Source organism: Lactuca sativa, chromosome 7, assembly GCF_002870075.4.
Source record: "Lactuca sativa cultivar Salinas chromosome 7, Lsat_Salinas_v11, whole genome shotgun sequence".
In the NCBI taxonomy this organism is placed as follows: Eukaryota; Viridiplantae; Streptophyta; class Magnoliopsida; order Asterales; family Asteraceae; genus Lactuca; species Lactuca sativa.
The window spans coordinates 106619515-106691603 of record NC_056629.2 but is presented as its reverse complement, the minus strand read 5'-3'; the positions used below and the strand labels follow the sequence as shown (position 1 = coordinate 106691603).

Sequence of the window (72089 nt, the reverse complement as noted above, 5' to 3'; positions counted from 1 at the left end):
GCTTGCTTTGTGCTTTTAGGAGTTCTAGTTGTCTTCTACTAACTAGAAAACAAATATGTTAAGTTACATATTGCGGGGACTAAATAATTTCAGAAGGTTAGGTCTATCTCTATTTCACAGCTCTTGTTTGAGTCTAACCGTTGTAGGGTAGGATCTCTCATTCGAAGAATTATCTAGTCTTAGTGATATGTAATGATATTCGAGAGCTAGTTAGGGGGAGAGAGTAGGGACTTCTTGTGCAGCTGATGGTGGAGAGTAGGATAGTGATTACCCTAGGGAAAGCCTATGATGAGAGTAGGACGTGAAGCATTAGTAGTAGAAGGGAATTGGTGTAGTCAACGCATTTCTTGAGGAAAGTACGGATAAATGTGGAAGGTAGTATGGGCCCGTACTATTGAAAGTAGAGGATCCGTACTCGAGTCAAGGAAAGCTGAGATGAATCCAAGGAACTTGTAGTATATGTGATCCCTCGAGATATGATTAGTATTATGATGTGTTTTTCAGAATGGTAGTTTTATGCACTAGAACATTCGACGGTTCAGGCGCCGGTGAGGGATCAGGCTCGGGCTCGATAGTTGGGCAGCTAGACGACCAGACGAGGATGTTTATTTCCTCTGAGATCACACGCAGTAACCTAGATTAGACTCTTGTGATCTTTGGCACGATCAAGGAGGGTATTTTAGAGCTTTTGGATGAGTGGTTGAGTGCTTTCTGCACCGAGGTGGCGGCCATGATGGGGTCGTGTACACTGACTTTCGAGGAGTTCAGAGCTTATGGAGCTACCGACTGCCATGGGGCTCGGGACCCCATTGCGAGCACTAGATGGTTGGCAGATGTCGCCAATGCCTTCCACACTAGCAGATGTCCCAAGGGGGACAAGGTCCGACTTGCATCCTGTCTTCTAAAGGACAGAGCACGTGACTGGTGGGAGGAGGTCGGACATGCCATTGGTGATGATGCAACTCTTAATGCTATGACTTGGAGTGATTTTTCGGCTAGGTTCAGAGCCGAGTTTGCACCTGTGATAGAGGTGCATCAGCTTCCTAGGGAGTTCCAAGATTTACAACAGACTACTGAGACGGTGATGGAGATCACCGCTAAGTTTAGGGAGAGGGCCCTTTTCGTTCTGCAGTACGTAGCGGACGAGGAGATGAAAAAGGCTCGATATCATGAGATGTTGAGGAGTGACATTCAACAGTTTGTGAGCCGATCCAACTGCAAAATGCTAGAGGATATGATTTCCAGAGCTAGAGAGAGAGAGAGAGTGTGTGTGTGTGTGTGTGTGTGAAAGAGAGAGAGAGAGAGAGAGAGAGAGAGAGAGAGAGAGTGAGAGTGAAAGAGAGAGAGAGAGAGAGAGAGAGAGATTGATCTTGAGATGGAGAGGAAGATGAACCCAAATGCGACAACTGGTATGGAGGGTTCGGGGAAGCCCAAGACAGATTCCCGAGGGAAAAGCCATCAGGGCTGAGGCCGCTGCGGAAAATGCGGTAGGTCGCACGAGGGGACATCCAGGGCGGGTAGTTCGGTCTGATTTAAGTGCGGCCGAACTAGACATGCGAGCAGGGAATCTACGGATACCACCACCACAACGAAAGAATCTGATTTGATTTGCTTCTAGTGCAATCAGAGGGGCTACAAGCAGTCCCAGTGTCCGAGCTTGGCATCAGTAGGACAGGTGGCGACACCCGCTCCTGCTACATTGAGGATTACAGATGGCCATCAGGGCAGTGCTGAGGTGCTAGTGGTGAAGAGTAGAGCCTTCCAGTTGATAGCAGAGGAGGTACGTGCAACTCCTGATATTGTTATGAGTATGTATCTTCTCCTTATCTCTTTATTTATGTTGATTATTGCTTATGTTTATGTGTTTTGTTATAGGATCGTTCCTTGTGAACGATATATCTACCCTGGTATTGTTTGATTCGGGGGCTACCCGATCTTTTGTGTCGCTCGCACTCAACTAGCGATTCGTAGGAGCTCCAGGAGAGCTGGATTGCCCACTTGATGTGGAGATAGCAGATGACAGGATCGTTAGGGTTGCGAGGGATCATAGGGGATGTACTCTACAGTTATTTGATGAGCAATTTTCAGTAGATTTGGTTCCTATTCCCCTGCGAGGGAACAAGGTCATCATGGGTATGGATTGGTTGAGCCCCAATGGGACAGTGATTGACTGCGAGCAGCAGCTAGTGAGGGTTCGCACTCCTAGTGGGGGAGGGCTAGTGATTCAGGGCGAGAGGCCGCAGGGTGTACTGATCTTATGTTCAGCAGCGAGGGCAAGGCGCTATCTTCAGCAGGGTTGCACGGGTTATCTCACATATGTTATGGATACCGGGGACAAGGGTATGATGATAGTGGATGATGTATCGGTAGTGCGAGAGTACCCAAATGTATTTCCAGAGGATTTGCCTAGGATACCTCTGGAGAGACAGGTCGAGTTTAGGATTGACCTAGTCCTTGGTGCAGCTCCGATAACCAAGGCACCATATCGGTTGGCTCCTCCTAAGATGTAGGAGTTGTCTACGACTCTACGTAGCTGCAAGAGTTTCTAGATAAGGGATTTATCAGACCGGGCAGTTTGCCATGGGGATCCTCGATCCTGTTTGTAAGGAAAAAGGACGAGTCACATCGCATGTGTATAGACTATCGGGAGCTAAATAAGGTAACAGTGAAGAACCGTTATCCCCTCCCGAGGATCGATGATTTGTTTGACCAGCTGTAGGGTGCATCTTGGTTCTCCAAGAATTATTTATGGTCGGGTTATCACCAGATGTGAGTCAAGGATGAGGATGTGCAGAAGACGGCTTTTAGGACTCGCTATGGTCACTATGAGTTTGTGGTGATTCCGTTTGGGCTCACCAATGCTCCAGCATCGTTCATGGACCTCATGAATCGCGTTTGCAGACCGATGTTGGATTGGTCTGTGATAGTCTTCATTGATGATATCTTGGTCTATTCCAAGACACATGAGCAGCATGAGGAGCACCCGAGGGAGGTGCTAGAGACGCTGAGGAGGGAGAGACTTTTCGCAAAGTTCTCCAAGTGTGAGTTCTGGTTATGCGATGTGCAATTTCTTGGGAACCTTGTCAGCAGAAGGGTATTCTGGTCGATCCGGCCAAGATAAAGGTTGTGATGTAGTGGGAGATTCTGAGGTCTCCAACTGAGATTCGAAGTTTCCTACGTCTATCGGGTTATTACCGTAGATATATTTAGGACTTCTCCAAGATTTCAGTTCCTTTGACCCGACTGACCAAGAAGTCGGTGACCTTTAGCTAAGGGACTGAGTAGCAGGTAGCCTTCGAGACACTCAGACAACGGTTATGCAAGGCATCGATTCTGACTTTGGCAGAGAGTGTTGATGACTTCGTGGTTTACTACGACACTTCTATCATAGGCATGGGTGCGGTATTGATGCAGCGGGGTCACGTGATAACTTATGCTTTGAGGTAGTTGAAGCCTCACGAGACTAACTATCCAACACATGATTAGAGCTGGGGGTTGTGGTTTTCACCCTGAGGATTTGGCGGCATTACCTCTATGTGGTCCGTTGTACCATTTACACGGACCACAAGAGTTTGAGGTACCTCATGGATCTGAACATGAGGCAGCGTCGGTGGTTAGATGTGGTGAAGAATTATGATTGTGAGATCCTTTACCACCCGGGCAAGGCCAACGTAGTGGCCGACGCCTTGAGCCGCAAGGCGGTAGTGGCCTCGATTCAAGATATATGTATGAGTATGACAATGATTACCCATTTACTGGGGCAGATCCGAGAGGCGTAGGTTGAGGGCCTGAAGGAGGAGCACCGGAAGTGCGAGCGGATTATAGGCACGATGGCCTCCTTCAATTACGATAGCCATGGATTGTTGACCCTTCATGGGAGGGTCTGGGCACGTACTGGGGCGGAGTGCATCATATTCTAATGGATGAGGCCCACAAGTCTAGGTTCTCCATCCATCACGGGGCGATGAAGATGTATAGAAAACTTCGTCCTGATTACTGGTGGCCCTGCATGAAGTGGGATGTAGCTTGGTATGTGGAGAGATTCCTGACCTGCAGGAAGGTCAAGGAAGAGCACCAGAGGCCTCAAGGCAAGGCACGACCGTTAGATATTCCTGTGTGGAAGTGGGAGGAAATTACTATGGATTTCATTACTAAGCTTCCCAGAACCGCACGTGGAGTTGATTCGATATGGGTCATCGTGGATCGGTTGACCAAAAGTGTATTGGATAAGGTGTCTAAGTCCATAACTATTTCTAGTAAATACTTGACCCGACCCGGCATGGTCCATTTGGGTTGCATCGCACCATGCAATTGGATAAACTAAATGAGAGAAATAAAACATATGGTTTATTAATATATTATAAGTTCTAATATATTAATAATATTATTTAATTAGTTTTGATCAAGAATTAATTTAGAATTAATTAAGTGATCAAAAGAATATCTAATTAAATATATGGGTAGATTATGTAAATCTTCCATATCTTATATAGTGGGCTAAAAGGGTCCATGGATTATCAAGTTGGGTTCCACCCATAGGATGCTCCATGGATGCTCCATGGAGTTAACCCATGGATTGAGAAATGAAGAGTCATGTTACATTAGGGTTTTACCTAATGCAACACACTATATAAGGACCATGTCTCTCCCCAAAATCGGCTACACTAGTGAGACACTAGAGAAACAAGAGGGTTTGGCCGATTTTGAGTGTGTTAGAGTATTCTCTCAAGTTTATACTTTGCATTTGGTGTTGTGTGAAGCATTTGAGGCATCACACTTGAGGTGCTAGGCTCATAAGGTTTCAAGGAACACTTTCAACAACAAGGTATGTAGTTCTATCTTTTATACAAAGAAAATTGTACCCCATGTATGCTAGATAGGTTCACAACCTTGGAAAAAAACTTTGCATGATTATTAGACAAACATAGATCCAAGGTTATTAGGGTTTCATGTACACTTAGGAAGTGTTAGAATGCTCAAAACCCATCAGTGGTATCAGAGCCTAAGCTTGCTTGTTTGATGTTTGTGCAATCTGCTTGAAAAAATCGAGTTTTCTGTCTTCTGCCCGTATGAACTCTCCGAGTGCATGACCAAATGCAAGCTACTCGTTGAGTCAGTTGATGCACTCGACGAGTAGAGGCTGCAGACTTCAGAATTTCGGTTCTTGTTGCTGGAAATGGACTAGGAATATTACCCTAAACTGTTTTGGTGTTTTAAAACTTGTTTTAGTTGGTGTAATGTTCATGTTAATCCATTTACAACAACAAGTTATCAAAATTACAAGTTTTTAAGTGTAATTTTTGATTCTTGAAAGTGTTCATGTTCATGTTCTTGATCTTATGATGTTTAGATGATCATAGGAATTATTTGTAACCTATGTGGTAGATTAATTCATGATCTTTATGTGTTTTAATGGAGTCCATAACTTGTCCTCAAGTTATGGAAAACCAAAAGTCACTTTGTTTTTAAAACCATTAAAAGAACACATGGGTTATAAAAATGAAGAGTCTTCCTTTTTAATACTCTAATAAACTCATAAGTTACAAGAAATGAAAAGTTTTGAAAGTTTACAAAACTTTCCCTCAAGTTTGGGAACAAGTAAAGTCTTGATTAAAACTTTAGTTCCAACCCTTAGAATTTTAAAAGTTAAAATTCAACCCTTATACTTATAATATTATAAGTTAATAATAATATATATATATATATATATATATATGTATAAGATTAAAGTCGTCTTACCGCTAGTACGCCTCATTCACGAAGCCGGTCTATAAGGTGGGTATAAGGTTGTTGCCTATAAAATGGCAACTTAATGGGTGTCCACTCTCACCCACCGCTTGCTTGACTGGTGGAGGGTCGTTAGTCGAACGGGTAAGACAAGGACTTATAAATTCTCATTAAAAGTATGATGAATATTATAAAGTAACTAAATGTTTTATTAAATTCCCAATCTTAGTTACTATAGGAAAAATGTGAATAAGGTGCTAATCCATGAAATTACACTTTACACTTTGTCTAAGTCGTTAGTGGAGCGTGTGTGGTTAACCGGCATAGTAACTTGGACTTAACAAGGTAGGTAAAGGGTGACTTAATATTTATCATAGTATCGATGGAGCGTGTGTGGTTAACCGGCACATCGATTGAGGGGTAATTTATTAAGGGTACCAAGTAATTTGCATGGTTACTTCACACCTCGTTTTGTGATCCTCGGCATCCCAGTCACAAAACTTAGAGGGCACACTCGAGATTGAAACATGCCTTTGAAAAGTTCATTGAATCTCAAAAGAATCTAGGAGTTTCTAAGAACCAAATTAAATATTTTAATATTTCGACTTTAGTGGAAATTGGTGAATCGTCTTTCACCTACCTTTCAAATATGTTATTACTTAGATTACGTCATACCTCTTCTAAGTATAATATATTGTGATTGGGTCCCAGCCTTAATAATACCTTTGGGTGTTTTATTAAGGACTATCTTTATTTCTAAACTAAACTTTTCTTCTCTTCAGATGTCTGCAAACACTGCTGCTTCTGGCTCTAATCGTAATGACTCCTTTTCTCTTATGAACTTGTGTGGGAAAGTCACTTTTGATGGATCCAACTTTAATGAATGGATTAGAAACATCCGAATGATTACCCGCTACAAGGATAAAGAATATGTCCTCGATAAGGAGCTTAAGGAGATTGATGAGACAGTTGCTACTCCTCAAGAGATCGCTGACTTTAGGGCACATGAAAGGGATGCCACCAAGGTGGCATGCATCATGATGGCCACTATGACAACCGATCTTCAAAAGTCCTAGGAGGACTACTACCCTTTTGAGATGCACCAAGATTTGATGGAAAGATACCATCAAAGTGCACGACAAGAGAGGTATGAAATCATCTCCTCCATGATAACAACTCGCATGAAGGATGGAGAACCCATCACGGGCCACATGCAGAAAATGCAAAGATTTGTGGACCGCTTGCTGAAGCTAAATGTGAACTTCCCCGAGGAGCTAGCAATAGATATTATTTTGCACTCCTTACCTTCATGTTATGATCAATCCCGCATGACATACCACATGAACAAGGAAGAGGTCACTCTTAGCAAACTTCAAGGACTCTTAAAGACCGTGGAAAATGGTCTTAAGGGTAAGGCGGTTGTTACTACTCCTACTCCTATCAACTCCGCCCCTGTCTTGGCAATCGGGAAAGGACGAGGGAAGAAGAGAAAGAGTTCTTTGAAGGGTACCAAGGTTAGGACCCTTGATGGCTTGTCTTCAAGTGGAACCAAGAAAGGTTTCATCACTCCTTCTTCTGACCCAAAAGAGGCTGAACGCTTCTATTGCCATGAAAAGGCACATTGGAAGCGGAACTGCCTAAAGTACCAGCAAGATGTGAAGGATGGGAAAGTTAAACCCAACCATGCAGGTATTTACACTATTTTATCTAATAACTCACCCCATTCTAATTCTTGGGTCCTTGATACCGGTTGTGGTATTCATATCTGTTTTGATTTACAGGGACTAAGAAGAAGAGAGGATGTGGAGCAAGGAAGAATAAACTTGATCATGGGAAACAGGAAAGCTTCACCTGTCACCAAGATTGGAGTTTATACTTTATCGCTAAGTAGTGGGTTTAGTTTAGATTTGAATAAGTGTTGTTATTCGCCAGAAATGGAAAGAAATATTATATCCTTTCATGCATTGTATAAAAAAGGTTTCACCTTTTCATTTGATAATGAAGTTGGTTCGATTAATGCTTTCTTTAATAATGTTCTTTATTTTAAAGCATTACCTTGTGATGGCGTGTATGAAACAGTATCTGTGGTTGATAACTTAGGAAATAATGTATTGTGTATTGATTCTGTTAATAATAATAACTTGGATAAAGCATCATTATGGCATTGTCGTTTGGACATATAAGCAAGAAACGCATAGGCCAACTCCAAAAGGATGGAGTCTTGGAGTCATTTGACCTAAAGTCAGATGATAGTTGCGAATCATGCTTACTTGGAAAATGACAAAGTCACCCTTCATAGGTTCTTGTGAGAGGGGTGAAGGTTTGTTGGACCTTGTACACACGGATGTGTGTGGACCATTCAAACATGCCACAATGGATGCTAATCGTTATTATTTGACTTTTACTGATGATTACAGTAGATATGGATATGTCTACTTAATCAAGCATAAGTCAGAGACTTTTGAAAGGTTTAAGGAATTTAAACAGGAAGTCGAGAATCAATTGGGCAGGAACATTAAGATGCTTCGATCCGATCGAGGTGGTGAGTATCTTAGTTCAGAGTTCCTTGACTATCTTAGGGAATGGGGGATTGTCTCACAATTGACACCTCCCAGGACACCACAGTTGAATGGTATGGCTGAGAGGCGTAATCGAACCTTGTTGGATATGGTTCGTTCCATGATGAGTCGAGCTTCGCTACCAATTTCATTCTGGGTGTATGCCTTAGAGACTGCCGCCCATATTCTTAATCTAGTCCCTACAAAGAAAGTTGCCAAAACTCCTCACGAGATGTGGACCGGTAAAGTACCTAAACTAGACCACATCAAGATTTGGGGTTGCGAGGCTTTTGTGAGGACCGAGTCTCATGATAAGCTAGAACCCTGAAGCGAGAGGTGTATTTTCATCGGCTACCCACAAAGATCCTTTGGTTACCTCTTCTACAGACCTAGTGATAATGTGGTCCTTGTAGCAAGAAGAGGAGTCTTTCGAGAGAGAGAATTTATAAGCCAAGGAGACAGTAGGAGGCAAATTGACCTTGAAGAACTTCAAGAGTCAAGCGGTGAAGGAACTTCAAACCCTAGCCCTCAACTTGAGGAGGAAACTCCTGTTGAGCCAATTGACGAGTATGTACCTCTGAGGCGTTCCACGAGAGTTAGGAATGCACCTGAGCATTACTATGGTTTCCATATTACTGCGGAAGGTGAGACACTTATTAGTGATGACACACTAGTAGGTCTGGATGAACCTAATAGCTACACGGAAGCCATGGCAGGCCCTGAGTCTGCTAAATGGAAAGAGGCTATGGATAGCAAGATACAATCCATGTATGACAATCAAGTTTGGAACTTGGTTGAGAATGTACAAGGTCGTAAGACTGTAGGGTGCAAATGGATCATCAAGAAGAAGACCGACATGGATGGTAATGTACACACTTATAAGGCTAGACTGGTTGCAAAGGGCTTCTCTCAAATTCCTGGAGTGGACTATGATGAGACCTTTTCTCCAGTAGCCAAGATTAAGTCTATTAGGGTTATGTTAGCCGTAGCTGCATTTCATGACTATGAAGTTTGGCAAATGGATGTCAAAACCGCTTTCCTTAATGGAAAGTTGATTGAAGATGTTTACATGAGTCAGCCAGAAGGTTTTGTCAGAAAAAAGTACCCTAATAGAGTGTGTAAGCTTGAGAAATCCATTTATGGATTAAAGCAAGCACCTCGCAAATGGAATCTTTGCTTTGATGAAAAGGTCAAGGAATTTGGCTTTTCTAGGAGTGAAGATGAATCTTGTGTGTATGTCAAGGCTAGTGGGAGTATAGTTAGCTTTTTGGTATTGTATGTGGATGACATACTACTCATAGGAAATGACATCCCAACTCTGCATGAAGTTAAGTCCTGGCTTGGGAAGTGTTTCTCTATGAAGGACCTAGGAGAAGCTGCCTATATTCTAAGGATAAGGATTTTGAGAAACCAGAGTAAAAGACTAATTGGACTTAGTCAAAGTACATACTTGGACAAAGTATTGAAGAGATTCAGCATGCATAACTCCAAGAAAGGAGAGTTACCCATCCAGAGTAACGCCAGATTGAGTAAGACACAAAGGCTAAGTATCGAGGCTGAGATAGCAGAAATGAGTCAAGTACCTTATGCTTCAGCAGTAGGCTCGATCATGTATGCTATGACGTGTACTCGACCTGATGTAGCTTTTGCCTTGAGCATGGTTAGCAGGTATCAGGGGAACCCTGGCAAGGCTCGCTGGACTGTGGTAAAGAATATCCTCAAGTACCTACGGAGGACTAAGGACTGGGTCCTTACCCTCGGTGGGAGTGATGATTTGAGAGTTGTAGGGTATAGTGATGCTAGCTTCCAAACTGATAGGGATAATTTCCGCTCTCAGTCAAGCTGGGTCTTTACCTTAAACGGAGGAGCAATCACTTGGAAGAGTTCCAAGTAGGAGACAGTGGCTGATTCCACTTGTGAATCAGAGTATATAGCAGTGAGCGAGGCAGCAAAGGAGGCAATATGGCTGAAGAACTTCATTGGAGACCTTGGAGTTGTACCAGCTATAAATGAGCCCATGGAAATTTTCTGTGATAGTGAAAGTGATGTTGCCTTAGCCAAGGAACCAAGGGATCACGGTAGATCTAGACACATCGACAGAAAATATCATTTTATCAGACATCGCATAGAAGAAGGAATCCTCGTGGCTAAGAGGGTATCATCGGATGAGAACCCAGCAGATCCCCTCACGAAGGGACTGAGTAGGGTTAAGCATCTCCAGCATGCTCGGAGCATAGGGCTGAAGGATGATACAAGTTTTAGTGGTTAGATAAATTATGAAATTTGTAAAGTGTAATTGACATTTGATGATGAATAAAAGTTGTGTTTATTTATGAGTAAAGTGTTACTATCTTTTGTCAATCGTTTACTATATTTCTTTTGCATGTTTTGACTTCCAGAATAATTATGTTTGGTATATCATATTATTGGAACCTCCACAGTATATGTCGGAAGTAGGTATGAATCAAGACTGTCATGATTGGTTGCAGAGGTCTAAGGTGTTGGACATGGCTACAACAATCATGAGTGCTCATAAGTTCTGAGTATTGGAATCAACCCACGCTCACTGGAATCACTTCATGGAATTTTATCTCGAGTGATCGTGAGACGGTAATATCATATAAGTCTTCAAACCTAGAGATATGATTTGTTACTTACGAGTTTGTTATGCATTGATTGTACGAAAACGCATTTGTAACTCGATGTTATAAAACATGCTTTTGTGTGTAATCCAATGAGTGGTAGAACAAGCATATGAGTCGAAGTTTATCTGTTCCTTCTTGGATTAGAAGCTGATATCTTGGCCCCTCGATGATTTTGTTTTGACCTATGTACCGGGCTCGGTCAGAACTAAGTTGATGTGTTCAATTAAGTTATTTTTCAAACAAATCGGAAATCGGGAAACAAACTGCTGGACAATAAGTAAGACATTGTTCCATGTATTTGTCCGGCTGATATCTAGAACAGAGGATTATATGATCACTTATCTTAAATGGCGTATCAACATCTTCTCAGTTCTGAGAGACCTTGAAAGAGCTACGATTGCCGATCGGTTCCTGAAGTATTGCAGTTATAGTTATTAGACTTATCCAAGTGGGAGACTGTTGGATAAGGTGTCTAAGTCCATAACTATTTCTGGTAAATACTTGACCCGACCCGACATGGTCCATTTGGGTTGCATGGGACCATGCAATTGGATAAACTAAATGAGAGAAATAACACATATGGTTTATTAATATATTATAAGTTCTAATATATTAATAATATTATTTAATTAGTTTTGATCAAGAATTAATTTAGAATTAATTAAGTGATCAAAAGAATAACTAATTAAATATATGGGTAGATTATGTAAAGCTTCCATATCTTATATAGTGGGCTAAAAGGGTCCGTGGATGTGACATCCCCAAAATCTCGGTCAAAAAAGACCGATTTTCATTTATGCTTTTAAAATATTTTCAGAGTAAATCCTTTTGATTTGAAAGAGTTGCGGAATTTGTTCCCAAAAACAAAACATGATAAAACAATGTTTACCAAAGCATTACATAAAAGAAATGTATTTTTCATTATATAATCAAAACTCGGGGTGTCATGTTCCGATACAGACCAATAAGCATAAACGACAACATTACAAGTCATTCAACAAATATATACATATACAGACTTGTAAACAAAACAACTTGATGATTCATCCATCTTATGCCCTCGCGCCACTTCCTGTAATACAAATAAAACTGAGTGGGTCAGGCTTGGGAGCCTGGTGAGCATATAGGGTTTTCAACCCACAATAAATAATCATATTTAATTTTTCACCAACCAACAATAACCCAATTACCCATTCCCGTTATTCTCACTTTATGTCCCTAAAACAACTAACACAAGGGACCTAGTCTAAGAATATTTCATCGGGGCGACAACACATGCTTCGGGGGTACCTCAGTAATATAAGTCAAATAAGGCAACCATGAGGGGGGATGGAGTACAACAAATGAACACCCGAGTTCATTAACACCTACAGGTGGTGAACCTGCTAATGTTTCCACAAGACTGTCTAGAATAGCCAGTGGTCGTCATCTAAACTCCGCTAGATGACTCAATCAAACAACAACGAGGCCTCTCATCTGTTTATTACACACCAACTATCTACCCATGTTCTACCCAACATATTAGTAGATAAAATATACATTTTTATACATAGTTTTGAAAACCTGTATAGCATGCTTTAGTCAACACATAATCCACATAACAGATGAGGCACACACACATAGCACATATCTCATACAGAATAAACCATATCTATGAGATAGAAGAGAGTGAATACACATTCACACATATAAACAACAATATACTATACACATAGCACGTATTTTATAGAAAATACTTAATATTATGTGTTAGAAGAAGGTAACTACACACTCACACTTATAAACAACAATATACTTAATACACTTGAACCAAACTTGTATTATTATCGTTTTTATGAAAGTTAGTATACACTCACTTGATCAGAAGATGATCGGACAGCACTACGACTTACAGAAGTAGTAATCCACAGCAGATCTGGAAGATCTTCACAAAAATCGAACTTTTCGCGGGCAGAGCTTTGACTCGGAAACCGCACTTCTCAGGATTTTCGGGATCTCGGGACTTTCCTCGGGACTCAGGAATATTACCGGGGCTTCGGGATGGCTCGAGGGTTTACGTGCAGAGCTTCGGCACAAAAACGAGAGGAAATTAGCAAATGAACCCGGAACCCTCGCATCCTATTTATACGAGGTTGGAAGCCTCAATTACGCGGGGCGTACAGCAGTACGCGGGGCGTACTGCTCCAAGTTCGTAAGCGCATGCGTCATCTGAAGCCACTTGCTGCGATGTCGACACCTTCGGAGTACGCGGGGCGTACTCGAGTACGCAGCGCGTACCTCGGATCAGATCGATGACTCGCTTCGGATAATGCTTCCGAATTTTGATTTAAATTTAAATACAAAATGATTAATAAACTTCGGAAATTCATAACTTCTTCATACGAACTCCGTTTTCGACGTTCTTTATATCCACGGAAAGGTGAGACTACGCTCTACGACTTTCGTTTAGACTCCGTCGGCTAATTTCAAATTTATTTTTATTATTTATTTTTAATAGGCCGCGACAGAAACTTTCGTTATAAATTCATAACTTCTTCGTTTGACGTCCGTTCTCGCCTAACTTTTTATCGCTTCGACACCAACAATGAGATCTTCGATTCTCATTTAGAATGCTTCGGCTAAAAACCCCTCGATCTCAAATCGAGTAAAACAGGCTGCATACCGCTAAGTTGAAACTTCGATAAATCATAACTTCCTCATACGAAGTCAGATTTGGGCGTTCTATATATATTCGAAAACCTCGTTTCAACTACTACAACATTAACCAAAGATATTAAGCTTATTTTACACTTAAATTTTGACGCTTATTTTTATTCTTAATTAATCAGACCACATAATTAAGCAATTAAGCACAAAACACATAATACTCAAATAATACATTCTTATTATTTCAAAACGGGTTTACAAAGGTTAACCTAGACTATTACATTGCTAAAAATGGCAAGCCCGGAAACACAGGCGTTACAATTCTCTCCACCTTAGAATGATTCCGTCCCCGGAATCACATATCAACAAACAAATGCGGATAGCGACTCAACATGTCACTCTCCGTCTCCCAGGTGAGATTCGGCCCATTCGCGTGTTTCCTTCGGACAAGCACTAACTCAACCATTTTGCGTCGCAACTTCTTAGTCTTTCGGTCAACAATTGCCTCTGGTTCTTCAATCAACCTTTTGTTCTCATCAATTCTCAATTCAGAAATTGGAATTATATCGGGAACTTCTCCCATGAACTTCCTCAAATAACACACATGAAAAGTGTTGTGAATTCCATTCTGTTCTTCGGGTAATTCGAGTTTGTAAGCTTGGTTCCCTATCCTCTGAAGAACTTTAAACGGTCCAATAAACCTTGGACTCAACTTTCCCCTTTTACCAAATCTTATAAGTCCCTTCCACGGCGAGACTTTAAGCAAAACCGAATCTCCAACCTCAAAAGTCATCGGTCTTCGCTTCTTGTCAGCATAGCTCTTTTGACGATCTTGAGCTGCTAACATTCTTTCCCTAATTATTTTCAACTTTTCAGCAGTTTGATGAATCATCTCTGGTCCCATAAACTGCTTTTCCCCAGCCTCAAGCCAACAAGACGGCGTACGACACTTCTGTCCATACAAAACTTGATAAGGTGCCATCTTAATGCTCGAGTGAAAACTATTATTATAGGAAAATTCTACCAAGGGTAAATGTTCATCCCAATTACCTAGGAATTCCAAGGTACATGCTCTCAGCATATCTTCAAGTGCTTGTATTGTTCTTTCACTCTGACCATCAGTCTGCGGATGGTAAGCTGTGCTTAAACATAACTTGGTACCCATTTCCTCTTGTAGACATTTCCAAAACCTTGAGGTGAAACGACTATCACGATCCGATACAATCGTTAACGGAACACCGTGAAGCCTCACAATTTCCTTCACGTAAGAATTCGCAAGCTTTTCCATAGACCATTTCTCCCTGGCCGCTATGAAATGCGCACTCTTAGTGAATCGATCTACGACCACCCAAATCATGTCGTGACCATTCTTTGTTCTGGGCAGTTTAGTGACAAAATCCATAGCAATGTCTTCCCACTTACCCATAGGCACAGGCAACAGTTCTAAACTCCCGTAAGGTTTCTGATGTTGTGCCTTGACTCTCGCACAAGTCACACACTCGGCCACATACTTTGCAACATCAAGCTTCATCGTCGGCCACCAGTAGTAGGGTTTCAGGTCCCTATACATTTTAGTGCTACCCGGATGAATTGAGTACATGGTTTTGTGAGCTTCTTCCATCAGAAGATCTCTGATTCCTCCTGACTTATGTACCCAAATACGATCTTGGAATACCTTCAGTCCATGACCGTTTGTACCAAACACCAACGTTTTACCCAAACGTTCCTCCTTTCGGTCATTTTTCTCAGAAGCTTCCTCTTGAGCTTTCTTTATACTTTCCACAATGGTCGAGAAAACTTCAATTCTCAACGCTCTTGGCCATTTCCTTTCAAGATTGACTTTCCGACTGAGAGCATCAACAACAACATTAGCTTTACCGGGGTGGTAAAGTATCTCGCAGTCGTAGTCTTTAAGTAATTCTAGCCAGCGTCGTTGCCTCATATTCAATTCCTTCTGATTAAAGAGATATTGGAGACTCTTATGATCAGTGAAAAGTTTGCACTTCGTGCCATAGAGGTAATGCCTCCATATTTTCAGAGCGAAAACTACCGCCGCCAACTCCAAATCATGAGTCGGGTAATTCTTTTCATGCTCTTTCAGCTGTCGAGACGCATATACTATCACCTTTTCTCTTTGGGTCAAAACACAACCTAATCCAACACCAGATGCATCGCTATAAACAGCAAAGTCTTCAACTCCATCGGGTAGAGAAAGTATCGGTGCCTCGCATAACTTCTTCTTTAGCTTCTCGAATGCTTCTGTATGCTTATCACTCCAAGCATAAGTAGCTCCTTTGTGGGTCAAAGCTGTCAATGGAGTAGCGATCGAGGAAAAACCTTGGATAAACCTTCGGTAATATCCGGCTAACCCCAAAAAGCTTCGAATCTCCGTGGGACTTTTCGGTTGTTCCCACTTCATTACAGCTTCGATCTTCGCTGGATCAACCATTATCCCTTCTTGGTTGACCACATGACCTAAGAATTGGACTTCACGAATCCAAAAATCACATTTGGAGAACTTAGCATACAGCTTCTCCTTCTTCAAGATTTCTAACACTTCTCGTAAGTGTCTGCCATGCTCCTCCTGGCTTTTCGAGTAAATCAGAATGTCGTCTATGAACACTATCACAGATTTATCAAGGAAAGGATTACAAACTCTATTCATTAAATCCATGAATGCTGCCGGAGCATTGGTTAGTCCAAACGACATAACCAAGAACTCGTAGTGTCCATATCTTGTTCTGAATGCAGTCTTCTCGATATCTTGCTCTCTTACTTTTAGCTGATGATATCCTGACCTAAGATCGATCTTCGAGAAATAGCTCAAACCTTGCAATTGATCAAATAGGTCATCAATCCTCGGCAACGGATATCTATTGTTGCCTTGTTCAGCTCTCTGTAATCGATGCACATTCTCATACTTCCATCTTTCTTCTTTACAAATAACACCGGAGCTCCCCAGGGCGATGAACTAGGTCTAATGAAACCTTTATCCAATAACTCCTGAAGTTGCATCATCAGCTCCTTCATCTCCGTCGGTGCTAATCGATAAGGTGCTTTTGCTAATGGCGTGGTTCCTGGTAACAAGTCTATTCTGAACTCTACTTGTCTATCAGGTGGCAATCCAGGAAGATCCTCGGGGAATACTTCCGGATAATCACACACCACTGGAATGCTCTGCATCACCTTCTTTTTCTTTCTTAGCATCAATCACAAATGCTAAATATGATGTACATCCCTTGGTCAAACACTTTCTGGCTTTCATTAGAGAAATGATCCCAGAATTCACTCTGCGTTTGTCCCCATACACCATAAATGACTCTTTCCCAGGCGGGTTTACTTTAACTATCTTCTTCTTGCACAAAATTTCGGCATCATTGGCGCTAAGCCAATCCATTCCCAACACGATGTTGAAACCATTAAGATCGATGGGCAATAATTCCTCGTGAAACTTATTCCCATTAAGGTCGATTAAGATGTCTTTCATACGATGGCTAACAGGTACAAACTTGCCACTAGCTACTTCGACTAATAAAGCATTATCTAGTCTATCAACAGGCAAAGCTAGCTTTCTACCAAACTCATGCGAAATAAAGGAGTAGTTGGCTCTAGAATCAAACAAAATTTGAGCAGGTAATTCGTTTACGAGAAAGGTACCTGAAGCGACATCAGCTTCATCTTTCGCAGCCTCAAGTGTCATCTGGAAGGCTCTCGCCTTCGGCTTTGGTGGTATGTTGGGCCTAGCTGCCTCCTTCTTCTTCGGACAGTCTTTCAAAATATGCCCCTCTTCATTACAACCAAAACACATCCTTTTGTTGTTCGGACATTCATTGGCAAAATGTCCAACTTTTCCACACTTGTAGCAGGTTACATCCTCGCTACATTTCCCAAAGTGCATTTTCTTACACTTGTCACACCACTTTGCTTCGCCTCCTTTCCCCCCAAACTTTTTCGAATCAGATTTCGAAAATTTTCCTTTCTTACCGGAACCAGATGTTCCCTCAAACTTTCTTTTCTCACCAACCTCAACGTTGACGGTGGTTCTCCCCTTTATCATGTTCTCAACAGACTTGGCAGCCCAGATAGTTGCCTCTAGAGTAAGTGCTTGACGTACTGGTACCTCGTACTCCTATGGGAGTCCCTTCGCATACCGATCCACCTTTTTCAGCTCATCTGGAACGATACGCAAGGCAAACTCCATTTTATCGGTGAGGCTATTGGTGTATTCATCAACTGACATGCTGCCTTTCGTCAATGTCAAAAACTTATTCTCCAACTCCAACAAATTTTGAGCCGAACAGAACTTGCGCTTGAACTGCACCAAGAACTCTGCCCATGACAATTGCAGTGGCTCATTAGGGCTTAAAGTCTTCCCTAGAGTGTTCCACCAACGAACGGCTCCACCTCGGAATTGACGAACGGCATAGATAGTCTGCAATTTACCTCTGCAGCCACAAGTCATGAAGGCTAGCTCCATTTCAGAGATTCAATCCATAACCCCAATCGGATCCTCCTTTCCATTGAAGGTCGATGGTTTGCAAGTCAAAAAGTCCTTGTACTTGCATCCCATTCCATCATTCCTTCCTTCACGGTTATCTTGCCTAACTATCGGTGGGTTGGCTGGACCAACAGACCCACTGAAGTTTCCACCTTCCGAGTGCCCTTCATTTAATTCAGGCTCTTCCACACGAATCGACAGTTCTTCACGATTTTGTTGAAGCAACCGTCTAGTTTCATTCATCTGACGATCCAACATCGTCTGAATCATCAATTGCACACCAGCCATGGTTATTGGCTCAGGTGTTGCTGCTACGACAGGTATTGGCTCAATCGCTGGTGGTTGATTCCTGTTTTTGTCAGCATTTCCAACTCCACTTCTTGTTCTCACCATTTTGATCTACACACCGAATAAGGTGAAATTAGATCCTCAATCATGGTAGATATTCAAATCTTCCTTATCACACCGAAACGATTACATGCTAGTTCTAATATCGTAGATGTACGTTTAGAATCCTACACACATAAGGTTTCTAGATCCGGTCGGCAACAGACCATAGATCCGAACAAATAATATCATATATGGCAACATATAACATTTAGCACATAAAGCATTTTAGGCAACTTTCCTAAAATAAACTAGTGCTCGTGTCTAAATCACAACAGACACACATCTCAAAATTCCACTTAGAATTCTAAGTGTAAATCTAGAAATCCTACGAATTCCTAGTTCGCTTAAACTAATGCTCTAATACCAACTGTGACATCCCCAAAATCTCGGTCAGAATAGACCGATTTTCATTTATGCTTTTAAAATATTTTCAGACTAAATCCTTTTGATTTGAAAGAGTTGCGGAATTTGTTCCCAAAAACAAAACATGATAAAACAATGTTTACCAAAGCATTTCATAAAAGAAATGTATTTTTCATTATATAATCAAAACTCGGGGTGTCATGTTCCGATACAGACCAATAAGCATAAACGATAACATTACAAGTCATTCAACAAATATATACATATACAGACTTGTAAACAAAACAACTTGATGGTTCATCCATCTTATGCCATCGCGCCACTTCCTGTAATACAAATAAAACTGAGTGGGTCAGGCTTGGGAGCCTGGTGAGCATATAGGGTTTTCAACCCACAATAAATAATCATATTTAAATTTTCACCAACCAACAATAACCCAATTACCCATTCCCGTTATTCTCACTTTATGTCCCTAAAACAACTAACACAAGGGACCTAGTCTAAGAATATTTCATCGGGGCGACAACACATGCTTCGGGGGTACCTCAGTAATATAAGTCAAATAAGGCAACCATGAGGGGGATGGAGTACAGCAAATGAACACCCGAGTTCATTAACACCTACAGGTGGCGAACCTGCTAATGTTTCCACAAGACTGTCTAGAATAGCCAGTGGTCGTCATCTAAACTCCGCTAGATGACTCAATCAAACAACAACGAGGCCTCTCATCTGTTTATTACACACCAACTATCTACCCATGTTCTACCCAACATATTAGTAGATAAAATATACATTTTTATACATAGTTTTGAAAACCTGTATAGCATGCTTTAATCAACACATAATCCACATAACAGATAAGGCACACACACATAGCACGTATCTCATAGAGAATAAATCATATCTATGAGATAGAAGAGAGTGAATACACATTCACACATATAAACAACAATATACTATACACATAGCACGTATTTTATAGAAAATACTTAATATTATGTGTTAGAAGAAGGTAACTACACACTCACACTTATAAACAACAATATACTTAATACACTCGAACCAAACTTGTATTATTATCGTGTTTATGAAAGTTAGTATACACTCACTTGATCAGAAGATGATCGGACAGCACTACGACTTGCAGAAGTAGTAATCCACAGCAGATCTGGAAGATCTTCACAAAAATCGAACTTATCGCGGGCAGAGCTTCGACACGGAAACCGCACTTCTCGGGATTTTCGGGATCTCGGGACTTTCCTCGGGACTCGGGAATATTACCGGGGCTTCGGGATGGCTTCGGGGGTTTACGCACAAAGATTCGGCACAAAAACGAGAGGAAATTAGCAAATGAACCCGGAACCCTCGCATCCTATTTATAGGAGGCTGGAAGCCTCAATTACGCGGGGCGTACAGCAGTACGCGGGGCGTACTGCTCCAAGTTCGTAAGCGCATGCGTCATCCGAAGCCACTTGCTGCGATGTCGACACCTTCGGAGTACGCGGGGCGTACTCGAGTACGCAGCGCGTACCTCGGATCAGATCGATGACTCGCTTCGGATAATGCTTCCGAATTTTGATTTAAATTTAAATACAAAATGATTAATAAACTTTGGAAATTCATAACTTCTTCATACGAATTCCGTTTTCGACGTTCTTTATATCCACGGAAAGGTGAGACTATGCTCTACGACTTTCGTTTAGACTCCGTCGGCTAATTTCGACTTTATTTTTATTATTTATTTTTAATAGGCCGCGACAGAAACTTTCGTTATAAATTCATAACTTCTTCGTTTGACGTCCGTTCTCGCCTAACTTTTTATCGCTTCGACACCAACAATGAGATCTTCGATTCTCATTTAGAATGCTTCGGCTAAAAACCCCTCGATCTCAAATCGAGTAAAACAGGCTGCATACCGCTAAGTCGAAACTTCGATAAATCATAACTTCCTCATACGAAGTCAGATTTGGGCGTTCTATATATATTCGAAAACCTCGTTTCAACTACTACAACATTAACCAAAGATATTAAGCCTATTTTACACTTAAATTTTGACGCTTATTTTTATTCTTAATTAATCAGACCACATAATTAAGCAATTAAGCACAAAACACATAATACTCAAATAATACATTCTTATTAGAGTATTCTCTCCCCAAAATCGGCTACACTAGTGAGACACTAGAGAAACAAGAGGGCTTGGTCGATTTTGAGTGTGTTAGAGTATTCTCTCAAGTTTATACTTTGCATTTGGTGTTGTGTGAAGCATTTGAGGCATCACACTTGAGGTGCTAGGCTCACAAGGTTTCAAGGAACACTTTCAACAACAAGGTATGTAGTTTTATCTTTTATACAAAGAAAATTGTACCCCATGTATGCTAGATAGGTTCACAACCTTGGAAAACAAATTTGCATGATTATTAGAAAAACATAGATCCAAGGTTATTAGGGTTGCATGTACACTTAGGAAGTGTTAGAATGCTCAAAACCCATCAAAGTGCTCATTTTATCCCGAGCCAGGAGAGCATATTGATATGGGCATATTTAGTTATAAAATTCATGCATTATCTTAATACTTTATGTTGTTTTTGTCTCTTTTAATGAACAAAAGGTGCTTAATTAGTTTATAATTTCATTTTTCAGCAAAAATGACATGCTCGAAAGGAAAATGAAGCAGAACTAGCCATTGGACGCTTGGATCTTGGATTTTGAAGAAAGAAGGATGTTGCTGGACAGTTTGACCCCTTGTTAGTGTTTTGGCCATATCTCATGAACCGTAACTCCGATTGACTAGATTCAAAATGTTCTGAAAAGTAGACACAATTTCGGACGACTGTCGTGTTTTGAGAAAATGCTGATTCGAAACGTACTCGGCGCGTAGGGTCGACTACTCGGCGAGTCGTATCGAACTTTCGCGATTCTGGACGCGCTGACTTGCCGTGCATGGGTTTTAAGTGACAGACTCGCCGAGTAGGTCACTGGACTCGCCGAGTAGCCTCTGTTTTGTGAAAATCTATATAAAGGGACTTTCAGATCGATATCAGAGGATGGAGAGAAACCCTAGGAGGCTGAGAAACGATTGGAAGTGCTGCTAGGTCGTGAGGAACTGAAGCATCAACCCTACATTCAATTGTGAAGAGAATCAAGACAATTTTGGTTTATTCTTAGTAACTTTTTGATTTGAATCATGTTTACATACTTTGATTTCGTTTTTGAGTTTATGTTTACTGCAATCATGAGCTAAAAACTTATTCTTCTGTTAGGGTAGACAATTTTGTGAACATGGATTGATTATTTGAGTAGGATTAATTTTAATTGGTAATTATGTTTTATTAAGCTTGTTAAAGAACCTTATGTGTTGACAATAACTATTCTCCTGTTAATAAATCAGTAATTAAGTTGTATGAACATCTCTTAGTTATTAATTTCATATGATTTATTGTGACCACATAGTCGTATGTCTAGGAATAACGAACGTGAAACTAGAATTAACTAGAAGATAGGTAAGTTAATGTGTAAGCTTGTTTGATGAACATCGACAAGAGGTTAATTGAAGGGCCAATTTAGTTAACCACTACAAGTCTTACTTAACCCGAATCAATAATCTAGGAAACCCGTTAATTTAGACAACTGGCCATTGCTTGAGTTAATTTGTTTTCTAAGAATTAGGGATAGCGAACGTGAACCTAATTATCTTAATCGATAGCCAATGAAGAATTAATCTGATACATTAAAATCATCCATGGGAACAAATGAGTCGTACCTAAACAGAAGTCCTCTTTACTATTGAATTTAGTTGGTAATTAATTGTTTTAGTTGCTAGTTAGTTAATTTGTGTGTTGGTTATTCTAATTAAGTTTCTAGTCTTGTAAAACTAGAGAAAACCCCCTTTTTGTTATTTGTTTTATTTAGATAATATTAGCATTTACTTTAATTGTTTACCGTTCCCTGTGTTCGATACCCTACTTGCTTGAACTATATTACTAATCGATAGGTACACTGCCTTTCGTGTGTTTATTTTGTGTCTAAGTTAGTAGGATTAAAACTAGTTCGTTTCACACACATCAACTTTTTGGCGCCGTTGCCGGGGAACGGTTCTAAATAGTTAATTTTATTTGCTAATTCTTATCATTTATTTTATTTGTTGATTAATATTTTATATTTAGTTTAATTTTAATTTTAATTTTTATTTATTATGTATTTTCCAAATCTCGATGCTTTTGATGCTTTTCTTGAGGAAGTAGTACAGGAAATTGAGCAAGAAGATGAGGAGTGTGGATCGGATGAAGATTTGAAGAAATTTGATAGATGGTTAGATAACATCTTGTCTAATGATCAAGAACAATTTGAGTTACAAGAGATAAAGTTACAAGATGAAGAATTTAATCCAGAAAGAGACTTGGAGGAGCTGGAAGGGTTGCTGGCAGAAGGGTCGGATGAAGAACAAAAACAACCTGAATTGCAGGAACCAGCTCGTGGTTTGACCATTACCACAACATGGTCCCCTGTTCTTCCGGTTTGTGTTTCGAAGCATGGGGTGACGATTCCAACTTTGGAGAAAGTTCTGAAGCGCGATCCATTTATGATTAGTATCCAACCGGTTCCAACCCTTCTCAATATTCTTGGGTTTTATGAATTCAAGCTCGTTTGGCAAATTTTAGAAGAAAAGAGCCAAATTTTACAAATTGGTCCAAAGAAAATATTTAATGCAACGGATGGATTGACATTGAGTTTATTGGAAGTTTATTAAGTTGGGAGTCCAGCTAAAGACTCGCACAAAAAGAAGCGCTTGCGGGAGGCAACCCATCATTAGAGTTTTCTTTTCTTTTTCTTTTTAAACTTTTAGTGTTTAAGGATAATTTAGGAGTTTTTTATTTTAATGTTTTTTTATTACTTGGTTTTTGTTCTTGATCTTTTCAGTTTAAGTGTAAGGATGCATGTGAGGGTCTAGAGTCAAGGCTAAATGAAGCGAGAAATCGAGTCTAGGCGAGAGAGGAAACGAAGTTTTGAGTCAAGCTATGAGTCCAATTGATAGAAGGGTTATAGAGTGTTTATTCCCTGAAGAAAAGTGAGGGAAATTATTTGTTTATATAACCCCCATACATCAGAAACGGACTTGGGTAGAATAAAATTTTTGTCACACAGCGGTCTACTCGCCGAGTGCATCTTATGGACTCGCCGAGTCCATGTGAAAATTCATGATTCTTCTGCCATTTACGCTTCAACTCGGCGAGTCTACATACTTACTCGACGAGTCGCTCATTCTTCTTACTTTTGAGCTGAAGATTTGATGACATTTGATATAGGCATTGGTTCTATTCTTTGAAGATCATTTTCCGAGCATTTCCAAGAGTTTTTCCCTTATATTTGGAGCTTTTATAAAGGCTATACCACACGAGACTTTGACACCCAAGACATGGATGAGCTGTTCCCATGTCTAAAGTCAATTGAAGATGGAGCTGAAGAGAAGAGATATCAACCTCGCCACTACTATCCCAGGGGAGTTTGTTCCAATTCTCTTCTTATTTTTATTGTTCTTTATCATGCATAATATGCAATGAGGACATTGCAAAAATTAAGTGTGGGGTAGGGGGTGGTTATATTAGTTAAAATTTTAGTTAAAATTCGAAAATCTTGAAATTTTAGTTAATTTTGAAATTTTTGCATTAAAATTGCTAGGGCTAAGTTAGAAAATTTTGGTAAAGCAATTAGGGATCATGCTAGTATTATATTTGATGATTGCATGAAGACCCAAATGTTTAGTTGAGCCTATATACGTTCTAGTGCATTTGTGGCTTCCTTATTCCAGTGAAATCATGGGACAAAAACATGACCTCGCTTAGTTTGAAGGATGCAATATGTTTAGCATCGTGTACCAGAAATGTATCTAGGAAAATTATTATCGCTAACCAATATGGGTTGAAGTTGAGCGCCCCTGCTTAAGCATGTAGGATTTTGAGTGAAAAAAGTGAGTTACATGTTAAAAAAAAAGAGAGAGAATTACAAGAAACGTTGTAAGAATTTTGGAGCAGTTAAAGTGAAGATCAAAAGATCGAAAATTCTGAAGAAATTCAAAAATTGAAGATACCAAAAATCAAACAACAAGGTGGTGAATTCAAAGAAATCAAAGATCAAATTATCAAGGAAATGAAGAATTCAAAAAAAGCTCCAATGTGGTATCATAAATTGTAATTGTCTAGATTATGTATGCTTGGGTTGCTCAACCAAAAATACCTTGAGGTTAAGAGGTTTTCTGAGGATGGATTCGGAGGGATGCATAAAATGAGCATTGTTCGGAAAAAGTGGGCGAATGTTTATGAGGATTGTGAGTATTTGGAGTATGGGGGGTTCTTTAGGAAAACTTTTAGACACAAATGCATGCGTTGCGGTCTTGGCATAATGGCTGGGTTCGATTGGGATTGTCTTATGTGATACTAGTATGCTAAAATTCAGTTTTGCTTGGGGGCAAGCAAAAGTCAAGTGTGGGGTATTTTGATATGGGCATATTTAGTTATAAAATTCATGCATTATCTTAATACTTTATGTTGTTTTTGTCTCTTTTAATGAACAAAAGGTGCTTAATTAGTTTATAATTTCATTTTTCAGCAAAAATGACATGCTCGAAAGGAAAATGAAGCGGAACTAGCGATTGGACTCTTGGATCTTGGATTTTGAAGAAAGAAGGATGTTGCTGGACAGCTTGACCCCTCGTCAGTGTTTTGGCCATATCTCATGAACCGTAACTCCGATTGAATAGATTCAAAATGTTCTGAAAATTAGACACAATTTCGGACGACTTTCGTGTTTTGAGAAAATGCTGATTCGAAACGTACTCGGCGGTAGGGTCGACTACTCGGCGAGTCGTATCGAACTTTCGCGATTCTGGACGCGCTGACTTGTCGTGCATGGGTTTTAAGTGACGAACTCGCCGAGTAGGTCACTGGACTCGCCGAGTAGCCTATGTTTTGTGAAAATCTATATAAAGGGCCTTTCAGATCGATATCAGAGGATGGAGAGAAACCCTAGGAGGCTGAGAAACGATTGGAAGTGCTGCTAGGTCGTGAGGAACTGAAGAATCAACCCTACATTCAATTGTGAAGAGAATCAAGACAATTTTGGTTTATTCTTAGTAACTTTTTGATTTGAATCATGTTTACATACTTTGATTTCGTTTTTGAGTTTATGTTTACTGCAATCATGAGCTAAAAACTTATTCTTCTGTTAGGGTAGACAATTTTGTGAACATGGATTGATTATTTGAGTAGGATTAATTTTAATTGGTAATTATGTTTTGTTAAGCTTGTTAAAGAACCTTATGTGTTGACAATAACTATTCTCCTGTTAATAAATCAGTAATTAAGTTGTATGAACATCTCTGAGTTATTAATTTCATATGATTTATTGTGACCACATAGTTGTATGTCTAGGAATAACGAACGTGAATTTAGAATTAACTAGAAGATATGTAAGTTAATGTGTAAGCTTGTTTGATGAACATCGACAAGAGGTTAATTGAAGGGCCAATTTAGTTAACCACTACAAGTCTTACTTAACCCGAATCAATAATCTAGGAAACCCGTTAATTTAGACAACTGGCCATTGCTTGAGTTAATTTGTTTTCTAAGAATTAGGGATAGCGAACGTGAACCTAATTATCTTAATCGATAGCCAATGAAGAATTAATCCGATACATTAAAATCATCCATGGGAACAAATGAGTCGTACCTAAACAGAAGTCCTCTTTACTATTGAATTTAGTTGGTAATTAATTGTTTTAGTTGCTAGTTAGTTAATTTGTGTGTTGGTTATTCTAATTAAGTTTCTAGTCTTGTAAAACTAGAGAAAACCCCCTTTTTGTTATTTGTTTTATTTAGATAATATTAGCATTTATTTTAATTGTTTACCGTTCCCTGTGTTCGATACCCTACTTGCTTGAACTATATTACTAATCGATAGGTACACTGCCTTTCTTGTGTTTATTTTGTGTCTAAGTTAGTAGAATTAAAACTAGTTTGTTTCACACACATCACATATCAGCCAAGAAGTTGGCCGAGATTTATGTGCGAGAGGTAGTAGCACGACATGGAGTGCCTGTCTCGGTGGTGTCAGACTGAGATGTCCATTTCACTTCCCGATTCTGGAGGTGGTTCCACGACGAGATGGGTACTCGTCTCCACTTCAGCACCGCTTTCCACCCCGAGACAGATGGACAGAGGGAGAGGATAATTTAGACTCCCGGGGACATGCTTCGTGCATGTGTTTTCGATTTCGGTGGTAGTTGGGATACGTATCTTCCGTTAGTAGAATTTTCATATAACAACAGCTACCATACCAGTATAGACCGGCCTCCCTTCGAAATGCTCTACGGGAGGAAGTGTAGGACCCCAATCTATTGGGGCGAGATCAGTCAGAGAGTCATGGGGAGTACTGTGGTAGTACTTAAGACTATAGAGTGGATCCAGTATGTCCGAAGCAGGCTCCAGACTGCTCAGAGTCGGCAGAAGAGCTACGCCGACAAGCGACGTTTAGACTTGGAGTTTCAGGTGGGTGATATGGTTCCCCTGAAGGTGTCACCTGGGAAGGGTGTCATTCGGTTCAGGAAACGGGGCAAGCTGGGTCTCAAATACATCGGTCTATTTAGGGTTGTGGCCCGGGTGGGCCGGGTTACTTACCGATTAGATCTTCCAGCAGAGCTCAGCCAGATTCACAACACCTTCCATGTTTATCAGTTGTGGAAGTGCTTAGTGGATGAATCAGCAGTGGTACCCTTAGAGGATATTCAGGTTGATGACAACCTGAAATACATCGACAGACCAGTATCTATTCTCGACAAGAAGACTAAGGAGCTAAGGAACAAGAGGGGTAAGCTAGTAAAGGTGCACTGGCAGCACCGCAAGGGCTCTGAATGGACTTCGGAGTGCGAGGAGGAAATAAGGGAGCACTACCCAGAGTTATTCAAGATAGCAGACTTCGAGGACGAACTATAAGACAAGTGGGGGAGAATTGTAATTCCCAAGTCCCTAGTACGTATTTAAATATTTATTTAATCAATCTCACAAGGCAACTCGACTAGTTGGTAGCCCCAAACTCATCGAGTGGAGATAGAAAGGGCCGCGGGGTTTGAAGTCTACTCGATGAGTTGGGAAGCCCCGATTGCTGCTAGAATGAAAACCTAATTCTAAGGGTTTGACACCCTATTTAAAGATCATATCACCCCTTTGTGGCCTCCCTCGACGTCTCCTATTGTCAAGAAAACCCTAATCAGTGAGCTTGAGCTTTGTGTGAGTATGTGAACCATTTTTGAGTAATTTGGTGTGATTTGAAGCTTGTGAGAAGGAGAAGAAGCTAGAGGACTCCAAGAGAAGGTTGTAGATCCAGAAGAAACTACACATTTCCTCCATTTTCTGGTAATCAAGTCTAAACCTTGGCCATTTGTTTTCTAGATCTTCTTATAGGGTAGTTAGGGCATTTTGGAGTTCATGTTGGAACCATTCATGAGTGAAAGAATGAGTTGGTGTATCTACTGTAGATCTAGGGCCTTGAAGGACCCCATGGCATAAAGGTGCCAACTTTATGGCCATGGGAGTCCCATGCACCTTATGAGCCACCTTTTTAGACCTTTTGAGCTAAATGCCCCACAGCATGTATGTAAAGTTGGAAACTTTACATGACATAAGGACCTTAGGGGTCCAGATCTATGCTTTGGAGGCAATGAACCCAATCAGAATCGTCTGAATGGAGTAAGATCTTGGGGAACTCGACGAGTTGTTCATGCGACTCGGCGAGTCGGGTCGCGATTCCCCAGACCTTTCTGTTAATGAGTGAACTCGTTGAGTCTAGGAGATGACTCAGCAAGCTGTACATAGTTTTGGACTTAGAGTTTGAAGAACTCAATGATTCCAAGGAAGGACTCGATGAGCTGAGACTGGTTTCCCCGATTCTACGTAAGCAAAACTCGACGAGTTGATTCACTTAATTGCGACTATGAGTGGACAGAGAACTCGGCGAGTCGGGGGAATGACTCGGCGAGTTGGATCGTGATTTTAGGGTTCTTGAGTTGTAGAACTCGGGGAGTTGATAGACCAACTCGGCGAGTTGAGTCAATCAGAATGTTGACTATGACCAAGGGTAAAATAGTTATTTTACCCTGTGAAAGAATATCAAATTTTTGACTAAGTATATTGTGTTGATGATAGTCGGGGAGTCGTTGGAGTGGTCATCATAGATTCCTCACATGAGAGTTCAGCAGACAGCTTGAGAGGTGAGTTTTCCTCCAGTAGAAGGGGTCGAAGGCACCAAGGTCGGTCCGCATATATATGTTTAGTAGCCGAGTGTGGGAGGGGGCCGTATCTCATGGTAGTCGAGTGTGTGTAGGGCCCATATCTCATAGTAACCGAGTATGGGTGGGGCCTGTATCTCACAGTTTTATTTGAGTATGAATATATATGACTGATTGATAGATTTAGTGATACTTGTTGTATGTGTGATACTTGTATGCATGTTTGGTAGCTGAGTGTGGGCGTGGCCCGTATCTCATAGAAGCCAAGTGTGTGAGGGGTTCGTATCTCCTAGTTAGTTGAGTGTAGGCGGTGCCCGTATCTCATAGCCAGCGGAGTGTGGTCGGGGTCCGTAACTCTTAGAAAGCGGAATGTGGGCGGGGCCCGTATCTCCATGAGTGCGGGCGGGGCCAGTATCTCCTTGTTACATGTTATATGTGTATGGTATGTGGTAGTTTGGGGAGACTCACTAAGCTTTGTGCTTACAGTTTTTAGTTTTGGTTTCAGGTACTTCCGGTAGCAAATGGAAGAGCTTGGGATGACTACATGGCACACACCCACAGTTTTCAGCCTGGGATATTTTAGACTTTGATATTTTGATACATGGTTTTGATACAAAATTTTGATATGATGTTTGTGATGGGTTTTAGTCATAAGACATCCTATGTGCTCATACAAACCCTAATGCTTGGATCTAGGTTTCTCTATTGTACATGCAAGTTATCCAAGACTATAAACCCTAACTCTAGCATTCAAATAATCATATTATCATGAGAATAGGTTTATAATGTTACCTTGATTGTTATGTAGCAATAACAATCCCAAATCTCCTTGTATTGACTTTGGAAGGCTTGGAGTCACAAGTGTCACTCCTCTAATGGTTCACAAACACTATAAGCAAGAGGATAAAGAGGAGAGAGGATGGACGCTACCAAAACTCGTGTGAAACCCTAGCAAGAAGCTTGTCCACGTTTTTGGTCCTTAAGGGATCTATATATAGTGAGGCAATTAGGGTTATCTAACAAGGAAACCCTAATTTGGTTGCTTAAGCCCTAAGCAACCCATGGACTCCTTTAATCAAGCCCTTGGACGATTTCCTTATGGGTTTCCCATTAGAATTTGTGCACCCCTTGATTCGAGACAATCCATGGCCCAAATTGCAATTATCTTATAATTACAATTTCAGTCCCTTAAGTTTAATTAATCTCTTTTAGTCACAAAACTAATTACCAATTAATTATTGACTAATAATAATTAAAAAATATGATTTCTCCTTTATTATATTATTCCCATAATATATTAATAAATCATATTTAATCATTTCTCTCCATAATTCATCCTATCAAGTTGCTTTGGTGAAGGCAACCCAAAAGGACCATGCACCGTCGGGTCAAGTACATACCATAATAGTTATGGACTTAGACACTAATCCAACAGTCTCCCACTTGGATAAGTCTAATAACTATTCTGTGTATGACTTCAGATCCTGATCTGCAATCGTAGCTTTCCAAAGCCGCTGTCAACTCTGATCATATCAGATACGTGTGTCCTTTAGATAAGGGATCATATATTCCTCCATTCTAGATATCATATGAGATGTGATTTCAAATCATTCTCTTTGTACTATATCTCGATTCCTGATTTATGACGGCTGACTAATTGAACAAATCAAATTAGCCCTAGCCCGGCCGAGCATTTACGTTTGTCATCACTAAATCATCGAGGGGCCCAAAGATATCGCTTTTATCCTACTTTGAATAAAAGGAACGGATAAACTTTGATACAATGCTTGCTTGCACTCACTAACCAAATCACACACAACAATATGTTTTATAACACCAAGTTACTAGTGCGTTTACATATTATCAATGTGCAACCGATTTGCAAGATACAACTCACACATCTCAGTTTCAAGAATATAAGATGTTATCGTCTCACCAATCACTCGTGATACAATTCATGGAGTGATCCAAGTGAGCGTGGGTTTAATCCAATGCTCAAATTCATATTCATAAGCACTCATGAACGTTGCAGCAAACATTTGCTTATGTCTAATACTCTTTTAGATAATCCACAAACCAATTCACGACAGTCTTCATCCATATCTACTTCCAACATATGAACGACTGTGGCCCGTTCGAATAATTTGATTATTCTTAATAAACTCAATTATTCTGGAAGTCAAAACATGCAAAGTGAAACACAAGAATAATACTAATCCCATATGGCCTCAAACCTTTGATCATAAATAAAACACCTTTTATTTATCACCATATCGATTACTCATTATTTGTTGTTTCGGTTAATCAACTTCTTGCTTGAATTACAACACTTGTCCCATGCTCCTAGCATGCACACAATGTTTACCTATGGTTCTTACTTTGTGAAATAGATCAACTTGGATACATTTCCAATCATTCTCATTTCACAACTCCTAATCCTTTTTCATAAGTGAAAGAATATCAAATTCTTGCCACTTATAGAATATGTTAGATTCTAACATTTTATGCAATGATCCTTTTCGTAATGTCATAGCACAAAAAGTCACAAAGACTATTGCCAACGATATTACAAAGTCCTCTATCGGAGATTGTTACAATACAATTCCTTAGATATGATGTCTCTCACTCAAAGTACATTCCTTTGAACATCCTTTTGCATAAAAGTTTCTAATCTAGACATAGATTTTCAATATGCAATTCCCAATATGGACACGCTTCCATATTTTCCATATGACAACTCATTCTTAACAGAATCTTATCTATTCATAATAATGTCGATATGGTCCATCCAATATGGAATCATTTCACTACAAGAAAAAAGGCCTTTTACGACGCTCATTGCGCGTCGTAAATGGCTCAGACGACGCGCAAATGCGTGTCAAGGAAGGCCATGTCATAAAGATAGACGACGCGCATTTACGACGCGCATTTACGACACGCATTTACGACGCGCGGTTACGACACGCAATGCGTATCAAGGAAGGCCCTGTCATAAAGGAAGACGACATGCATTCGCGTGTCGTAACCTTACGACGCGCGTGTTAAATGACACGCAATGCGTATCAAGAAAGCCCCTGTCAAGAAAGGCCATGTCATAAATGAAGATGACACACATTTTTGCGTATCGTAATTTTAAATTAAAAAAAAATATTTATGGATTTACTTATTTTCATATTAAATTTGCATTTTATGTCACATAATGGAAAATAAAATACCATATACAAATAATACAATGCATTGCACAAAAGTTAATGTTATACAAATAATCATTCGAATAGTAGACAAATGTAATACTACAAATAATCATTCCAATAGTAGACAAATGTAGGATTTCAACATTTTTTATATAATTAACTAAATTATTAGCCAAATTTCCTAAAATACCAACATACTTTTCTATGAAGAGCATTAACACTATTCTTTTCCATCAAAAACTTCAAAACCTGCATAATTAATTTAATGTTTAATCAGCTACAGGTCAATAAGGTAGGTTTAAGCAAAAGAGGTTCATAGTAGTAAGATTTTACTTACCACTGTTGTTAATGACATTGAAAGAAGCAGCCCAACAAACACCCCCTCAGAAGGATTATTACTAAATGAAACCACAAACAAAGTTAAAAAGTCAAGTATTTTGTGACAACCCCGGAACCAGGGGCAAGGCTGTTTTTACCCATGGTATGACCTAATACATGATAATAAAGACTTGTTTAACAAAAAGAAAAATGATTTCTCACGTGACATCACTATTAAGAATTGATGAAAGAGGGTACTCCACACTGTATTGCCAACAAGCTTGACACCAACACCTAAAAGCTGGAAAAAACAATAACAGAAATAAAAATAAATGTAAGATTTGAGATAACAGATGCATAATTCACATGTCTACTTTTACCAATTTATTGATGCAACATATATGCAGCTGACATGAATGAATTATACAACAAGTTAGGAGTAAAATAAGGGATGGTTGCATATTTAGTATGATAAATAAAGAGATTTGTGGCATAAGGGTGCATAAATAATAAAAAGCAAAAAGGAAGAGGAAAGCTGACTTACATAATCAGCAAATTTCTGAATTGGTGCTTTTAACATAATACATAAGAGTGGTCCCGAAGGGATAGCTGGCAGCAAAAAATCTCAGGCAAAAAAAATTCCAGGAGAAAACAGTTAGTACCTCAAAAGCAAAGGTTTTATAGGGTTAGGCATGCACCTGCAAGACAGGGACTAAGATTATAAGTGATGTGAATGGGACATAGTAATTAAAGGAATTTTTGTTACCATTGTTCCATGCATAGTGGTTGGGGTAGAGTGTTTTTCCATCACTGTTAACACGGAAGGGTCCAAGTTCTTCCATGGCTCCATATCCAAACAACAAGCATCCTAGCCCAGTAGAATACCTTCATTAATAGTGGTTCGATCTTACTCTAAATTTTGGTGCATTTGGATGATGATCTTTAGAATCTCCATTCTGATTCATGAATATTCTAATTAATTTGGTATTGTAGAATGTAGATTGGTATCTGCATTATTAAAGTTCATAGGACTTACTACTGACTCACTTTTCTTTTTTTAATCATTAGCCTTATGCAGCTCTCAAAGCTAGAGAATATCTTGATAAGCCTGCAATACATGAGACAATGGTGAAGGTATGTAGATTATATCTTATATTTCCTACACAAATATAGACAACTGTATGCTGATGTCATTATGCAGGTTAGCGCTTATCTGCTTGGAGAATATAGCCATCTTTTGGCCAGACGACCTGGGTGTAGCCCAAAGGACATTTTTGTCATTATACATGAGAAGCTTCCTACTGTATCGTGAGTATTTCTATTTCTATACATCTATGTTTTCTTTTGTGATCATCATCTATTTTTTTTTGTTTCTACAGGACTCCAACAATATCCATTCTTCTCTCAACATACGCAAAGATTTTGATGCACTCTCAACCACCAGATCCCGAATTACAAAACCAGATCTGGGCAATATTCAGCAAGTGAGTTTATAATAAATAGGAGCTACACTTTTTTTTGTATATGCAAAATTTGATAATATTTAATTTCACACACATTGACAGATATGAAACATGCATTGATACTGAGATACAACAAAGAGCTGTACAGCTATTCATTTTCAATAGCACACTTGCAAAAATTTTAAACTTTTAAAACCCATCTTAGAAGGACTAAAGGTTAGAAAGGAGAAGTAATGAAGCTATGAGTTGAGAAAAGAGTAATCACAGCAAGGTCTCTAAAACAGACCTGCTGTTCAAAATGGATTTACTCCAAAATCTAAAACAGAAACATAGCTTTAACTAAATTTTATAGGAAACTATGATTATTCAGGATTCCAGAACTATAAAGAACTCCTTCTAACTCCAAAGGATGAATTAAATATGAATTTTACAAAAAGGTGTATCACTTCTGTCTCCAACAAGACAGTCAAGTGAGGTTGGCCAATTCTACCCAACTTGTAAGTAGAATTCGTCCATACCAAAATTCAGAGAAGTAAAGGACATACAAATGAAAGTCTCAGAGTTGGAATTGAATGAAAAGCATTTCCCAAGCTCCGGATATAAAATTCACATTGTGGACAATCACAACACTAGTAAAAGCTGGTGGCTGCCCACTGATCTGGAGTCTGGATCAATTCTAACCAATTTATAATTGGAAATAACACCCCATCTGCTCCAGATCTTAAATTCATAATATCAGGAACATATAGAAACTTGGAATCACTCTGGATCCTTTTCCAAGCCTTATAAATGATGAAAACAAAATGACATATCAGAACAGACCCGAATCAGACCTAACAGCAAAGATTCCATTCTTGCACATAGATAAAGTCCTTACCAGTGAGGTTGGCCTGCTTAAGAAAGTTAGCCAACTCAATTTGTGAACTTTGGGAACTGGTTTGGGGTCCGTTTGAGTTCTATAGTTCAAGGTATGATTTTTACAATATGACTATAGATCTGATGGAAAACAGAATCATAGGCACCCGTGATTCCGTTTGAGTTCTATAGCTCAAGGTATGATTCAAAGCCCTTTATTTTAAAGACAAAAGATCTCAAATATACATGATAAGGTTTCTCACGAAGTGTGATCTTATGCTTGTTTTCTATATATAATCCAAAGAAACACAACCATTAATTTAACCAAAAGAAACTCAACACAATTTAGATATCATGATTTGTTACTTACCCCTTTTCTGTCGGAAGGACGAGGTGCTAATTCCTTCTTGGTGACAACATGCCCTTTATTTAGACCCACAAAGAGTCCTGTGTTTGGCTGTTTTGGAGCCATTGGAACCTGAAAACATAAACATATATTAGCGTAAAGCAACATACACTTCACAACAGTTCATCAACTTAGCCTATGCAGTTTTAATTCAATATGACCTGAAAACCTTACAAGCCTCAGACTACAATCAAAATGCGCAATATATATTCTTATTAAACATGAAGCTGATTACAAGATATAAATGAGTTTATGCGTGCCAATAAGTTTGTAAACACCAGCAAGCTTATAAGCACATGGAAAGCATCTCGGAACTATAAGAAGATGCGGGAAAACTAAAAGTACAATGAGGGAAGAAAAACAACCTGGGCAAGAAGAATTTGAGACCAAGTAAACTTTAGTTGCTGTACATTTTACTTGCTTCTTGAAAGAAACCCCCAAATTCTTAACTCCACACCGGAGGAATATCACGTGATGTACGTCAACGAGGATGTAAGCCTGAAGTGGGCCCTCAATTCTACAATAACAAAAAGTGTATCTTGTTATATGTAACAATATGATGAAAACAATGTAAAAGGGGTTGAGTATTGAGGTGGTTTAGTAAATACTTTGCTTTCCAGACGAGATTCTATCAACTTCAGCTTCTCATCTAATTTAAACATCATCAGAGTTGGTTCTGTAAGAATAATTTCATGCAACAAATGTGATAGTCATACTAATTTAAACATCATCAGATTTGTTTCTATAAGCATGTGTAACTATTAACTCGAGAGTAACAACACAATATACTACTTGTCTTCATTTTCAGATAAGGTGCAATGGCGTTGCTGTTCAAGGTAATATCCAATATTTTTCCTATTTTTAAAATTACTAAATTACCAATATCACTTATCAGTGTGCATTCTATTCATTACCTATGTTAATGTTACAGGATCCAACAAAGATTTCAGCGTATCGTGACAAAAGGTTTCCAGGAACACAATAAGAATATGAACACGCACTCCAAAATTCAACAACCGTATATATTGGCAACATGTCTTTCTACACTACTGAAGAAAAAAATGGGATAAACCTTGTTTAAGAGATTTATCAATTTCTGAATCTAAGAGAAAAATTAATATTAGATCTGGAGGCTGATGAAGTTAAAGCAAAGAAGAACAAGGAAAGTTTTTTTTGGAGATTGTAATATGGCCTTATGATGTCTTCCAAACAGAACCGAGGCAGTTAGCCCAAAAGGGTAACACAGGCTCATGTAACCCACAACTTCATCCAACTCATGCAAGTGGTGCACTTGGATTCATGGGATCTATTAATTGACCTACTTAAAGCTCATTGCATACCTCCCAGAGACTCGTTTATTATCTCTAAATATGATAGACAAACTAAACTTCAAGTCAAGAAACCTGCACAAAAAAGTGAACTTATTTTTATCACAGATTAACACATAAAACCCAATAAACAAAAAGAGAATCAGACCATATAAATTAGATATGAAATAGAACAAATAATGCTCATTAGAGAAAAGGAAGCAAAAGAGAACATTTCAATGAATCTAAAACCTATTTCCACTAACAATTAATCTTAAAAACTGAGAAGCTGGAGAGAGAAATAGCACATACCAAAGAGAATTTTCAACTGGGGAAGGAGAAAAAGAAAAAACAGAAAAAAAAACAGAAACCCTAACCAACCTTGGTCGTTGAGATGATGGTGGAGCTTTTCCCTTGACGCAAAACCCTCCATGGTATCAAGCTCAATCTCTGTAGCCCTACGATCTGCCATGTCCAAATCTCTCTCATCCTCCAGAGAATCGTCCAACCCAACCGACCTTCATAGCCATTTCTATTGATTTCCAACTTGATATCATAAATTATGTTTCGACATGAGAGTGTGGGGAGGTTTCAAGAAGAACAGAGCAGAAGCAACAACGCAAAAGATAACATTAGGTATCGAGGGATAATTGAGTTTGATTAAAAAGGTTATAAAACTCGTAATAAAGGAAGACAAACCTCTGGAACAAATAAAGAAGTAGAATGTTGATGGTGATTGACCATGGAGTTTCGAGACCTTGACTTTAATGGAGCTACTGTTCTACTTGATATGGAAATCACTCTAAACTGTACCCCTTTGATCAATTTCATGGCCTGGTGACCAAAAAACCTTCGATTTCACTAAGAACCGGAACCCTAGTTCCAACAATAGTCAATTTTTGGTATTTGATTGATTGAGAGAGAGAGAGAGAGAGAGAGAGAAGAACGATTGAAAGAAGGTAGAGGAGAGCATGGCGGGGTTTTTAATTTTTTCAGAATTTCATTTCCCCCTTTCCCCCACTATTAAAGGATGGAACGCGCGTTCCATTAAAAAATATAAAGCGACACCCTTAGACGACGCGCATTTTATTATAGGTGCCCTCCATGTTTTTTTTAGACACTAATTTAAGGGCGCGCAATAATGCGTGTCTTCTATCCTTAAATTTTTTGAAGAGATGACATTTTTCTAATGTCACTCTCCTTTGCGTAACATAGATCAATGAGCGTCGTATTTTGCGCGTCGTAAAAGGCCTTTTTTCTTGTAGTGTTTCCATAATTTCCATATGACAACTCATTCTTAATAGAATCTTTTCTATTCATAATAATGTCGATATGGTCCATTCAATACCATGCTTCCAACTACTCACAAGCAACCAATCCTCATCGAACTTTGGATTGTCCTTTGATAGTTGCTTAATTATTTTAGTCAAAACCGATTCTAGTCCCTTTTCCCTCTAAATGCGCTAGACATTTGGAAAATTTTAGAATGGTCAAACATTAAAGCATTTGCAATCGATCCTATACCCGAAGCGTATGGGACACGACGCATAATGTTTTATTTGCTATGTTCTCAAAATTCGAATTGTGAAGAGGAATGTCGTAATCATAATCGAAATTTTAAGAACACACTATGTACATTTCTCAACCTAAGCCTTTAGATTTGAAATGAAGCATAATATTCTCTCCCTTAATTATAGCAAAACAACTTTATAACCCTTACTACTTTGCAAGGTATAACTCTTGTTTTCTATAATTAATATTGCCAACTTGCAATACGTGCCTTAATAATCATACAATCATAACATTTATGCTCCCACTATGATGATGATTATTATAAAACATAACACTTATGCTCCCACTAGCTTCGACATGTATTCATAAACATCTTAACTTTCAGAAAAACAATGCTTATTGAATTTCTTAAGTTCATGTTTCTAATACTTAGTGCTTTGATAATCTTTTATCAAGGCTTCTTGAACATATACACCTTTGCCTTCGATAGTTCATATGTGTGTCTAAACAATTAAGACTAATTGCCAAACCTCACAATTCAAATTATGGAAAGGGATACCGTAACCATAGTCGAATTCGAGAATGCAATTTTACAATCACTATCTTCTTAAAATCTTTCTTAGTGAAAGCATTTCCTCACAATCATTTTCATGAAGGAGGAAATCTTATGACACTTAGATTTAAACGGTGTATGTGTTCCTATCCATGTGAATTTGTTAAAACCAAAGTTTATGTAACGACCCGTTTCCGGTATGTTAATTAATTTGATTTGGGCTAAGTTTTCAAGAGGGACTCGGCGAGTTCTAGCCTGACTCGCCGAGTTAGGACGCGCATCTTGTGCACGCGGGAGCCGGCGACTCGGCGAGTCCATATCCTGGACTCGGCGAGTCCGTCCGTCTGGGTGAAACCCTAACTCCCCGGGTTTGCTCACTATTTAAACCCCATTATAGCCTCCATCCCGTCACTTTCCCCCTGAGAGCACTGTGAAAAACCCTAAACCTCCCTCTTGTGAGCTTATAAGTGATCTTGTCCCATTTTGTGAAGGAGTGAAGAAGGAGAAGAAGAAGGAAGCAAGGAAACGAGTTCTAGTGCCAAGATCCAAGATCAAGTGTGAACTTATTGAGGTATTTTCGGAGTTCTCTTCTGGTTTCATGTTTAAACTTCCATTAGAGCTCTTTTAAGGGCTATTTGATGCTTGTTCCAAGCTTTATGCTTGCTTGATTGTGTTATTGAGCCGAAATACCTTTGGATCTGAGTGTTGGGGTGTTGAAGAGTCCAGATCCACTGTCTTTTTGGAGTTACATTGCTTATTAGCCATGGATCTACCCTTATTGTGCATATTTTAGTCTTATTTCCCTCATTCATGTGGTTGTGCACGTAAAGTTGGAAACTTTACGTGGTAAAACAGCTTAATGGACCTAGATCTATCATTTGCATGTGTTGGATTCAAGAGAAATCGAGTAAAAATTTGTTGCATGGCGGCGACTCGGCGAGTCGGAGGAACGACTCGACGAGTCAGGTCGCGAGTCCCGAGTTCTTCAGTTTCTTCAGTGTCGAGTGTACGAGGTGAGTTAGGGTGTGGACTCAGCGAGTTAAGAGTAGACTCAGTAATGGAGGGACTCGGCGAGTTTGTTCATACAACTCGGCGAGTCCAAGGCAATCTCCTTGAGGATTAAGAACAACTCGTCGAGTCTGTTCATCTGACTCGGCGAGTCGGATGAAGATCATCTGAGTTTTTGGATCCAGAGGATACTCGTCGAGTCGATGCCACACTCGACGAGTGACAGCTGGTAAGAGTTGAACGGAGAGTCTAGGACTCGGCGAGTCGGGTATCCCGACTCGGCGAGTCAGCCCTGAGTAAGTCAACCTTGACCAAGGGTAAAAGAGTCATTTTACCCTGAGTGTAGTGCTAGTGATTGATTGAGTGTGTTTATGGATTTGTAGCCGAGGAGATTCAGGAGCAGCAGCCGTTAGCTTTCCGAGCCGCACTCTCATCCGCTAGCTTACGAGGTGAGTTTCCTTCCCGTAGGGGCGGGTCTAAGGCCAATGCCGGCCCGTCCAGTTAATAGTAATTTCCGGACTTCGGTCCGATGTAGTAGTTAGTATGTTTGATGCCTTTGTGGTTCAGACATGTATTATGTGCTATGTGTATGTGTTTATGTTCCGGGCCACGGCCTGATGCAGTATGCAGTATAAATTGTTATGATATGCTATGCTATGTGCAGTCAGTCCCGGACCTCGGTCCGATGCAGGGGACACGGTCCCAGTTAGTTCCGGACTTCGGTCCGATGCAGTCAGTTCCGGACTTCGGTCCGATGCAGTTAGTTCCGGACTTCGGTCCGATGCAGTTAATTCCGGACCTTGGTCCGATGCAGGGGACAAGGTCCCAGTCAGTTCCGGACTTCGGTCCGATGCAGTTTTCCGGGTCCCGACCCGATGCAGTGGGCAAGGGCCAATATGTGTTTATATGTTGTTGTATGGTATGTGGTAAGTTGGGGGAGCTCACTAAGCTTCGTGCTTACAGTTTCAGTTTTGGGTTTCAGGTACTTCCGCAAGCAAAGGGAAGAGCTCTGGATGACGGCATCGCACACACCACCGTTTCAGCTTTAGTTGGATTTGATTTAGTTGTTGTTTTGGATATAGCATGTTACATTTTCCGCACAGTACTTTATTATCTTTTGGGAAATATCACGCATGGTTTATCTATATGATACTCTGATTATAGTTTTGATGGTATTAAAAACGAAATTTTTGGGTCGTATTTTTGGGTCGTTTCAAGTTGGTATCAGAGCCCTGGTTTGAGGGATTCGGATACACTCTCGGGTGTATCTAAACTCAAACTAAAGGGAAGTAAAAGATTTTTAATAAAATGTTTTTACAAAAGAATTTTGAAAACACCTAGAAGGAAAAGAATTGTTTTAAGAAAAGGTGTGTGCATGCGGTCAACCGAGCTCAAGTAAGTACTCCCAAATTACCCATACAAGTTATTTGTTCAATTTCAGTTTAGTAGAACAGCATGCTAGAATAGGACTAAGGGTGTAGGAGAACGCTTTATGTGCTTGCTTATGTGCTACAGCTCTATGAATATTGCATGCTAGAATTGAGTAGACAGCAGCAGGAAAGCCTGTTTAGGTTACGCTTGATCGTATGAGCTTAGCATCCTATGCTAGTGCAGTTTCTTGTTTTAAGAATAGCTTGCGTGAGTCTGTTCCCTTGTCCGAATGCTGCTTGCTTTGTGCTTAGTGGGATTCCGAGTAATGGGAGTTAGCCATTAGGTGGACACGTCACACCACATGTAATCAGGTTTGAATAATCCCAGAGTGCTGGAACTGGCCCTACTGCGCAGCTCTTGTTTGAGTCCAACCGTTGTAGGGACGGATCTTTTACTTGAAGGATTGTCCGATCCTCATCACATGTGATGGTGTTCAGGTGATGGCTAACTGGCAGTGCAAGGAGACCTACAGCAGCTGAGGACCAGTCGTATTGAGCTCGAGTTTTCTCTAGGGCAAGCCTAGGGTGAGAGTAGCAGGGAATAGCAGCAGTAGAAGTGACTTGGGAAAGTCGAGGCAGTTCTTGAGGAAAGTATGGATAGATGTGGAAGGTAGTAGGGGCCCATACTACTGGAAGCAGAGGATCCGTATTCGAATCAAGGAAGGCCAAGATTAGACCAGGAAGCTAGTAGTCGTATCATGATCCCTTGAAACATTTCAATGTTCTGATGTTGTTATGATATGTTTCAGAATGGTAGTTTTGCGTCCGAGGCCAGCAGCCGGCAGTTCAGATGCCGGAGGAGGATCAGGAACGGGATCCGACCCGGAGGTCGGACAGATCGATGAGCAGACCAGAGAGTTCCTTTCTTCTGAGATTACTCGCATCATACTTGAGCAGACTCCTGTGATCTTCGGTTCGATCAAGGAGGGCATTTTGGAGATGATGGATGAGAGACTGAGTACCTTCCGTACTGAGATGGCGGCCGTGATGGGGTCGCGCACACTCACTTTCAGGGAGTTCAGGGCATGCGGGGCTCCTGACTATCACGGGGCACGGGACCCCATAGCGAGTACCAGGTGGTTGGCGGATGTGGCCAACGCATTCCGCACTAGCAGATGTCCCGAGGGGGACAAGGTCAGATTGGCGTCCTGTCTCCTGAAGGACAGGGCACGTGACTGGTGGGAGGAGGTAGGACATACCATCGGGGATGATGCGGCATTGGATGCCATGACCTGGGCTGATTTCTCTACCAGGTTCAGAGCGGAGTTCGCACCGGTCATTGAGGTGCAACAGTTAGCCAGGGAGTTCCAGGATCTTACCCAGACTACCGAGACAGTGGCGGAGATCACCGCCAAGTTCAGGGAGCGGGCCCTTCTTGTTCCTCAGTATGCAGCAGACGAGGAGATGAAGAAGGCCCGTTATCACGAGATGTTGCGGAGCGACATTCGTATGTTTGTGAGCCGGTCCAGTTGCAAAACACTGGACGACATGATTGCTAGAGCCAGAGAGAGGGAGATTGATCTCGAGATGGAGAGGAAGAGGAAACCGGAGGCGGTTCCGGGTGCAGGCAGTGTGGGCAAAAAGCCCAAGGTTTCAGATCACAGGTCCAGGGGTCAGCAGAGCCACGGTCGATGTGGCAAGTGTGGGAGGTTGCACGAGGGGGCGTGCAAGGCAGGGAGTTCCGGCTGCTACAAGTGCGGTCGGACCGGGCATATGAGTAGGGATTGTACGGCCCCTGCCACTACGGTTACAGCATCGGATCTGATTTGCTTTCAGTGCAATCAGAGGGGACACAAAAGGTCCCAGTGTCCCAGTTTAGCTGCAGCAGGGAAGGTGCATGCACCCGCCCCTGCTACCTTGAGGATCACAGATGGCCGTCAGGGCCGAGCTGATGCGCCGGTGGCGAAGAGCAGGGCATTTCAGATGACAGCAGAGGAGGCGCGAGCGACTCCTGATGTGGTGACGGGTATGTATATTTCTTTCATCTCTTAATTATTAATATATCGTTTGAATATTATTTGATGGTACGCTTTATTTAGGGTCGTTCTCGGTGAACGGCATCCCTGCTTTGGTATTGTTTGACTCGGGGGCCACTCGATCATTTGTATCGCTTGCGCTTAGCAAGAGATTTAGCAGAGCTCCGGGGGAACTGGATTGTCCATTAGAGGTTGAGATAGCAGATGATAGGACCGTGAGGGTCGACAAAGTATATAGAGGGTGTTCCCTTCAGATATTTGAGGAGCAGTTTTCAGTGGATTTGGTTCCGATTCCCCTGCGCGGGAATAAAGTTATTGTGGGAATGGATTGGCTAAGCCCCAATGGGGCGGTGATTGATTGTGAGCTTCAGCTAGTGAGGGTTCGCACTCCCAGTGGGGGAGAGATAGTGGTTCAGGGCGAGAGGCCCCAGCGAGGATCGACCTTCTGCTCTGCCGCTAGGGCGAGACGCTACGTTCAGCAGGGTTGCGCCGGTTATGTAGCCTACGTCTTGGATGCCCGGGATAAGGGCAAGACGACGATCGATGATGTTCCTATTGTTCGAGATTACCCGGATGTGTTTCCCGAGGATTTGCCGGGGATACCTCCTGAGAGGCAGGTTGAGTTCAGGATCGATCTGGTTCCTGGTGCGGCTCCGATAGCCAAAGCACCATATCGACTTGCTCCCCCTGAGATGCAGGAGTTGTCTACACAGCTTCAGGAGCTGTTAGACAAGGGTTTCATTCGACCGAGCAGTTCGCCTTGGGGAGCGTCGATCTTATTTGTGAGGAAGAAAGACGGGTCGCATCGGATGTGTATCGATTACCGGGAGCTGAACAAGGTAACGGTGAAGAACCGTTACCCACTTCCGAGGATAGATGACTTGTTTGATCAGCTCCAGGGAGCGTCTTGGTTCTCCAAGATCGACCTACGCTCCGGTTACCACCAGATGAGGGTCAGGTATGAGGATGACGGTAATCACTCCTTTGTTAGAGCGGATCAAGGAGGCTCAGATGGAGGGTCTCAAGGAGGAGAGGCAGAAGTGCGAGAGGATAGTGGGTCGAGTAGCTTCGTTCGACTACGACAGTCGGGGTTTGATGACGCTTCATGGTAGGGTGTGGGTACCGTACTGGGGCGGGGTACGGCAGGTATTGATGGACGAGGCTCATAAGTCTCGATTTTCTATCCATCCAGGGGCGACGAAGATGTATCGAGATCTTCGACCTGATTATTGGTGGCCCTGCATGAAGCGGGACGTCTCTTGGTACGTTGAGAGGTGCCTGACCTGCCGAAAGGTCAAGGCGGAGCACCAGAGACCTCACGGCAAGATGCAGCCGTTGGATATCCCCGTGTGGAAATGGGAGGACATCACCATGGATTTTATCACCAAACTTCCCAGGACCGCACGTGGAGTAGATTCGATATGGGTAGTGGTGGATCGGTTGACGAAGAGTGCCCATTTTATCCCGATCCAGGAGAGTATATCGGCGGAAAGGTTAGCCGATATCTATGTGCGGGAGATTGTGGCACGTCATGGAGTGCCGGTATCGGTAGTGTCGGACCGAGATGTTCGCTTCACGTCCAGATTCTGGAAGCGGTTTCACGACGAGATGGGTACTCGTCTCCATTTCAGCACCGCTTTTCATCCTCAGACTGACGGGCAGAGCGAGAGGACGATTCAGACTCTCGAGGACATGCTTAGGGCATGCGTCCTGGATTTTGGGGGCTGTTGGGATACGTATCTTCCCTTAGCGGAATTCTCGTATAACAACAGCTATCATGCGAGCATTGATCGACCTCCTTTTGAGATGTTATATGGCAAGAAGTGCAGGACCCCGATTTGTTGGGGCGAGGTCGGTCAGCGGGTTATGGGGAGCACTGAAGTGGTGCTCAAGACGACGGAACTGATCCAGCAGGTCCGTAGTAGACTGCAGACTGCGCAGAGTCGGCAGAAGAGCTACGCCGACAGGAGGCGTTCAGACTTGGAGTTCCAGGTAGGAGACATGGTTCTTCTGAAAGTCTCACCTTGGAAAGGTGTCATCAGGTTCCGGAAGAGGGGCAAATTGGGCCCCAGATTTATTGGTCCTTTCAGGGTTTTGGCCCGGGTGGGTCGGGTTGCTTACCGGTTAGATCTTCCTGCGGAGCTCAGTTTGATACACAACACCTTCCACGTGTCGCAGTTGAGGAAGTGTCTAGTGGACGAGACAGCGGTCGTTCCCTTGGAGGATATCCAGGTCGATAGCGGCTTGAATTATATCGAGAAGCCGATAGCAATTTTGGAACGGAGGACCAAGACCTTGAGGAACAAGGTAATTCAGCTGGTAAAGGTGCAGTGGCAGCATCGGAAGGGGTCTGAGTGGACATGGGAGGCTGAAGAAGAAATGAGAACGCACTACCCGGAGTTATTCGCAGATCCAGCCGTAGCAGACTTCGAGGACGAAGTCTGAAACAAGTGGGGGAGAATTGTAACGACCCGTTTCCGGTATGTTAATTAATTTGATTTGGGCTAAGTTTTCAAGAGGGACTCGGCGAGTTCTAGCCTGACTCGCCGAGTCAGGACGCGCATCTTGTGCACGCGGGAGCCGGCGACTCGGCGAGTCCATATCCTGGACTCGGCGAGTCCGTCCGTCTGGGTGAAACCCTAACTCCCCGGGTTTGCTCACTATTTAAACCCCATTATAGCCTCCATCCCGTCACTTTCCCCCTGAGAGCACTGTGAAAAACCCTAAACCTCCCTCTTGTGAGCTTATAAGTGATCTTGTCCCATTTTGTGAAGGAGTGAAGAAGGAGAAGAAGAAGGAAGCAAGGAAACGAGTTCTAGTGCCAAGATCCAAGATCAAGTGTGAACTTATTGAGGTATTTTCGGAGTTCTCTTCTGGTTTCATGTTTAAACTTCCATTAGAGCTCTTTTAAGGGCTATTTGATGCTTGTTCCAAGCTTTATGCTTGCTTGATTGTGTTATTGAGCCGAAATACCTTTGGATCTGAGTGTTGGGGTGTTGAAGAGTCCAGATCCACTGTCTTTTTGGAGTTACATTGCTTATTAGCCATGGATCTACCCTTATTGTGCATATTTTAGTCTTATTTCCCTCATTCATGTGGTTGTGCACGTAAAGTTGGAAACTTTACGTGGTAAAACAGCTTAATGGACCTAGATCTATCAGTTGCATGTGTTGGATTCAAGAGAAATCGAGTAAAAATTTGTTGCATGGCGGCGACTCGGCGAGTCGGAGGAACGACTCGACGAGTCAGGTCGCGAGTCCCGAGTTCTTCAGTTTCTTCAGTGTCGAGTGTACGAGGTGAGTTAGGGTGTGGACTCAGCGAGTTAAGAGTAGACTCAGTAATGGAGGGACTCGGCGAGTTTGTTCATACAACTCGGCGAGTCCAAGGCAATCTCCTTGAGGATTAAGAACAACTCGTCGAGTCTGTTCATCTGACTCGGCGAGTCGGATGAAGATCATCTGAGTTTTTGGATCCAGAGGATACTCGTCGAGTCGATGCCACACTCGACGAGTGACAGCTGGTAAGAGTTGAACGGAGAGTCTAGGACTCGGCGAGTCGGGTATCCCGACTCGGCGAGTCAGCCCTGAGTAAGTCAACCTTGACCAAGGGTAAAAGAGTCATTTTACCCTGAGTGTAGTGCTAGTGATTGATTGAGTGTGTTTATGGATTTGTAGCCGAGGAGATTCAGGAGCAGCAGCCGTTAGCTTTCCGAGCCGCACTCTCATCCGCTAGCTTACGAGGTGAGTTTCCTTCCCGTAGGGGCGGGTCTAAGGCCAATGCCGGCCCGTCCAGTTAATAGTAATTTCCGGACTTCGGTCCGATGTAGTAGTTAGTATGTTTGATGCCTTTGTGGTTCAGACATGTATTATGTGCTATGTGTATGTGTTTATGTTCCGGGCCACGGCCTGATGCAGTATGCAGTATAAATTGTTATGATATGCTATGCTATGTGCAGTCAGTCCCGGACCTCGGTCCGATGCAGGGGACACGGTCCCAGTTAGTTCCGGACTTCGGTCCGATGCAGTCAGTTCCGGACTTCGGTCCGATGCAGTTAGTTCCGGACTTCGGTCCGATGCAGTTAATTCCGGACCTCGGTCCGATGCAGGGGACAAGGTCCCAGTCAGTTCCGGACTTCGGTCCGATGCAGTTTTCCGGGTCTCGACCCGATGCAGTGGGCAAGGCCCAATATGTGTTTATATGTTGTTGTATGGTATGTGGTAAGTTGGGGGAGCTCACTAAGCTTCGTGCTTACAGTTTCAGTTTTGGGTTTCAGGTACTTCCGCAAGCAAAGGGAAGAGCTCTGGATGACGGCATCGCACACACCACCGTTTCAGCTTTAGTTGGATTTGATTTAGTTGTTGTTTTGGATATAGCATGTTACATTTTCCGCACAGTACTTTATTATCTTTTGGGACATATCACGCATGGTTTATCTATATGATACTCTGATTATAGTTTTGATGGTATTAAAAACGAAATTTTTGGGTCGTATTTTTGGGTCGTTTCAGTTTACGACAAATTCAAACTCATATGGACCGAACTTTCTTAATCTTGATTTCTTGCCTTATGGTAGCACAGCTGCCCACCATGTCTTCCAAGTAGTTAAGCAGCTCACCCTTTCCTATCAATGTACCTTTCATTGATTAAGGTGCTTTGCCTTTTATGCGTTCCAAATGAGAACTCATAGAACTCACATGCATAATTAACTCGATTGGATTGGCACAGAAACAAAATAATGTCAACATGATAGGTTGTAAACCTCAACTCATGTGCTAGTGATGATTGTTAAGGTTTATTTGATTTGTTCTTGAAACTTTTCAAGGCCATTAAGACTCCCACTGACTCCTTGACATATACCATTCTCTTGTTAATAACAATTTCTTAACAAACAAATATTCAAGAGTTAGCGTAGCTCTTATCAAAAACACTTCATAAATTGGTTCTAGTTGGTCTTTGTCTTATCCAAGACATCACAACTTTCCACATTTGATGAATTTTATAAACCTTCTTAATACTTTTCACTCATTGTCACAATCTTAACTCTAAGACTTGTCTTGGAACGAAGTATGATTGACTTCTTGATTTAACCATTTCTTCAATTCTTGATTCCTCTTCTTAAACATACAATTGTACTAAGACTCACTTAGTGGATCAATTGAGATATGGTTCTTAATCATTAAGACTTATCATAAAGCATAAAAGGTACTCTCCCTTCTTCTTAGAATGGAGAAACTTTTATCTTTCTGCCTACTTGATTCTTCTTATTCGTTCTGCTATTGATTTAAACCTTTTGAATCAATTCAGAATTACACTTAATCTTATAAGTATAATCATATTTACTAAGCCTTTAGTAAATCATGACGAATATCTTTGTTACTCTTATGGTGGACTTAATCAATATGCAACTTTGTGTACTCGATCTCCTAGTCCTTCAGTTGACACTTTGTCAATGAATTAGTCTAATTTCCAAATATGAAAATTCTCATTCATCGTGCAACCAAGTTGCATGATTCCAAGTTTCTGTCCAATTGAACCTTGGGCGATGAGAAAATCTCCCTATTTGGTAAACTCTCGACTTTCCATAAATAACATAATAAGAACCAAATCCATTATTGCTAATAATAGAAACATTCAAACATCAATTTTTCATATACGCCATTGCAAGGATAAATAAATAAAATCAAAATTTATTTTATTGCGGAAAAATTTGTCCTTACAATGCAATTCATTGAGAAAACTATGCTAATACATCTTTCTTAGCAATTTAATTCTAACTCTAAGTAGTAGCTCAAGAATCTAATCTTCAAGAAATGCGATCGAAATCCATTCCTTCATGGTTAGATTCTGCTCACTTCTTCCCTTAAGCTTCCTTTCTTTTCTTCGATCCTACAAAACATCAATTGCAATCTTATCACATTATGTATTAAGAATCTAGAATAGAAGCTTAAAAGAGTTAGTAAATGGATTTTACCTAAAGCAGAGCCATACATTTTGACTCTCCCATCTCTTAGATCTCTTAGGTAAATAGGGCAGCTTCGTCTCCAATGCCCCTTCTCTTGGCAATAAAAGCAAATTGACTCTTTTGGAATAGTACATGGAACTACTTCGGACATTGCCTTTCTCTTATGATCATACTTTTGATCATAGCAAGTCTTTCGTTGCCATTGTCTATATCCATAGAGGTCTTGAAGGCAGATTCACCAATCAACTTTGCTTTTCTATTGCACCAAATCATTGCTGATTCAACAGCAATAAGCATATAGGTGAGATCTATAAGGTTCACGTCGCAGTTCATCATATAGTACTCTCTTACGAACTCACTATATGATTTAGGAAGTGACTGAAGAACCCAATCAACAACCATCTCCTCACAGACAACGGAACCCAACATTCTTAACCTATCAATGTGTGACTTCATCCCTAGGACGTGTGCACACACCGACTTTCCTTCTTTATGTTTACTTGCCAAAAGGGCTTGAGTGAGCTTGAACTTTTCAAGTCTTCGAACGTGTGGGTTAGGGAGAATAATTGGAGGAGGAGGAGGAAGTGAAGCATGATCTCTTGTTCCTCGATCGAATCGTGGAATATCATCTTCATGTGGAATGCTTGTTCCACGGGATTTAGGAAAACCATAGTTGTCGAACTTTGACATCTACAAAACGGGAGAAAACGAATTCAAGTTAGTTGATAGATTGAGTCCTTAGTAAATCACCCAAATGAGATACTAAGGCTAGGACCCAACACAATATTCTACAACTTGGGAGAGGGATGTCGTAACCCTAATTGCAGAATATTTGAAGGTAAGTGAATGACGATTCACTAATTTCCACCACGAAAAACGAAAAAGAAATTTAAGTTTTAAATCTATGAAAACTCCTAGATCCTTTAAGATTCATTGAACTTTCAATGGCATGTTTAAATCTCGATATGCCCCTCTAGTTTGTGATTGGGATGCCGAGGATCACAAAGTGGGTGTGAATAACCATGCAAACTTACATGGTGCCCTCACATGTTACAGTCACCTATTTGATGTGCCGGTAAACCACACACGCTCCACCGAACTATGACAAACATTGAGTCACCCTTTTCTACCTTTGCTTAGAACCATTTAGTGTGCCGGTAAACCACACACGCTCCACTAACGTCTTTGCAAGGGCACAAAGTGTAATTTCATGGAATTGCATCAATTCACTTTTGCCTAAGTAACTAAGATTGGGAATTATATGAAAACATTTAGTTACTTTTATACTTCATTATACTTATAATGGAAGGTTTTGTCCTGTCCTACCCGTTCGGCTAACGACCCTCCACTAGTCAAGAGTACGGTGGGTAAGAGTGGATACCCATTCAATCGCCATTTTATAGGCAATTTCCTTAAACACCCCTTATAGACCTGCTTCGTGAATGAGGCCTACTAACAGTAAGACTGACTTTTACTCATACATATATATAATGTTAGACTTTTAATGTTATATATAGTATAGGGTGTATTTTAATACTTTTAAAATACTATGTGGTTAAATTTAACAATTATACCTTTAATTCAATTAAAATGTAAACCTAAACTGTTATGGATTTATTAAACCTCTTTTAATTATACACCTTAATTAATTAATAAAACCATAAGGGTGTGATTTGAACTTTTTCAAAACAATACTAGAGTTTTAGAATTTAACATTCCTAATTAAACTTTTAATCAACTTTTAAATTCCAAAACTTGAGGGCAAGTTTTGAAACATTTCAAAACATTAGGGTTTACAATTTAAATATACATCAAAATTAAACTATTTAATCAAAATTTAAATTCCAAAACTTGAGGGCAAGTTTTGAAACCTTTTTTCAAAACATTAGGGTTTTAACTATTTAAATTTCAAAACAACAAAACTTTTGGGTTCAAATTTAAACTATAAAACCTAAAAGGGAAAATATGAAACATTTCATAACACAAGGATCAAATAACAAATAATCTAAATTAACAATTAATCACATAATTATCCATATTTGATTTATTTAACGATTTCTTGCAAAACAATTTACCAATTTAATCAAAATAATTAATCAAATATCACATAAGGAAATAATTATCTTATTAATTGATAAATATCTTCAATTAGATCAAGAATATAGTCAAATATATCATAAAATCGGATTTATATTGATCTAATATGATAAGGTAACTATCCCAAAGCAAAAACAGCAAGAAATCCCGAGATATACTCCAACTGACGAGTTGACTCGTCGAGTCAAGCATGGACTGGTCAAGTCAGCATGGACTCGGCGAGTTCAGCTATGGACTCGGCGAGTCCAGCCACCAGAAACCAAAAAATCGAATTTTTCAAACATATCAAGCATCAATACAATAGAAACCAATCAAGGCTCTGATACCACTGATGGGTTTTAGTCATAAGATATCTTATGTGCTCATACAAACCCTAATGCTTGGATCTAGGTTTCTCTATTGTACATGCAAGTTATCCAAGACTATAAACCCTAATTCTAGCATTCAAATAATCATATTATAATGAGAATAGGTTTATAATGTTACCTTGATTGTTATGTAGCAATAACAATCCCAAATCTCCTTGTATTGACTTTGGAAGGCTTAGAGTCATAAGTGTCACTCCTCTAATGGTTCACAAACACCATAAGCAAGAGGATGAAGAGGAGAGAGGATGGAGGCTACCAAAACTCGTGTGAAACCCTAGCAAGAAGCTTGTCCACATTTTTGGTCCTTAAGGGATCTTTATATAGTGAGGCAATTAGGGTTATCTAACAAGGAAACCCTAATTTGGTTGTTTAAGCCCTAAGCAACCCATGAACTCCTTTAATCAAGCCCTTGGACGATTTCCTTATGGGTTTCCCATTAGAATTCGTCCACCCCTTGATTCAAGACAATCCATGGCCCAAATTGCAATTATCTTATAATTACAATTTCAGTCCCTTAAGTTTAATTAATCTCTTTTAGTCACAAAACTAATTACCAATTAATTATTGACTAATATTAATTAAACAATATGATTTCTCCTTTAATATATTATTCCCATAATATATTAATAAATCATATTTAATCCTTTCTCTCCATAATTCATCCTATCAAGTTGCTTTGGTGAAGGCAACCCAAAAGGACCATGCACCATCGGGTCAAGTACATACCATAATAGTTATGGACTTAGACACTAATCCAGCAGTTTGAGATATACGGCATGTGATTTTATTACCTTCTTTTATGAATTGTGGGTTTTTCTTAAATGATTTAAATGAAATTTTTGGACTGTTTTTTTGGGAGGTTTCACCTCATCTCGCTCTGTACGTTGCCTTCACTACCACATGACCCCAACCTCATATATTTAGACCGTAGATCCCCATAACCTAAACTTATTACCATGCCAGTCTGAGGATCCTCCCCACAGGATACCCAGTTCTCCCCCACTTAGGGTTTGAACCATCGTCCATTGACATACAAACAGACTTCACTACATATTGGCTCACCAGATGTACTATTCCCGACTCATGGAACGTACACACAACACTCGACGGACCTCCAGATAATGAACCAGTAACTCCAAGTATGCTGAATCTCTAGTGAAAACCTCGGAATCCTCCCAATATGACTGCCTCTAGTCACCCCAAAATCTCATATTGACTCTTCACCGGACAACTCGACTATCCCGAATTAGTTATGACTCTCATCCTAAAGTAATGAACTATCACACACACCTCATCTTAGATTCCTCAACCAACATAACATCATTTGAATTATCATGGAAGCAAGAGACCTCACTCTCATAGTCGATATACAATGTAAACAACTAGGGCCGTCGCCCTGATATACTCTTCTTGACTAGCTGGAACTGCTGCTAAAATATGCCTTACTATACTCAACTAAGGCATACCCTTGTCCTCATCCGTCTCAATCCCCACTGATGACTCTCTCACGGTATAAGAAATACCCCACAACAAAATACTTTGGTGGAAATATCACAACTATAGGCTACCCCACAGGGTTTACCTCCAAACTCTAAAACCGGAAGCTGCTTATCTCTTATGCTCTACACGGGAAGCGGAAATATTGTAATTCCTGTCATGGAAAATGACACTTCAACCATTGGCCGATCACTCAATCCAGACTGCAATCCTCCATAAAACATCATCTCCACTGTTCCTTGAGCCCTGCGACTCAACCTGGCACCTCACCAGTTAAATCCCTCGGGATCTAAACTCAATTTTCCTCGCAAGGTACACTCCATTGAAGCTCGACCAGCATGGCCCTCTGGCCCCACAATCTACCATATCCACTCTTGGTCTGAACAACCACAACGGGATAATTGGAAAAGGCGGAAACACACTCTGCTACAAATCATGGTACCTGTAAGAACTCGTTCTGTCGAGTCAATAAAAGTCAATGAAATTCACACTAGTTCAATCAAAGCTTACACTAGATCAAACAAAGAGTTGCACTAAGCATACCTAATCCTACTACTTAGCTTGAATCATAATATATATCTTAATATATTTCTGGTTTTATTCCAAGAATTTTAAATGAAAGCCAATTCCGAAAATCCTAACCTGGCACAAATGAAAATTTACATTTGCAACCCTTGTTACAATTGTAGCATCTATAGCCTTAAGGGTTGTTTATAACCTAGTAATTAAGCATGGTTTGAAACCTAGGTTAATTTATGTTAGTATAAAATTATATAAGTCAAAGGATTAAAGGCTAAAACATAAATATACACCACATAAAGGTGTTCTCATCCATTGAAATCAAAAATAGCATGAAATCCGTTAAAGGAATCTAACATGGGTGATGTTTTCGGCCATCAAAACCAAACAAATTGTGTTCTCGGTCTTGGTATGACCGAACACACAAGAATAAGGCCCATTAGGACTGAATTCTCCAAGGTCCAACCTAATAAGGACCGAACATAGCCCCTATATATATGTGTTTAGCCGATTTCCCAATTCATTTCACACTTTTGCCACCGAACTCTTGCAAAATTTTCTCTCAAAAGTTATAAGCATTTTACCCAGATCTTCATCCCATCTTCAAATCTTCAACCGTATTCATCAAACCCACCTTCAAATCTTTATATATTCTTCAAATCTTCAAGCACCCCCTCAAGAACACAAGAACACGCCGAATTCATCCCAATCCCACACCGAAAACTCAATTTCCCACCGAAATCACCCCCCCTTATTTCCAAACATTCCAAATTAATTTGTAAGTATTATTTACATAATTAATTATTCAATTCACTATTTAAATTAATTTATTATTAATTTAAATACGATGACGAATACAATTATATTCAGGGAAACGTTATTAACGCATACGTTTACCCGGGGATCGTTTCTACAACTCATTAAATTCCGATGCCAACACACATTCAAGGTGAGTTCATACCCCTTCATTTTTAACGTTTTAAAATATTTTTAGGGCGGAATACAAGTAAAACACAAGGACTATTGTTTTATACAAATAATTTTAAATATTTTAAAAACCTTTGCAATTGTTTCAAAACAAGCCTTCGCTACACTTCCTAAAAACAATTTTATATATTTGAACCCTTTTGTAATATGCCGAGCATAAGAGTAATTACTTATACAAATAAATTGCATTTATTTTAATTTCACTACGAAACATACATTTAAACTATAGTCGATATGGTTGGGATTCGTTATATTATTTTACTAAGTACGATACACGAAACAAGAACGCACAATCAAACGATACAAGGATTTCACACAAACATTACTATAATACATTACTTTACTCTACAATTGGTAAATACCAGGTTTTCATACTAAGGTTTTATACATGCACTATTACAGTATACTACTTTCACTACAACTGGTTGTATCCAGACATACATACAAGGGTTTTTCATACAAATATAGATATAATACACTGTTTTTCTAACACGGAGTACACTAATACAATATACAAATACAAGAAACATACATGACTGCATTACTTTCACTATAAGAAAATATTGGATTTTTTTTGAGAAACACACTAGTATTTTCAAAGTACAAAGACAAGTTTTCCAACACTAAAACATACTTAGGAACTCACTAACTTAAATGTTGATACACTTTCAAAATCACTTGTATTCTGAGGGAACCGATAAGATAGGTACACTCGCAAGATTTTGAGAAGACGGAGCTTCCTAGAGTCACTTCTTTTGATGTCATACAAACTATGTATCGAACAGATGTAAATACTCTACTTTATCAATGTAATGGTTGTGTTTGGTTTGATTCCTATTATACAATTGTTGTGATACTGTACATGACGTTGTCCGCCCCCGAACGATTCCGCCATTTCGGTTTAGGGTTGTGACAGATTGGTATCAGAGCATTGTTTATAGTGAACTAAGTATATCAAACCTTATATGGTATACAACTATAAACACTAAGGGGCCGAGGCGCTCTGAACTAAAAGTATACTTTTAAAAATCTAAGTATTTTATAAGAAGTATACTAACACTACATACATACCAAGAACAGTATCACAAGAAGAACAAAATAAAAGTATTTAGATGTTGAACACTACGGTTAAACCTGGACAGTTATGAAATCATATCTGGAATAAATATAGCTTGATCAACTATATTTATTTGTGATACGACCAACATGTGTTTGGGATTGATAATGGTGTTGCAACAAGTCTAAAACTTACCCAACTCCATACAAAAGGGAATGATAGAAGAAAGCATACAAACTAAAATACTATAGGAGTATTTTGTAGCACTACGATACTAGAGCCAAACACATTGTACATATTTCATTCCAAGTGTTGCTATAAATTTCATGGCGATTGTTTGCTTGTATTAACTAGACTTCCACTGTAAATCGCTTGATAGAACACTATAACTGTCAGGATAAGATATACACTGTTCAATATCACATGACTCTTGACCACTATAGAGAACTTATCATCATTTTTATCGTAAATTCTTTTAGAGAAAGATGACCCCAAAGAAGTACAACAGGAAGAACAACAATCCACCACCGCCGCCAGCTACACAGTACGATCATGTTGTGTTCCAAGCAGTAGTTACAACCGTCGTGGCTGCCGCAATGTCACAGATTAACGCAAGTGGCACAAGCAAAGCGGGCAGTGGTGCCAACCCTTCCAATCAGGGAGATAGTCAAGGATAACCGAGGGAGTGTTACTACAATGACTTCACTAATGCTAAACCTCGGTCTTTCGATGGCACTGGAGGTGTCATTTCCCTGACTCATTGGTTCGAGAAAACCGAATCAATCTTCGAGATCAGTGCGTACCCCGTGACGAGCAAAGTAAAATTTATAGCATGAACCTTCACTAATAGAGCACTAACTTGGTGGAACATCCAAGTCAAATCCCTAACTCTTTCGGTAGCAAATGCCATGAGTTGGGACGATCTGAAAGAGCTGATGTTGGCTGAATATTGCCCGCGTTGCGAGATGCAAAAGTGGAGCAAGAGCTCTGGAATCTGAAGATGAATGGTTCTGACGTTGCTGCATATACCACTAGGTTCAGTGACCTGGCCCTTCTGTGTCCAGGGATGGTCACCCCAGAGAGTAGGAAAGTTGAAAGATACATATGGGGATTGACACCCCCAACACAGGGGAATGTCTTAGCTGCTAAACCCCTCAAATTTGATAGTGCCAAGAGTTTGGCACAAACCTTAATAATAGATCACAAGGATAATCATGGCCCTGTAGCAACCACTACCGAACCAAAAAAAGAAGGCAGTGGGAAGAAATTTTTTTGGAACAAATGCAAGGGCCAATCTTCGCAAGAGACCTCAAAGAAGCAGCAAACAGTGGCAGTGCATGCTGCTACCATTCCCGCTGCTGCTCCTGCTACTCAAGCACCTCCCAGCAGATACGCTGGAACTGTCCCTAGGTGCGACAAATGCAACTTTCATCATAATGGGCCTTATCGGGAGTTGCTATGCACTAGCTGTAATAAGAAGGGGCATACGACCCGCTTTTGCAGGGTGCCTGCACAACCAAATGCCCAGACCTCTGGAGCTGGAATTGGCCAAGCCTGTTATGGGTGCGATGAAACTGGGCACTACAATCAGAATTTCCCCAAGGCAAGAGATGCAAGAAACATAGGGAAAGTGCTAGCCATGGGTCTGGAGGAGACAGTTGTAGACCCCACCGTTGTCACGAGTACGTTCCTCCCTGATAACTCTTATGCATGCATTCTCTTTGATAGTGGTGCGGAGAGGAGTTTTGTCAGTCACAAATTCAAACATTTACTCAAACACAAACCCCAACATCTAACCGAAACATTCACTGTCGAGATGGGTAACGGAAAGAAAGAGAGCACTAACGATGTATTCATAGGATGCACTCTCACTCTAAAAGACTATTCTTTTCCCATCGATCTTATGTCGGTTTCCATAAAGAGCTTCGATGTCATCATCGACATGGATTGGCTAAGTCCAAATTGTGCTGCTATCCTTTACTAAAAAAAGTCATTCACCTCAATCTGCCAAATGGCGAAGCCCTCGTTATATATGGTGACAAACTCAGCACGAACTTGTGCAACATATCGTGCATCAAAGCTCAAAAATACTTACGAAAGGAGTGTGACGTATTCCTAGCCCATGTGGTTAATGAAAAACAAGAAGTTAAGGACCTCAAGAGCATCCCTAAAGTCTATAACTTTCCTGATATCTTCCCCGAGGATCTCACAGGAGTTCCTCCCGAACGCCAAGTCGAGTTCCGAATCGACTTGATTCCCTGAGCTACCCCCGTGGCCAAATCCCCTATCGTCTGGTACCGGCAGAAATGCAAGAATTATCCAACCAGCTGAACAAACTGCTAGTAAGGGATTCATTAGACCAAGCTTCTCACCCTGGGGAGCATCGGTCTTGTTCGTGAAGAAGAATGATGGATCTTCCCGGATGTGCATAGACTACCATGAGCTCAACGAACTCACTATCAAGAATTGCTACCCACTACCCAGAATAGACGACCTCTTCGATCAACTTCAGGGGGGGAACTATGTTTCAAAGATAGACATGATATGAGGGTACCATCAGCTACGCGTCCAGGAGAGTGATGTTCCTAAGAAAGCTTTCCGAACTCAATATGGTCACTTCGAGTTTGTAGTGATTCCCTTTGGTCTAACCAACGCACCAGTCGTATTCATGGACTTAATGAATTGGGTGTGTCGCCCCTTCCTAGAAAAGTTCTTGATAGTATTGATAGATGACATACTTATCTATTCACGAAGCGAGGAAGAGCACAGTCAGCACTTAAGACAAGATGTAGAAGCTCTGAGGGCAGAAAAGCTTTATGCGAAATTCTCTAAGTGCGAGTTTTGGATTAGGAAGGTAACTTTCTTGGGTTATGTGGTTAGTGAAGAAGGCATACATGTGGACCCTTCCAAAATAAAGGCAATCGAGAATTGGTCAGCACCAAGAACGCCCATAAAAATCCGTCAATTCTTGGGTGTTGCTGGCTCCTATCGCAGATTCTTACAAAATTTCTCCAGGATTTCTAAGCCTCTTACCGCCCTCACTCAGAAGGGTGTAACCTTGAGTTGGGTAGAAAAACAAGACGTTGCGTTCCAGACACTAAAGAGAGCCATGTGCAGCGCACCTATTTTGTCTGTTCCAAAAGGGACAGAGGACTTAGTTTTATATTGCGATGCATCTAACGACGAGCTAGGCTATGTGCTTATGCAGCGAGAAAAAGTTATTGCTTATGCCTCGAGACAGTTTAAAACACATGAAGTCAACTACACTACTCACGATTTTGAATTGGGAGTAGTGGTCTTTGCCTTGAAAATATGGAGACATTACCTTTATGGTACCAAGTGCACTATCTTCACCGACCACAAAAGCCTTCAACACATCTTTGATCAGAAGGAGCTCAACATGAGACAATGGCGATGGGTAGAGCTACTCAATGATTATGAGTGCGGAATTCGCTATTATCCGGGTAAAGCCAATGTAGTAGCGGATGCCCTTAGCCAGAAGGAATACTGAGGTCGTAGGGTGAAGGCACTAACCATGGCAATCCATTCCCACCTGTCCACCCAAATCAAAGAGGCTCAGCAAGAAGCCTTTAAACCATAAAATATGGCAGGTGAAGCCTGTTGGGTTTAGAGCATTCTAACACTCCTATGGTGTACATGCAACCCTATATACCTTGGATCTATGTTTTCTCTATTATACATGCAAATATCAATTTTTCAAGGTATCATCCTAACTAGTATATTATGGAGTATATACAATATGAAATATAGTTGAATGACATACCTTTTGTTGTAGCTTGATTCCTTGGACCTTAAAGAGCTTAGTGACCCAAGTGTTGCACCTCAACTGGTTCACACAACATCACCAACAATTGGAATAACTTGAGAGAAGATTATATACACTCAAAATCGTCTAGCCCTCAAGTGTCTATCACTAGTCACTCCTTACTCTAATTTCATGAGCTATGAGGCTTCTTATATAGTGTGCATATTAGGGTTACACCATGTAACTCATGACTTTCCATATTCCTCATGATCCATGGGTTTTAACCTCCATGGAGTATCCATGGGTCACCACATGGATTTAGCCCAACATGAAGAACTATGGATCATAAGCCCACTATATAAGAATGAATGATTTACCAAATAAATCCCCATTTATTTAATTAGTCTCTTTTGATCACAAAATTAATTCCAAACTAATTCAATACTAATTAAATAATATGATTTCATATTAATATATTAGAACTAATAATATATTAATAAATCATAAATACCCTCTTCTCACAAAAGTCTATCCAAATTGTTCCGATGCCATGCAACCCAAATGGACCATGCTACTCCCGGGTCAAGTACATACCAATAACAGTTATGGGCTTAGACACCTAATCCAACAGTATCCCACTTGGATAAGTCTAATAACTATTACTGCAAGCATGACTCTAACCCGACTTGTAATCGTAGCTCTTAAAAGCCGATGTCGAACTCTGATCTAGTCAATAACGTGTCCGTCAGATAAGGGATCATATATTCGTCCATTCTAGATATCATATAGACTAAGAGTGTTATAATCATTCTCTCTGTCCATCTGTTGTTTCCCGATTTCCAATTTATGACGACCGACTAATTGAACAAATCAAATCAGTCCAGGCTTGACCAAGCACTTAGGAGTGTCATCACTAAATCATCAAGGGGCCCACAGATATCGCTTTTATCAACATGGGGTAAAAGGAACAGATAAACTTTGACCCAAATGCTCGCTTGTACTTACTTATCGAATTACACACAACAATATGTTTTATAACAACCAGTTTACTGGTGTGTTTACATATGTCAATGTGCAACCGACTTTCAACTATAGCTCACATGTCTCTTTTTGAAGAATATAAGATATTATCATCTCATAATCACTTGTGATAAAATCCATGAAGTGATTCAAATGAGTGTGGCTTTAATCCAATACTCAAATCTTATTCCAGGAGCACTCATGAACACTATAGCCACTTTATCCTAGACAAACTACAAACCCATTCATGACAGTCTTGCCTCAATACCTACTTCCAAAGTATAATCGACTGTGGATGGTTTGAATAACCTAGTTATTCAGGAAGTTAAAACATGCAAAGTGAAACACAATAATAATACTAATCCTATATGGCCGAAAAACTTTTGAGTCATATTGATTACTCATCATTCATTGTATAATGTTTTGAATAATCAACTTAATACTTGAATTAAACAATAGTTATTCCATGCTCCAAGCATGCACACTATGTTTGTCTAAACGATAGTTATGCCATGAATCAAGCATGCACACTATGTTTGTCTTTGGTCCTTTGTGAAATAGATCAATTGAAAACATTCAATGATGCTCATTTCACAATTCCAAATCCTTATTGCCAATGTAAGAATTCCAAATTCTTTTCACTGCTAGAAAGTGTCAGATTCTAGACTTATCATGCAATGATTCTTTTTGTAATGTCTAGGTGCCAAAAGTCACAGAGACTTGACCAATGATATTACAAAATATTCCTTTTGGAGATTGTTACAAGACAATTCCATGGAAATGAAGTCTCAAATTCAAAGTACATTCCTATGGATATCCTTCTTGCATGAAAGTTTCTAACATTTTCATCTATTCTTCAACTTCCAATATGGAAACATTCCATATTCCCATTTTGACTATCACTTCTGAACAAGAGTTGCCTCTCTTCAGAATATGTCAATATGGTACATCCATTTTTATACTACCAACTGTCCTTAAGCGACCAATCTTTAGCGAACCTTAGATTGTCCTTAACAGTTGTTTAACCACTTTAGTTAAATCTGATTGTATTCCTTTTTACCTCTTAATGCCCTAGGCATTCGGAAAATTTAGAACACGAGAATATTATAGCATATGCAATCGATCCTATACCCGAAGCATATGGGATACGATTCATAATGTATGACATAAAGACATGATACTTAATCATTCTTTTGTTATAATATTTCTATTTGTCATGTTCTCAAAATTTAGATTATGAAGAGGGATGTCGTAATCATAACCAAATTTTGAGAACGCAATTAACCTTTCCACATATAGAATTTCCTTATGTTAAACCATTCCAACATAACATTCATATATATATATATATATATATATATATATATATATATATATATATATATATATATATATATATATATATATATATATATATATTTGACTAAAATTGATTAAAATCACAATCTGACCTTTTATATTTTTGAATGAAGTATAATTTCCTCTCCCTTAATTATAGCAAAACAACACTTTCAAACGCTGCAACTTTGCGAACTGAAACTTTTGTTTTCTATAATTTACATTGCTAACTTGCAACAATAATGATTATGCTCCCACTAGCATAACAACTATTTTGTTACTAGCATAACATTTATGCTCCCACTAACTTTGACATGTATTGAGAAAGCAGTTGAACCTCTAGAAATTAGTACTTATTGACTTTCTTACCAAAGTTTAGATTTATGATATGAGATGCTTCGATAAGACTTTATCTAGGCTTCTCAAAATCATACACCTTTCCTTAGATAGCTCACATGTGTGTCTAAACAATTTCAAATTTTACAACCATAAATCTGTAGTGTTTAGACCCTTTTCCATTTCTCATAATTTGAATTATGAAGAAGGATGTCGTAATCATAATCGAATTTGAGAATGCAAATATCACAATTTCTATCTTAAAATCTACTTAGTGAAAGCGTTTCCTCACCATCATTTTCATGAATCGGAGAGAAACCTTATGACACTTAGATTTTATGATGTATGTGTTCCTATCCATGTGAATTTGTCATAACCATAATCACAAGATAAGGTTAGTGACAAATCCAAAGTCATATGAACTAAACTTGGTCATTCTTAATTTCTTGCCACCTGGCAGCACAAGGGTCTACCATTTCTTCCAGGTTATTATGCAACCAATTAAGAACGCCCAGAACTCATATTCATAGTCAAATTTAATTGGAATGGGCACAAAAACAAGACTATGTCAACACGATAGGTTACAAACCTCAAGTCGTGTGCTAGTGTTTATCAATAGGTTTACTCTTGATTAGTTCTTGAAACTTTCAGGATCTTTAAGACTATCACTGACCTCTTGACATATAAGATTCTCTTGTTATGAACCATTCCTTGATGAATCAAATATTCAAGAGTTAATGCGGATTCTTATCAAGACAAACACTTCACACAATTGGCCTTCGTTGGTCTTTGTTTTGTCCAAAACATCACAACTTACCAATTTCAAATGTACAAGAGTAGAAAACTTTTACCCTACATTTGATAATTGTTTTAAACCTTTGTTAATTTAATGTCACTCAAGGCACAATCTTGGAGTATGATTCTAAGAGTTGTTTTGGAAACGAAGTATGACTCATCTTCTTGATTTAACCATTTCAACAATTTGCGATTCCTTTTCTCAGCCATACAAATGCACTAAGATATCCTTAGAGGATCAATTATGACATGTTTTTTTTCATAATCATTAAGATGGTCATAAAACACGATACTAAAGTACTTCCCATCTCTTCAGATTGGAGAAACTTTTATCTTTCTGCCTAATTTAATTCTTCTCATTCACTCTACATACATTGAACCCTTTTCTAATGTTTCAGAATTATACTTCAACTTGTAAGCATAACCATGTTTACTAAACTTTAGTAAATCCTGACGAATAGTCTTATTGATCTTTGTGGTGGATCTTGACTAGCGCACACTCTCTAATCCTTCATTTGACTCACATATACCTGTGAACAAGGAATTAGTCTTAATTTACCAAAGATGAAAATTCTCATTCATCATATAATACAAATTGCATGATTCCAAGTTTCTTTCCAATTGAAACTTGGGTGATGAGAATCTTTCCTTATTTGGTAAATTTTGATACTACCACAAACGAAAGAATCAAATTCATATTGCTAATATTGCTATCAATGAAAATATACAAGCAACAATTTTTCACAAATGACATTGTAAGGAAATTTTAAAATAAGATAAATTTCATAATATTTCTTTATTTGTAAAATTGCGGAAAACTTATCCTTACAATGCAAATACAAGTAGAAAAATGTTGTTATCTATTCCTAAGCAATCTATCATAACTCTTAAGCAACAGCTTAAGAATCTGATCATCGAATCATGCGATCGAAGTCCATTTCTTTGCGATTAGACTCATTATGCTCTTACTCTTAAGCTTCCTCTCTATTCTTCGATTCTACAAAACATCGAGATGCGACCTAGTCACATCATATATTGAGAATCTCCAAATAGGAGCTTAACAGAGTTAGACAATAAACTTACCTAAAGTAGAGTCAAGATTTGACTTTACCATCCTTATGGTCTTTCAGGTTAATATGGTAGCTTCACAACCAATGCCTCTTCTCTTGGCAACAGAAACATATGGACTCTTTGGGAATTGCACATAAGACAATTTCAGACTTAGCCCTTCTCTTTACCATTTGGTCAACCGGGTTGACTATGGCCGATCCCTTTCTATTGGGAAGAGAAAGCTTTTCTGGACTTCCAATGTTGCCATTGTCAATGTCCATGGAAGTTTGGGGAGTAGATCTTACAATCAAATTTGTTTTTCCAGTGCGCCAAGAATTGTTGATTCAGCAGCAACAAGCAAATAGGTAAGATAAATAAGGGTCATGTCGTGGTCTGTCACATAGTAGTCCTTAATGAACTTACTCTATGACTTAGGAAGTGATTGAAGAACCCAACCAACTTCCTTGGGAACACGACCCCCAAATCTCCCAGCTTGTTAGTATGTAACTTCATCTCCAAGACGTGATCACATACATGATTTCCTTCATGCCAATAGGGCTTTGAGTGATCTAAAACTTGTGGGTTAGGGAGAATTATTAGAGGAGGTGGAGGAAGTGAAGTTCCACTACATCATGAAGAAGGGATTAATCTTTTACCTTGATTACCATGTGGGAAATCATCTTTAAGAGGAAAGCTTGTTCTTAAAAGATTGGGAAGACCATAATTGTCTAAAACAGACATCTACAAATGGGAGAAATTCAAGTTTAGTTGATTTTAGTCCTTAATATAACACCCAAATGAAATATTAAGGCTAGGACCCCACACAATATTTTACAATTTGGAAGAGGGATGCCATAATCCAAACAGCAAAATATTTGAAGGTAGGTAAATGACGATTTACCATTTCCACCACGAAAAACGAAAGAGAATTTTAGGTCTTAAGCGGATTGAAACTCCTAGATCATTTGAGATTCATTGAACAATTCAATGGAATGTTTATATATCGATTGTGCCCTTCAAGTTTGTGACTAGGATGTCGAGGACCACAAACAAGGTAAACCATGAAAATTAACTTGGTACACCCAATGTTACACCACCTAATCAATGTGCCGGTTAACCACACACGCTCCATTGATCTATGATTAACATCAAGCTACCCTTTTCCACACACTGTCAGTCCAGATTAGTGTTCCGGTTAACCACACACGCTCCACTAATCGGCTTAAGAAGGTGAAAAGTGCAATTTCAGGGGTTAGCACTATATTCACATTTTCCTAAGTAACTAAGATTGAGAATTTATAAGTGTTTAGTTACTTTATATTTATCATTATACTTTTAATGAAGGGATAATTAGAGTCATATCCTACCCGTTCGGCTAACGACCCTCCACCAGTTAAGGAAGCAGTGGGTGAGAGTGGACACCCATTAAACTGCCATTTTATAGGCAGTAACCTTATACCCCCCCCCCCCTTATAGTCCGGCTTCGTGAATGAAGCCTACTAATGGTAATACTAACTTTACTCTTATATATATATATATATATATATATATATATATATATATATATATATATATATATAAGTGACTTTACAAATTCCAAAACTTGAGGGCAAGTTTTGAACTATTCAAAAACTTTTGGAATCCATAACTTATGAGTTTAATATAGGATTAAATGAAAAGTCTCTTGAAAATCCACAACTTGAGGACAAGTTATGGAGTTCATAAAACCATTTATGAAAAGGACTTCATTTTTCTATAACCGAAACATTTTTATGACTTTTAAAAGAAAGACTTTTCACTTTTCCATAACTTGAGGACAAGTTAAGGATTTCATCAAAAAACATTTAGATCAAACTTGTAACATACAAAACAATCAATTTTCCTATGATCTAAATTAAACTCATAAGAACAAGACAATTCATATCAAACAAATTTCATGTAATTAGCCTAACCATATAAACTAATACAAAACATGAAACTTTGACAATTATCTTCTAAATTGGATAAGCATGATCATTACCACATCAAAACAAGTTTATAAGTTCAAAAACAACTTAAGGTAATGATCCTGGTCCAATTCCGGCCAAAAACATCAAAAAAATGCAATCTACATTGCCAACTCATCAAGCCCATTACTGGACTCGACGAGTCCAAGACAAAATGCATGCAACTCGACTAGTCTGTCAGTGGACTTGGCGAGTCCACTATCCAGACAACAAAAATTCGATTTTTTAAGCAATTTGCATCAAGTATATAAGAAAACAAGCCTAGGCTCTGATACCAATGTTGGGTTTAGAGCATTCTAACACTCCTGTAATGTACATGCAATCCTATATACCTTGGATCTATGTTTTCTCTATTATACATGCAAATATCAATTTTCCAAGGTATCATCTTAACTAGCATATTATGGAGTATATACAATATGAAATATAGTTGAATGACATACCTTTTGTTGTATCTTGATTCCTTGGACCATAAAGAGCTTAGTGCCCTAAGTGTTGCACCTCAAATGGTTCACACAACACCACCAACAATTGGAATAACTTGAGAGAAGATTATATACACTCAAAATCGGCTATCCCTCATGTGTCTATCACTAGTCACTTCTTAGTCCAATTTCATGAGCTATGAGGCTTCTTATATAGTGTGCATATTAGGGTTACACCAGGTAACTCATGACTTTCCATATTCCTCATGATCCATGGGTTTTAACCTCCATGGAGTATCCATGGGTCACCACATGGATTTAGCCCAACATGAAGAACTATGGATCATAAGCCCACTATATAAGAATTAATGATTTACCAAATAACTCCCCATTTATTTAATTAGTCTCTTTTAATCACAAAATTAATTCCAAACTAACTCTTGATCAGTACTAATTAAATAATACGATTTCATATTAATATATTAGAACTAATAATGTATTAATAAATCATAAATATCCTCTTCTCACAAAAGTCTATCCAAATTGTTCCAATGCCATGCAACCCAAATGGACCATGCTACTCTCGAGTCAAGTACATACCTATAATAGTGATGAGAATAAATCTCTGATCGTTTAGATCTTTCACAAGTATATTGATAAAGAACAAACAATTCAAACAGAATACGATTATGAACACAGTATGGAATCAATATAAAGCTTATGATTCAAATATAGTCATGCCTCAACAGAGCTCGATAAAGAACTTCCACTGTAGAGGCGAGCTATGGTTTACAATACTTGATAAGAAAGATGATGAAAGCGTTACTAACTAATGATGCATGCATGCACCTTAAATACTAAAGCCCTAGAGTAAAATAATGCACGGTTGGACAGACCCAAACCATCTACTGAAATTGGGCTAAGGACCGAGCCCATGACGCAACACAATAAGCCCAATAATCTCCCCCTTTGTGTCAAATGAGGCGAGAGATTATTTCTGTTGAGTAGACTTCACTGTCTTCACAACTTTGAACAACTGAGGAATGATAGCAAGAAGAGTCTGCCGAAATTGAATATACCATCTCAGCATGTCAGTGAACAACTTCTTGTCAGCTGCTGAATTCTGATTACACCTCTGAATGATCTCTAAAATATGCTCCAAGCAAGCAGTTGAGAATAGGTGCTTCTCAATAAGAGCGAACAGGCATTTTTGACCTTCGCCCCTGAGAAACATCACAGTGTGATATTTTGTGTCAATTTTTCCCTTGATCATTGAGTTTATATCGCCAACTCTTCCCATTGGTTTGATTGTGGTTCGCTTGTGAATAGCAAAGGCGATTTCTTGATCCATCTTTGCTACTTTATGAATGTAGCAAACAACCATTCGCTTGATATGGTCTATAATCGGCTGATACTCCTAAGGATTCGACAGCAAAACCATATTTCGACCCGGACGTTTTCGGGATGCCGCATGTTGTTGAGGAGTATCCATTCGTGAGGGTTGAGGTTCGGTAGATCAGCCAGGGAGAAATTATGAATCGGGCCTTCAGAGCCTCGAGTCCCTTTAAATTTGACGTTGATGAACTTCCCGGCTGAATGAGGCATTAGTACCTTGACAGTAGTAATCTTCTGTGAGCTCCAAGTCAAGTACTGTGGCTAAGCGAACTCCAAATAAAACTCTAACAGATCCCGATCCACCTTCGGGTCCGGAGAGGGGATGACAACAGTTGAGTTGAAGCAATGAAATATAAATGCCTTTCGAGTGATTGGCATGTCAAACTGCGCATCCTTTGAGTTTTCAAGGCCGAACAACATGACAAGTTCGAGCCAATGAGTACTCGGTTCATCTATAGAATCTCTTTGAAGCGAATCAATGGTCCACTCTGGAAAAATGGACTTCTTTTTCTCCAAGAGCTCCTTTTCTTTTTGCTTCTTCTCCAGCTTAGTCGTTTCCCTTTTGAACTTTTCTGCAAGCTCTTTGTCGGAAAGTTTTGTTTTCTAAAAAGGCTTAGAGGGATTTTCACCCAAAGTATCTTCAAAAACATCATCATCATCATCTGTATCATCTTCACCAATTTTCTTTTTCTTCTTATCCCTTTTGCTGACCGAAGCTTCATTATCCTTCGGTGCAGCTGTTGACTTAGGTTCGGGAGGAGGTTGAGTTTTTGCCTTTTCTCCCCCATGTTTCGGCTGGACAGAAGTCACCGAAACACCCTTAATCCGACTAAGGATATCCAATGCAGGTCTGAGTTTGTCAGCCAAATGGCGTCTGATGGATATAGTCAGAATAGAGTCATGGGCATCAAGAAGATGAAGTAGAATGGAATGAACATCACCCACAGAGCTACGAATTACCTCTTTTCAAACTTTAAATCATTAAGCTCGTTTGTGGCAATGCGAAGCTTGAGGTTCTGCATTTTCAGCTATGATGTACGCTTGTCTAACTCATCCATTATTTGATTTTCAACAGCCAGCTCTGCTTCTAGTTGAGTCAGACGATCATTGACATTAGAATGTAGAGTTGCATTGGCAGCTTCAGTGGTTTTTCGAGTGACTTCAAGATTAGTCCTTTCAGCTTGAAGAGAACGCTGAAGATTATCAACTGCAGCATTCATAGTCTGAGAGTTCTTTTGAGCAGCAACTTGTAAAGAATCTAAGAATAGATGAGCCTCAGAAATTAGTTTATCGACTTTTGCAGTCGTTGTTTTGCACTCGTTCGTTGAAGCCTCAACAGCAAGAGAGGCCTTCTGACACTGAGAGGTAGAGGCATCAATAGCCTTTGCTGCAGCAGAGACAGAAGCATCATGTTCTTTAACAACGGAAGAGAACAAGGCTTTGAGAGCAGCTTCAGAATAAGCACCAGTGGAGGAGAAGGAAAGCAGCTGATCAATCTTTTCAGTAACATCCTTGAGATGCCGCTTGGTGACTGGAGCATCTTCATCGTCATCACTTTGGACTCGGTAGGGACTGAAGCAAGTGGAATCAAACTCCAAGTCCTCACCTCTAAGAACTGTGTTGGTTTCAGTGGATTGGGTAGGAGATAGTGGTGTGGTGGTAACTGGAGGTTCGGTAGTGACTGGGGGTTCGGTTGTGATAGGAGGAGTGGGAGCTGAAGAACGAGCCCCCGTATCAGGTACGTTGGTTCGAACTCTAGTAGTGGCGGTAGTTGTAGCCTCAGTGAAGATAGGAGTGGGAATGGTAGAGGATGGTTGAGATGTAATTATAGGAAAAATAGGAGGGATGGAGACAGGTACAGAAATGGGTGGAGGAGAAGGGGTTAGGAGCGAACATGTACCTTTAGGGTACGCGAGCGAGGCGGTGTATCACCATGACCCAAAGCCTCCTCGTCAGAACTTTCGCTCTCTGATTCTGATTGAAGAGAAGGTTTGGTAAAAGGAGGAACATACTCAGAATCCGAATCGCTAGAAGATTGAAGAATGAGTCTCCGGGTTGGCTTCTTCAGCTTCTTCTGCTTAGGCTGTGAAGGAGCAGCTTTGTCGGACTTTCGCTTCTTGGGAGTTTGTCCCTTGGCTGGTTTAGTGACTCTCACCTCCTTCTGTGTTTCTGGTTTCTTTCCCCGCTTGGCCGGCTTGTCAGCTTCCTCAATAGAGTGAATCATGGCAGTGGTGAGTTCCCTCTAGCCCGAAGAAGGAAGCTTCTTGTATTCCTGAATGACTTTTCTTGACTCAGACACGCAGGCATACATGGTTTCTGGAATTGACCCAACAAAGAGATATTTGGAAGGATCTGTGACGATGATCTTCGTTGTGTGAAAGGTTGCGATAGATGAAAGAAGGGAGTCTGCCATGATTGGAACGTGAAGACGATCCATCGCCCACTTCGTGATAATAGACCAGTACCTAGCACAGGAAATCTCATAATGGTGAGCAGAAGAAGATAAGCTCTGAACCAGTTGTTGCTAGATGACTGCCCCAAAGTCCAGAGTAACGCCATTATACAACCCATAAAGCACAGTCATAAATGAGTTGTTTGCGCCATCTGAACCAGTGCTACGCTCTGAGAGACCCTTGAAAAGGAGAGTGAAGAGGCCATTCCATTGAGGGGGAAGGCAAGACTTCTTAAACTTGGTAACAGTGGTTAGGGTTTCTGTGTACCCCCATTAGGTAGAACATGGAGAACAGTTGACCAGTTGTAATGGAGTCAGGGTTTACCAAAGTGGGTTCGTGACCAAGACCAATTAGGGCATAGAAGCGATTCTTGGAGATGGAGGTTTTCTCGTTGTGAATTTCAAAGTGAATCCTCTCAGCGACCTTGTCATAATAAGCAGTCGAATAGATGTGTGAGAGGCAGGTCATGGGAACTTCCACCTTTGTAAGACCAACAACAAGAGGAGAGGACTTGAGGCATTCGACAACGTACAACATGTAGGGTTCATAGACGAAGGGTGTTAGTTCAATGATGAGGCTTTGTTGTGGCTTAATGGTAAGAAGGTTGGAGTGAGCAGATGTATCTTGAACAGAAGATGATTTTGCCATTAATGAAGCTTGTCGAGGAAGAAGATGAAACAGTGAGATAGATCACCTTATTCTTTGTGAGGATTTGTAACTGATAAAAGAGTAAAGTGGAGCGTAAGAAATCCTTTTATACGTAAGAGTAGGAGAGAGAAATATCCAGCTGAAATCTTTGCTTTATGTGAAACTGTTCCTGATGGGATGGAGTGAACAGTTGACAGCCCCGATGATGACGCAAGAGAGAGAAAGGACGTTTCACTTTTATGCGCCTTTCCAAAGAAAAACCTTTTTCAAATCATCAAAACTTTTCGATAACTACTGAATCACACAAGAACTTTATCCGAAATGTCACCAACATAATGTACATGAATCGTCATCACCTTTATCTCTACCGATTACCACAATGCGATTTGGAATTAAAGCTATAAAAATTAGAGCATCGTTAATAGAACCAGATTGTTGGAAAATCAAAGATTTTCGTGCATAGAGTGTGAATGATAAAGGAATAAAGCAACACTTTTTATGGGAATTTGTGATGTCTGTTGAGACATGAAGCAACTGATTCCGGGCACGAATCTCTTCCTTCAAAGTCAAGAGAGACTTCAAAGTGTTTGTGTGGCTTCCCGTTAAATAACGATCAAGTACTTCTTAAGAAGTATTAAAAGGAATCTTTTTAATTAAGGCTATAAAGGGTGGCTTTCGTTTCAATTCATGATTTCGATACTTGATATACGATCGAAACTGAACGAAGTACTTGTGAGACCAATGTGGCCTATTAAACAAGTAGGTAGGAAACATATTCAGTGACTTGTTGACAACTAAGAGATCTCAAAAACAAATTATAACTGGATCCTTGGGGAAGAAAAAATCTTGGTGATAGACAAATTCAGAAGGATCACTCAAATGAAAAAGAGATTTCAATTATGAGAGTTAGATCATGATAGTGGTGCACCGTCAATTCATTAAGGGTTTTGAATTATGGGTTTCACTTAGTACGTAGTGACACAAGACTAAGATCATTAACACAGAGTTTTGTATAACCATAAACCTCAGTGGTAAGTGCTGAGAGTCTCAAGGGTTACATTTGTGAGATGAAATGTAATGAAGAAAAATGATATAGGTGGTATAAGAAGCAAATGTACCTCTGCTGTAAAAGAGGGACCAAGCAGAAAACTCTCAATATGAGAAGAGTAAGGTAGCTCACGATTAGAGTGAATGTAACAGCCTAAGTTGGGAAAAACATGATTTGTATATATCATGTTATTA

At 39.9% G+C, this 72089-nt stretch overlaps 1 protein-coding gene and 1 long non-coding RNA gene across 5 annotated transcripts; one reads left to right on the top strand and one right to left on the bottom strand.

The window, feature by feature from the left end:
* Positions 1-32649: 32649 nt before the first annotated feature.
* On the bottom strand, positions 32650-37545 carry LOC111904566 (uncharacterized). 4 transcript variants are annotated; one of them, XR_008225223.1, is made up of 9 exons: positions 37031-37545; positions 36683-36745; positions 35951-36018; positions 35708-35859; positions 35307-35414; positions 33666-33726; positions 33385-33574; positions 33163-33316; positions 32650-32919 (listed from the first exon to the last, which is right to left on the bottom strand). It is a non-coding gene; the product is annotated as an uncharacterized LOC111904566 (long non-coding RNA). The 4 variants fall into 4 exon arrangements; XR_008225222.1 differs by having other exon boundaries at positions 35951-36745; XR_008225221.1 differs by lacking the exon at positions 37031-37545 and having other exon boundaries at positions 33655-33726; positions 35951-37011.
* LOC128127148 (AP-2 complex subunit alpha-2-like) lies at positions 33679-34651 on the top strand. Its single transcript, XM_052765544.1, has 4 exons — positions 33679-33752; positions 33820-33926; positions 33998-34102; positions 34184-34651. The coding sequence occupies exons 1-4, from the start codon at positions 33744-33746 to the stop codon at positions 34272-34274; spliced, it is 312 nt and encodes a 103-aa protein (XP_052621504.1). The 5' UTR covers positions 33679-33743; the 3' UTR covers positions 34275-34651.
* Positions 37546-72089: the final 34544 nt, after the last annotated feature.

What these genes read in the sequence shown, in the direction of transcription:
- LOC128127148 (XM_052765544.1), top strand. An exon ending in GAGAAGCTTCCTACTGTATC is followed by an intron (nt 33,927 to 33,997) that starts GTGAGTATTTCT and finishes TTGTTTCTACAG; the next exon opens with GACTCCAACAATATCCATTC. An exon ending in ATCTGGGCAATATTCAGCAA is followed by an intron (nt 34,103 to 34,183) that starts GTGAGTTTATAA and finishes ACACATTGACAG; the next exon opens with ATATGAAACATGCATTGATA.